The sequence below is a fragment of the Pimephales promelas genome, chromosome 3, assembly GCF_988280905.1.
Source record: "Pimephales promelas chromosome 3, fPimPro1.hap1.1, whole genome shotgun sequence".
NCBI classification, from domain to species: domain Eukaryota; kingdom Metazoa; phylum Chordata; class Actinopteri; order Cypriniformes; family Leuciscidae; genus Pimephales; species Pimephales promelas.
Genome location: NC_142771.1, coordinates 6767163 through 6839251, shown reverse-complemented (window position 1 = coordinate 6839251; position 72089 = coordinate 6767163). Strand labels below are relative to the sequence as shown.

Sequence of the window (72089 nt, the reverse complement as noted above, 5' to 3'; positions counted from 1 at the left end):
ACACCCTAGGAACCACTTAACCACCCAGGAACCACTTAACCACCGAGAACACCCTAGGAACCACTTAACCACCGAGAACACCTTAGGAACCACTTAACCACCCAGAACACACTAGCAACCATTGAACCACCCCAAACACCTTATCAACCACTTAACCACCACCAGAACACCCTAGCAACCACATAACCACGCAGAACTCCCTAGAAACCACTTAACCACCGAGAACACCCTAGGAACCACTTAACCACCCAGAACACCCTAGGAACCACTTAACCACCCAGAACACCCTAGGAACCACTTAACCACCACCAGAACACCCTAGGAACCACTTAACCACCCAGAACACCCTAGGAACCACTTAACCACCACCAGAACACCCTAGGAACCACTTAACCACCACCAGAACACCCTAGGAACCACTTAACCACCAGCAGAACACCCTAGGAACCACTTAACCACCGAGAACACCCTAGGAACCACTTAACCACCCAGAACACCCTAGGAACCACTTAACCACCACCAGAACACCCTAGGAACCACTTAACCACCAGCAGAACACCCTAGGAACCACTTAACCACCCAGAACACCCTAGGAACCACTTAACCACCAGCAGAACACCCTAGGAACCACTTAACCACCCAGAACACCCTAGGAACCACTTAACCACCCAGGAACCACTTAACCACCGAGAACACCCTAGGAACCACATAACCACTCAGGATCCCCATAGCAACCACTGAACCACCACCATAACACCATAGCAACCACATAACCACCCAGAACACCCTAGCAACCACTTAACCACCACCAGAACACCCTAGGAACCACATAACCACCCAGGACCCCTATAGTAACCACTTAACCAACACCAGAACACCTTAGCAACCACATAACCACCCAGAACACCCTATAGGAACCACTTAACCACCAAGAACACCCTAGGAACCACTTAACCACCCAGGACACCCTAGCAACCACGTAAACACACAGAACACACATAACCAGCCCAAACACCCCTAGCAACCACTTAACCACCCAGACCACTCTAGCAACCACTTAACCACCCTGGAAGAATAAAACAAGAAAATGCTCAGAACTAACAACCTTGTCTGACTGAACTATTCAAGTTGAATATTTGTGAATTAAAGAATATTACATTTGTTTTTCATTCTCGTGCGGTGTAGCCAAACCCTCAAGACATTTAATAAGAAAAGGGTAGAGGGAAACATGAGGTTTAACTCTAGCATCTCTCTGTCTTTGAGTCATGCAACTCATAGAAGCACCAGTGGGGTTCCTGAACGCAACCCAAGATCTCTGTCTGTCGAAATATCACTGCTGTGGCCCCGGAGACAGACGCAGCTGAGGTCCCACAGTGAGGGGTGGCTCAGCGTTCGGGGCCTCAGGACCTCCAGCCGTTTCTTCACCTGAATTTGAGAAACCAGAAGGTCAAACGAGCTCATCCGGTCCTGCCAGCAAACAATAAACCACAGCAATTTACTTTGCAACAAAATAACCCAGGGCGACATTGACCCAGGATTAAATGCTCATTACTATGTCAACAATTGTCATTTAATTAATTTTAGGATCAGACAACCGTCATTTCACAGTCTGTGTTAACTATAGACCCAACATAGTCTGGCTATGAGCAACCTAGAGCCCGACCGATAAAGGATTTTGAAGGCCGATACCGATACAAATATTTTTGGGTTTTAAAATTCGATATTCCGATATATCGGCCAATATTTTATTTATTTATTTTAATTTTTTTAAACTGGAGCTGATTAGTCACAAATTTTGTCATGCTTATTTGAGTTAAGAGAACTGATGGGGATGTTCTTTTAATTGTTATTTAAGCAATGTATGTATCGTGACCAACTCAACGAGTGTTCCCAACAGGAACGGTGTAGAGTGCCCTCTGGTGGACAAACTATACAACTCCAACACTCATGACATGGTTCAAGCGTGTTTCGTCCGTTTTTATTTTATTTTTGAAATATTCATTTATCGGCCATTATAACTGCCTATACTGATAGTTTGGAAAATGCCTAATATTGGCCGATAATATCAGTCTGCCGATATATCGGTCTGGCTCCTAGCCATGTCGTTTTTGCCAAAATAACTTGCGAGATGTATGATCTTCCATCACATAAGCAAAATCAACAGTAATTACAATCTATTCTTGGGCTATGGTTTAGACGTCTATAAAATTGCTAAATCGCTTGCTGGAAACTGATATTTTTTAAGTTGATAAATGAGAAATAAAAGAGAAATCTTTTGATCAATGGCCAAAACCTTGCAAAGAAATCCACTGTTTTCCTCCTCTGAGCTCCATCAGCTTTTATACGTCTCTTCTTTGGGCTATTGTCTGACCTTTGACCTCCTCTAAACAAGAGCAGAGTGAACTAGAGTAAATGGTATCTGTGTTAATGCAGTGGGAAAGACCTTTAAAAGGAGTGTTTCTATTGATGAATGAAATACACTGCTCAACCTCCTACAGTGGCTTTGCTCTTTAAACACGGGAATGAGAAGCTGTTCCTTGCGGGAATTCTTTCGCTTTGCCCATAAAAGTTGTCGAAACACTGAAAAGTTATCTGTCGTCCTGCATTATTGTGTTTCTAACAGAGCGAAGCATCACTCCTGCTGTTCTGAGCTTCAATTCAACACACGGCAAACACAGCCTGAGCTGAGGAGTTATAAGAAAGCTATAGATCTGCTCAAGTGTCTCGTAGAGAGACAGGATGGCCAATGAATGCTCTGAAAGCTCTGTCATGCCTGCAGGGATGGAAGATCTCAGCGTGGGATCACTGCACTTCCCGTGCCAGACAGTTCCTGGCAGTGACATTACTTTGAACCGGCTTGCATTCAGGAGGAAGACTGAATAAATCACATCTGATCTCACCGATCTGGGGTGCGTTCGTTAGACAACTATGGTCGCAAGTTGGTCGCAATTTCCATTGAACTCTATTGGCAACGACGGAACTTAGTTGGCTAACGATGCTTTTGGGAAACGTACCCCTGAGCGATTCATCTCGGTGAAAACCAAAAGTTACTGTCATCAATTTCACTTTATGCACATTGACAGGGTGACTCCCTTGTTCTCTTCCTTTCTTTGATTGTGAATAAAAGCCAAAGAACAGGAAGGAAGGAATCAGAGAATGTGAGGTTTTCATTATTGCCTTCAAAATAAACTCAAGGCCTTTGACTTTGCAGTGTTTTGAACTCTCTGAAATGCATTAACGGTGTTGCAAGAGAGATCTTCATTTCAAAACAAATCTCTTTAATATCTCAAGTGTATTGACTAAATGCATTCTGCTTCTCAGATGTCCCCAATCCCGATCTCAAAACAGTCTCAAACTGCTCAGATTTGCCAGGAAACCAAAGACAAAGATCTCAAGTCAAACATTTTCTAAATAATCAGAAATACTCTTCACATAAATTTTATGCGGTATCTATCTATACTCTTTATGTTTTTAGGAGGAACATCGGCAACAGCATTGGTACTCATGTAACTGGGAAGAACATTCAAGGAGGCATGTTTGTAATTTAACTGACAAAAATATACCAAAGAGACAATTTAAATACAAAAAAATTGGCACAAGTGTTCAGTGAATTTCACAATGTCGCAATCCACAGTGATTTCTCAACTTTCATCAAGAACATTTCTTTGGAAGCAAAGTTCCCAAAGGAAGGTTGTTTTGCTCAAATGTTGCTCTATTTAAACTAGACTCATTATAGATGTGTTTTGTTCATTTAAAACAAAACAAACAGCTCTTTGCCTGGCCCAACTTACACAAGCATTCCTTTCCGTGTTCGGGCCGGGTGAGGTTTCCCATGTTGAGGCAAATTAAGCCGCAGGTTCCACTCCTGGTGGCGCCTTTCCATCAAATCCTTAAAGATTCAACTTTGCAAGCCCCTGGAACCCTAAGACTTGTGGTTTTCTACACACTGCTTGGCGGGTCATGGTAATAACGCCCCTCCTCGGACCCATTCGGGCATCCCAGGGAGAATGTGCAGTATCAGGCGGGATTCCTTGCACACAGAGTCCAAAATTCTCGTCCAAAATCTTTGCACGTTAAAAAATAAATAGAATCTCACTTCAATATTAACACACATGCCTCCGAGACCGTCATCCGTCATAAAAAAATTCGGAATCAGGTTCGATTTTCTGTGTTTTTGCATCCATAGGAAGGTGTTGACAACACGGAGCCATCAAATGACGAATGCGACAAAACCCTGAAAATTTCGGACTCACTGTACAAGGACCTTGAGTCTGGTTCTCAGGCGGTTGTGTGATGGACTGTACTTATGTTTTGAACCTCCAGAGAAGCAAAATAGTTTGCTGATGGCAGCCCCGAGAAGTGCACCTTCGCAGGCTTGAATGTAGGAATTGATGGAACAAAGTGTGGGCTCAGGGGAGACTTCAACCCCCTCTGACCCGCTCGGGCGTCCCAGAGAGGGTGCACCGTCCCGGGCACGATTCAGTGTCAGGAAATCCTTCACAAAAAACTGTGTCAAACATCCAACCTGACCTACCCTGGCCAGTCGGAGCAGAGGCAGAGAACGGTTTGTTCCCGGTGGATGATGGAATCGATGGGAGTATTTTGTTTACTTTTTGTGTCACTTTTGATCAATTTAATGGATCCTTGCTGAATAAAAGTATTTTTTTTTTTACTCCAAATTTCAGAACTAGTGAGCATTTAGAACAACAGTTTTCAATTTATATGTAAATTACTTCACTCAACATACCTGAAATTTCCATTTACACACATAGATTGCACACATTCATATAGAAGCTTGTTTCCGGCACAGAATGAAAAATAAAAAAGGTAATTGTTTTTTTTTTTTTATTATTTTATTTATGAAGGGACCATGCACAATTTTTTAACATAAAATGACCATTTCCTGTATTGTACTGGATTTAGCCAGAGGCTATTTTTCATCCGTAGTCCCTAAAACAGTACAAAGCTAACAAAACATTACACAGACAATACCAATGTTCACATACAATAAATGCATACATACACATAATGTCAAGGCCATAAAACAACATAAATAAATCAGTCAATCAATTTAACTACAACAATCTCAATGGTTACATAATTGGTTCAATTTTAAAAATGATTTCAGCTTCAATTTAAAAAGACCATGAGCTTAACACAATTGCGACTTTTTATTTCACAGTTATGACTTTCTCACAATTGCGAGTTTACATCTCGTAATTCTGACTTTATTTCTTGGTCAGAATTGTCAGAATTGATTGATACAAAGTCGAACTTGCATGATATAAAGTAAGAACTGTGAGATATAAAGTCAGAATTGATTGATATAAAGTCTAAATTGTGTGATATAAAGTCAGAATTGTGAGATATAAAGTCAGAATTGCGAGATATAAAGTCAGAATTGCAAGATATAAAGTCAGAATTGCGAGATATAACGTCCGAATTGCGAGATATAAAGTCAGAATTGCGAGATATAAAGTCAGAATTGCGAGATATAAAGTCAGAATTGCAAGATATAAAGTCAGAATTGCGAGATATAAAGTCAGAATTGCGAGATATAAAGTCCGAATTGCGAGATATAACGTCCGAATTGCGAGATATAAAGTCAGAATTGCGAGATATAAAGTCAGAATTGTGTGATATGAAGTCAGAATTGTGACATATAAAGTCAGAATTGCGAGATAAAGTCAGAATTGCGAGATATAAAGTCAGAATTGCGAGATATAAAGTCAGAATTGCAAGATATAAAGTCGAAATTGCGAGATATAAAGTCAAAATTGCGAGATATAAAGTCAGAATTGCGAGATATAAAGTCAGAATTGCAAGATATAAAGTCGAAATTGCGAGATATAAAGTCAAAATTGCGAGATATAAAGTCAGAATTGCGAGATATAAAGTCAGAATTGCGAGATATAAAGTCAGAATTGCGAGATATAAAGTCAGAATTGCGAGATATAAAGTCAGAATTGCGAGATATAAAGTCAGAATTGCGAGATATAAAGTCAGAATTGCGAGATATAAAGTTGAAATTGTGTGTTGTAAAGTCAGAAATGTGAGATATGAAAAATTCTCACTATAGATATGAGGGGAAAAAGTTTTTACTTTTTTGCGACTTTATCTCGCAATTGCGACTTTATTTCTCACAATACTGACTTCACATCTCGCAATTGTGAGATAAAAAGTCGCAATTAATTTTAAATTTGTTTTATTCAATGGAGGAAACAAGCTTCCATACATTCATACCTCAAACATGAATTTTGTAGTTTGAACTGCAAGTTGCTAAACAAGAACCACAAACATGGTCATTAGACAAATCGTACAACCACTGTATAGCAACTTTCATTTTTACACATTTCCCTGATCTGATTCTGCATAATTCCTTTAATGAATTCAAAGGTGCAGTCTGTAAGATTGACAGACAGCTAGTGGTTGAAATGGGTACTGCAGAAACAAATTCGAAATATCGCAGATCGTCGTTTCCTCCGCCCCGTCCTCCTCAGCCTCGACGCTCACGTGGGTTGCCAGTTTGAGGACACGCCACAAGAACAATCGCAAATTTGACAATGAAAGCCGAGGATACTTGTACACTGTAAGTTGATTTATTTATATCGCGTTTTTATTAAGCTCCCATTCATTGAGATTTTAGATGGGTGCGGAGACATTTTTTTAGGTTGGGCAGAATCTGCAATCTTTGACCCAGTTTCTTCACTGGTTTTCCATTGCTGCAATACACTGTGTTTTACGCCAACTGGCAACCTGTGGTGTGGAGATACTATAGGGTACGTTTACAACGTGCGATATACCACAGACCAAAACAAAAACAGATTTAAAGGAAAGTAACTGGCTGTAGAAGTGCTTTTCAGAGAAAATAATACTCAGCATGTTTCCTAAATATCTTCAAACTTAACATTTTAAGGTATTTTTATGTTTTAGTCCAGTCAAAAACGTACATACAGCACCTAAACATCGCATATAAAGCATGCACAAATCATTCTTAGTCAATTTCCCTGTGCGTGTGTTTATGGAGACGGATAAGCATTATAGAGTCATTGTGTGCTGGGCTGGAAGGTGGTAAAGCTTTTACGAAACAATGGCTTTTTGTTTTTGAATGATTTCCACCAATTCTGCCTCTGCGTTGAGCGGCACTATTCAATCGGCAAAACAATCGTCTGAACGGAGCAGTGCGTGAGTGATGATAACCACCGACTATCGTCCTCTGTGACGCAAAACTCGATCGGCGTGCACTCTCTTCCCTACTGTTGCTGCAATAGTCCCACCCTGCTCCTTACACACACACACACTTCCTAATTAAACCCAGGAGTGCCTAGCTCAGGCCGGTCAGCCTTTGTTCAACTTTCCCTCATCAAAAGCTCTTGCAGATATTATGCAGAGCTGAGTCCATCGGCCTCAGACAGACGTATCCCACAATGCCCCAAAGAAGGAAAGACGTCAAGCCTCCCCCACGGGAAACCGCAGAGCAACGATTGATAGAAATCTGTACGCGATTGTGATTGTTTGAGTGAAAGTTAACATGATACTGTTCAAAAGCTTGAATACTTTAATTCAGCAAAGAAGCATTACACTGATCAAAAGTGACAGTACATGCGTTTATAATAGTAGAAAAGATTTATGAATGAAATAAATGCAACACTGTTATAAAAATTGATAATACTTAGAAATGTTTCTGCATCAAATGAGCGCGTTAGAATGATTTCTGAAGGATCATGACATTTTTAATGACTATTTACCTCAGTTACTATTAAATAGTCTGTTCTTGCACTGTTTATCATTCTCAGTGTGTAAATACTGTAAACTCTGTGATTAGTCCTCAGTATTCATTTGTAAACACTGTTTGTTTTATTTACTGTGTACTATCGCGCTGTACGCTGTGTAAGCCTTGTGAAAAGAGTTTGATGAAATCTCAAAGGAAGCGGCCCGATGTCGCGGTCAATTGGGTTGTGTCGTTTCTTGACGTGAGATCGGTTGACCTTTGAATGACCTCTTCAGACAATGATCTCAGAGCTGGGATTCAGGAAAACACTATGACATCAGCACTGGTATCAATGAGCCTCAGGACACACACACACACACACAACCTAATCCGCTCATATAAATTTTAATGGGAAAACAAAGAACAATCCAAGCTTGTCATAGTTACTCACGTTGCTGCAATGTGAAAGTGTGTAGTTAACATAAGCGCTTTCTTCCACAAGGGCCCATTTTTGAAGAAAAGGTGGTTTTAGGCAAGAAATATTATGGCCCTTGAGGGAAAAATCCAGTCAACACAGCAATTGTTGAAAAATGTTGATTAAAAAAACTCAACTCGTGTTTTAACTAAGAAAAATCTAAATTAAAGCATTGTGTCGGCATCCACATGCACTCTTAGAAAAAAAAGGTACAAAAGCTGTCACTGGGGCTGTACCTTTTCAAAAGGTACACTTTTGTACCCAAAGGCTGCATATTGGTACCTTAGTGGTACATATTAGAACCTAAAATGTACATATTAGCACCTAAAATGTTCATATTAGCACATAAAATATACATATTACCACCTTAAATGTACGTATTAGCACCTGAAATGTACATATTAGGACCTAAAATTGACATTAGCTCCCAAAATGTAAATATTAACACCTTAAATGTACTTATTAGCACCTAAAATATACATATTAACACCTAAAATGTACATATTAGCACCTAAAATGGACAAAAATGTACCTTTTGAAAAGGTACAGCCCCAGTGACAGCTTTTGTACCTTTTTTCTGAGAGTGTGGTTTAAAGTCGGCATGAAATGTGTCCAATTTTCTAAATGCATGCTATTGATCTCATTGGGAACGATTTATGATGTTAGTTTGAACTGCTACCGCTGATAATGTACTAAATACCTTAAATATGGAGAGTAGAGATACTGGATATGTGATAGGCAACACATTAACCAAGCAATCAGTTTCACTAAACAGGTGAATGTGCTCTTTTAACACAGATATTTAAAGGGACAGGAGGATGGATTTTGGCTTCAAGTGATATAGGTTTGTGAAATTATATTGATATTGTCTTGCTTCATGTATGTCATTTTCATTAAATCTGTCTAAAAGTGGCCAAAAATGTAGGTCAAAACACAGAAACAAGCAGCATCTTAGCATTTTCGGTTCCATCGTCCTGAAGTCAATGGGTTTTCTGACATAATGTTTGTGCTGAACATATTTTCCAATTTTATACAACATAAAATACATCAGTAATACCACGTTGTGTTTAAAAAAAAAAAAAAGTTTTTACTTGTCTTGAAAAAGGTTAAGTGTTACACAGTGCGCATCTGAAGCATCTCAGCTGAAGAAAATAATATACATTATTTATCGGCTTTTTTAACGGATATGGTGGCCGACTTCACACTAACTGCAAAATGTCCAACAAATAATGACTTTACATGTCTCTCTACACCTCACAAAAAGCTCTCACTTTAAAATATAGCAGTCGTATGGATGGACTACTCGAGTTATAAGCAGTATCTGTCAATGAATCATCTATTATATCCACTCTCAATGCATCACGCACTATTAAAACCAAATCAAAGCTCATTTTATTAGGCTTTTGGGCATCTACAAAAGCGTGAAACTGAAGTGAATGGTTGAGACGGCGAGTGCAGGAAGCATGAGGGTGTGTGTCGCACAGCAGCTGTGGAGGTCGGGAAGCGTTTAACGCTGATGTCATGAGAGGTACGGTCCTCACACCGCAAACTTTCCTTTTATCTCACCTCGGGAAAAGCTCACAGCTCATCCGTCATCCTCCAGGCAGGAACGCACGGGTTGGTGTGCTTGAAGATGATTACTTAATCTATTCGACATATTGAAGTGATTTAAAAAGATAATAATTTAAAACACAGCCCTTTGAACGACATTTTGTCCCCTATTTTCATCAATACAACACTTAATATACATTATATTTGTCCATCTTATTTGCATATCGGTAATGATTCTCTCTAATGTTTTTTTTATTATTCAATTATTGAATTTATTTGTTGTCCACCCTGTTATATTGACTACTCAGTTCATATTACAAGGAGTTAATCTCTTTTAAGCTCCATGGCTTATCCGTTTGGGGTCTCTGAGACTTTTTTTATGTGAATTTAAAGATGTGAGCAGGTTACTGTCGGACACAGCAGTAGTGTGTTTATGGGATCGCAGGGCGTGATTATTATCTGTGAAGTGTGAACATTCCTGCCTCCTCCTCCTCCGCCGAGGGACGAGCGTGAAAAGGGTTTTTCGTGGAGGCCGAAACCGGGCCAAAGTGTATGACCCACCGAGGGGAACATAAAATACTCAGATGACGCCTTTAGAAAACTGCAGATTTACTTTACCTCAGAAAAAACACTCATATAAAAATATCTCAATTGTTTTTCGATTAAATGGAGTCTCCAGTTGTTAATAGTAGAGATCTCAACAACATCTGTATAGCTTTATGGCTCTAGACTCTTAATGGATGGCAACTAGTAAATAATTTCTATTTATATTCTATTTTTTATTAATTAGAACATATGAACGGCACAGATGGGTAATTTCTGGTATTCTGTGCCTCATAAAATGTAGTAAATCAAACTCAGTTTTTACATGTTTGTGTAGTCATGATAGGGCGATGTAAAACACTTAAAATGTATATTCTAGTCAAGCTTGGGTAAATGAATGTAACCATTTATTAAACAAAATAAATCAAATGGAAGATCAAAAATGTCCACAGGGCATTTTGGTTCAGTACTACAGTATTGGTACGATTGTCATTGTCACTGAATTATCAGAATGTATTATTTTGCTGATTTTATGAATTTATTGTAAAAAAATAATTAAAAAGTAACTGCTTAATAGGGTGGACAAACTGATAACAGGGTGGGCAAATTAATGACAAGTGGTATAAAGAATGGATGGAAAATTTCCTATCGCTCACAAACAACTAGTTACAATTTTCCTTGATTTTGAACTGGAGTTGGGAAACAATATCTAAAACATAACAAACAGACTTTAAATGCACTACTTCATTAACTTTTACAATCACAATGTTCACTCTCGGTGTCCACCCGGTTAGCTCTTACAACAGGGTGGACATTTCTGACCTAAAATCAGCCATTGAGCAAAAACAAGCTAAGGTTTAGGCTATCAAATAAACAGTTGCATGGCCTTTAAAACTATCATTTTAAAAATATGATTTTTTCTACTAACTTTTTTTCATTTAACAGGGTGGACGTACTAAGGTTGATCACATTTAGGCTAATTTTAAAGATAAAATAGGTTAAAATAATCGAGGATCTTGCTCACTAGCGCAAGTAACTAATTTAAACGGAAAGTAGTCAAGTTAACAAGGTGGACAATAAATTGATTCATAATTGTTCAAATAAATTGAATAATTGGAAAAATATATAAGAGAGAATCATTAATGGTATAGGCTACCTCCAAAATAATGACATACCCATGTGTAATAATGAAAAAGGGCAACAGACCTGGGGACAATATTTTGATGAAGTTCAAAATAGTATAAAAAGTTTTTAAATAATTTTTTTAATCAATTTCAACATACTTAGAGGTCAAATTGCGTTATTTATGACAAAAAAACGGTTTAAATTTGATATTGCTACATTTTTAAGCAGTAAGATCATGATCTTAACAGGGAACGGCACTTAATCTCAGGAATGACCCAGATGTCTACTCCGAAATATAATTTAAGGCTTACCTGCAAACAAAGTCTTCTGTCTAAATGAAATGTTATTTGTGAAGTTGAACAAATGGCCTACTGTGTGATGTGTAAAATGTGTAGGCTGTTCTTACACATGCGCGTTGAATGTAACGGCTCAGATCGGCCTGGGCTTCGGCCGCTCAGTCCTTGACTATAGGAAATGTGGAGTCCAGGGAGGAGTCGGTTCCCACACCCAGAAGAAGGGCTTTCGGCTGGTCTAACACAAACACTGCAGCCCTCAGGAAGGAAAGGGTTCCCAGACACCCCACAGACTGACCCAACGCCAGCCGAGGAGCGATCGGCGATCTGAGGCGAGTGACTCGCTCACTAAACGCAGGTTTGCGTAGGCCTAACGTTACACGCACACTGTACACAGCGAGAATAAATATGCTCGTTTACAGTTCCGTGGAGTTTTGTCAAGTCAAGTATAGCTGAAAAGTAATATTCAAAAACACAGATCAAGCTTACCTGTCTCCCATTGTGTTTTATGGTTTTATCCGATGAAATGCTGTAGTGTTTTGATTCGCGACTCGCGAGTCGTTTAGACCGTTTGCTAATCGATTGGGTTGATTCATTGAAATGAATGACCTAACGATTCTTTTGTGATTCACGAAACGTTTCATTCCAACCGCTTTGTGAACCGAACCGAACGATTCATTAAAATGAATAGGCTGGTTACTTTTCGCGAAAAGAGTAGTTCGCCACTGTGTGAACAAAACCGATCCATTAAAATTAATTTACTAGAATTATCTCGTTACGATTCGCGAAAGGAGTCGTTTGGGCCACTTTGCGAAGCGAGTTGACATATCACTGAAAATAATCGAGTAAAATAACCAAATTTCAAAATAATCATTCTTTCAGTCGATTTTTTTCTCCAGCAGGAAAATCGAAAAAAAAGAGCAAGAGCTCTTTATTCTTTCGCAAATCACAAAATAATCAATGATGCCGCTTTGCTATCCAATTTGATTCATATTGAAAAGAATCAACTAGAATAAAAGATTATTTTACGATTTGCGAAACTGTCTTTCAGACGGCATAGCAAACCCATTTTACACATTTAATAAAACCAAATGATTAATCAGAAATCACTATTAGTTTAATCCACCTGTGTAATATTTTTTGGTTTTTAGTAATGAAATTGTCTATCTGAATAGAGTTGTTTTCTCTGCAAAATGTAGGTTTCAACAAAAACATTTATTCTTGTAGAAATATGTTTGGTGAATTGTCCCTGTATGTGTACAGTATGACGTTATTTCTGATATAAAGACAAAACTGAAAGATTTGGATAGCCTATGAGCTTACCTCATAAAACTCATAAAAACTATTGCATTGGTGTTGTAAAAACACTCCATCAAACATACCCTGTTCATTCATAAACACACACTCATGTACTGGCAGGGGCGTGAAGTTCAGTCTCCATATGTGTGTTTGAGCGTCTCTCTCTCTCTCTCTCTGTCATAATCAAATTAGTTTTGCTGTCCATGTCTAATGGACCCGTCTCCGCAGTTCAGGATAAATAGGCGCAGTCTCAGAGCAGTTCACACACACACACACACACACACACGTAACATCTTCTCTCTTACAGCCATGCCTCACAGCGCAGGAAACACACACACATTTCAACGTGAGAGTTCACGCAGCATAAAGTTCATTTGGAAATCTCTGCCAGTTCACATGTGTCTTTAAATTGAACAGAACTTTACAAGTAAATTAGTGTACGTTTGTTTTAATTCTTCCACCATGTAGGCTATCTTCCAAATGTTAGTTTTTTTGGGTCTTTATTGGTGTGAAATCGGATTAAACTATAGAATTACTGCCTGGCAAAAACTTGATATGATTATTCTTGGTTTATCGTTCCAAGTACAGAATCACTGCTTCCAAAGACATTGAGAAACTTGGTTGATGTTCCCCAAGCATTAAACTCGTGCAATGAATAGCACAATTTCAATTTTTGACCCCCTTTGCAGCGAGCCTTTCTGAGCACAGCCGATGATTATTGTTTTTTGCATGGGAAATATCATCTTATACATATTTTATGCAGATTAATAACTGTAAACTAGAATGAAAATTATTTTGGGGAATCACATTGCGATCTGATTTGACTGATTAATTGAAAAGAATTGAATAAAATGAATGATTCTTTTGGGATTCACAAAGCAACAATTCATACCGCTTTGCGATCCGGTTTAACTGATTCATTTAAAGGAACTAAGTAGAATGAACAAATCTTTTAGTATTCACAAAGCTCATTCAAACTGCTTTGCAAACTGATTTCAATGATTCATTGAAAAGAACTGACTAAACTGAATGATTCTTTTGGGATTCACAATGCAACAATTCATACCGCTTTGCAATCCGCTTTAACTGATTCATTGAAAGGAGTAGAATGAACAAATCTTTTAGTATTCACAAAACAATCATTCAAACTGCTTTGCAAACTGATTTAAATGATTCATTGAAAAGAATTGACTAAAATGAATGATTCTTTTGGGATTCACAAGGCAACAATTCGTACCGCTTTGCAATCCGGTTTAACTGATTCATTGAAAGGAGTAGAATGAACAAATCTTTTAGTATTCACAAAACAATCATTCAAACTGCTTTGCAAACTGATTTAAATGATTCATTGAAAAGAATTGACTAAACTGAATGATTCTTTTGGGATTCACAAAGCAACAATTCATACCGCTTTACTGATTCATTGAAAATAATTGACTAAAAATTAATGATTCTTTTGAGATTCACCTAGTAACAATTCAAACCGCTTTGCAAAACCTTATATATATATATTTAATGTCAGTCAAACATGACGTTGTAGTTCTGACGTTATCAAACATGATCCTGGAAGGTAAAATGTTTGGCCTTGATCTCTCTCTCTCTCTCTCACATTTAATTCCTGCTTATTCATTAAATAAAAGTCTGACTGTCTGGAGAACAGCTTGCGCTTTTAAAAGTCCTGCACAGATGTTGTGGTGCCGCTGTATCTCGAGTTACTCGCTTATCAGCTTCACAATGTCAACAGAATGAATGAATGATGGCAGCAGGATGTTCCTCAAGCTGAGAGAGATCAGGGCTTCTCCAATTAATGCCATTTTCTTTTTTTAATCACTCTCTATTAATTTTTTTTTTAACTGATTAAACCTTTATCTCTAAGTATTAAAGTTCAGCATGTGTGTCATCCAGCTGTGGTTGTATAAATCCTCTAATCAAATAACATTTAATAACTCTCTCTGTGCGGTTAGCCAAACCAATGTCTGCCCAAAAATCTGAATGTTCATTTCATAAATGGCAATGCAGTTTTCATTGCAGCGACATGAGTAATATAAGAGCATAATTCATATGTCAGATTTCATGTGTTCTTCGAGCATGGGGCCTGTTTTCAGTCCTGAGCACTCCTGCCCTCTGCTGTTTAAAGGAGACACTGCACTGAATGTTAATGTACACATCTGCAGTCACGGTGAGAGACACGCTTTAGTGAATTATTCATTTCTTGCATAAACATTTTTTTATGCGTGCATTCTAATAGAAAGTTGATCTGTAGATTCATGTTTCTTTCTTGGTTTCTGTCAGATTTGGTTTGGTAAAAGGGCTTGATTTGCTAATTTGCATCATTTATGCTCCGAAGTTACAAAACGCGGAAGTGAGTTAGCATTTTAGCACTACGGTTCCCTCGCTCTAAAGCCTAATATGCTGCGCCCCAATTCGCATACTATCCGTCCTAAATAGTATTCGAAAATAGAATTAGTACGTCCCAAATCGTAGTATGTTGAAATGAGTGTTTCAAAGATACCCGGATGGTCTACTTTTTCCGGTCAGAATCCGAAGTGTAGATCGATGCACACTCTAACGGCTGATATTGCCCACAAACCATTGCGCGTTGGACGAGGATTCGGTTAGAACTACAAACACGAGTAAAAAGTTTAAAAAAAAACTACAGACTCGATACGGAGGACGGTTGTGTAGAGAGGTTTAGATAAAGAGCTTTGAGTGATTAATTATCAGTATCAAACCTGACGAAAATGAATTTATTCAATGTTGTCCACATTATATTGCATTTGCAGCAGCATTGTGAACTTTTGTAAAGAGACGTTTAGCCATTACGTTTTAAATGCATCATTATATTCAAATTGCAAACACGAGGAAAAAACCCACAACTGGCAGATGAACCTGCTCTCCGAAATTGTAGGAAATAAAATTGGATAGAATGGAGGATTTTAACTGTGACGAGATGATTGACAGGGCAGTTTACGGTGACAGGATGCACGCAGCACGCGACAGAGCTGTCCGTTAAAGATGACGTGATAGTATGTCCCAAAGCTTGCCTACTCTTTTGCTACACACTCAAAAGTATGTACTTTTTCCTCACAAAAAGAGTACATACTTTTAGGGCGTAGTATAAGTAAGCGAACTGGGACGCAGCATATGGGATTTTTGAATGGGTTTTTGCTAAATCGCCTGAAATAAGGTCTGTGGTGAACAAAGCCTCTAAATATTTTCACGTTTTGATCTCTGACATAGAACACACAGTTATAACTTGCTTGTGGTTTTTTAAACTTTATTGTGTGTGATTGTGTTTTTTAAAATCTTTATATAGCCTAGGCTTCAAAATGTATACATTTTGGATTAACTTGTAAAGATTATTTCGCTAGACAAAACGTGTAAGGGTCACAACTCTTTGTTAAACACAGATCTTATTTTTTGCGATTTTCCAAAAGTCTATGAGGAAAATCCATTGCTTTTCGTTAGAGGGAACTGCGCCGCTAGCTTCCGAGTTGTCCTACAAAGTGACGTCATCACTTCGGCACTCCCCTGAGGTAATAACCAATGACTGACAGAATACTGAACTTCGAAATAAATTTTAAAATAGGCCTATTATATGTTAGCCTTTTTATATATAGGTAGACTATCATTGTAACTTTTTTTTTTATAAATACAAATAAATCATTCTTCCAAAACGTATTTTTGTCCTACATTGATTTAAACTGTTGATATTTTAGACCTGACGGGCTGGTTTTCGCGGGTAATTGCATACAGGGATAGAGAGAAGTTGCTCCGCCTGGTGTGGAAGTGGCAAAGGTAAGTTGTGTGTGTGTGTGTGTGTGTGTGTGTGTGTGTGTGTGTGTGTGTGTGTGTGTGTGTGTGTGTGCTCTTGAGAATCACCCGTTCAAACAAACGCCGAACAAAAGAGAGTCTGCGGGAAAAGAGGAGTCAGAGCTCATAATATATATATATATATATATATATATATATATATATAAACTGGCTTGGCTTCAGAGATGGAGAACTAAAGGGTTTTAAATGTTGTAAAAGCGACTCACTGATGGTGTTCTTTAGTTTCTCATTTCAATAAGTTTGTAGATTCAATGTTTCCAGTGTTTAACAATTTTACGTTCTGGGAACGTTAGTTTTTGGTTCCCAGAACGTTCCCCTATTGTTTACCCAGGAAAGGTTTCTTAACGGTAATTGAACATTTAAGATTAGGGGAACGTTCCTTTTAGGTTATAAAAATAGAACCTAAAATAACGTTCTTAGAACATTCTTATTTGGTTCCTAAAAAAATAACCAAATGGGACCATATGGGGAATGTTCTGTGTTTGCTGCGTTTGTGTGTTCATTTATTTATTTTGTGTGTGTTTTGGATCATTTGAGTTCAGGCTCAGTTTTCCCATGTCAATCTTATTCATTTTTTATATATATATTTTTCATTTAAGATAACATTGCCTTGATTCTTGTCTGTGTGTTGTGTGTCTCAGTCTCACATAATGTGATAGATTATAGTGAACGCTGCTAAAACAGATGGTTCAATCCCTCCTCACAATCAAGATTAGGATTATACAGGCACCCTGTGCCACACACACTTACACACACATAATCAGTGTGTCTTAAAGAAATGAAACACAAAGAACAATAGAGACAAATACAATAACTTCATTCTAGATGTTTTGCTGGAGTCACCACCAGTCAGGGATAGAAGAACACAACAGTGAAATGCATTCATGAATCTGTGCACACACTTTTGTATGGATTTTGCAGTGATTTTTGGCTTTTTCTGCATTTTAGTTTTTAAAATGATATGTGTTAACTACAAAAACACAAATTTGTGAACACTGTGACATCATGTGAATATAACGTATTGCAAAATGACATCGCCAACTACTGGCCTGGCAGTAATAATAGTGTTTTTCGTTTTGACGTGTGAACTGGGATGGTTTTGACAATGTTAGCATCTGTACACGAAAAACGCAAAAGAAAATGATTATTTCCAGTACATAATGAGCCCTTAGTGCACATATGATGACAGTTCTCTTCAAGTTCACCCAGAGGAAGCTGTTCAACATTAACTAATTCATTAACAAGAACATGTTTGACTAACATTTTTGACTATTTTTGCATTGAAGATTTTGCTTTAATATTTTGTGCATTTTTACCTAATCTAATACTAAGTGTGAGTTACGCGACCAGTCATAACTTTGAGGTCCGTAAGTTATTTGAAAGAAATGAACACTTTTACTAAGCAAGGGTGAAAAATGATTGTAAAGACATTTATTATGTTGCAAAAACAGTTTTCAACTCTGATATTAATCAGAAATGTTTTTTGATCATCAGATCATCATATTAAACTGATTTCTGAAGGATCATGTGACTCTGAAGACTGGAGTAATGATGCTGAAAATTCAATAGTTGTCAAATAGTAATAATATTGCACAGTATTATTGTTTTCACTGCATTTCTGATCAAATAAATTAGCAGAAGAGACTTCTTTCAACAACACTGAAGCATGATACTGACTCGTACACAGTGTTTTATTGCCCTTGGAAACTCATCTGCAAATGCTTTGGCAGCACAACTGTGTTTGTGACTCCAACAAAATGCATTAAAAGCGAGTGATTGACAGACAGAGGCTGTAAGCCATAAATGCTCCGGCGATACAGATGTACGATTATTAGTCATGCCAATAAAGCACATTAGACTGAAACTGAGAGACAGACCGTGTGTGTGTGTGTGTGTGTGAGTGTGTGAGAGAGTGAATGATAGTCTACGCTATCTCACGACCAATTCGTACGAATTCGTATGAGTGATTCAAAAGTGGCTAAGTAATTCGTACTAATTCATATGACCTCACTCGTACGAATTTGTACGATTTGTCTAAACACACGTGACGGTTATGTTTAGGGGCGGGGTTAGGGGTAGGTCATTCGTACGAATTCATACGAATTGGCTAATTCGTAAAAAGTATGTACGATTTAGCAAAATCGTACTGATTCGTACGAGTGAGGTCATACGAATTGTTTCGAATTAGCCACCTCGTAAAATACGTACGAATTCCCCTGAGATCGGGTTGTGAGTGTGTGTGTGTTTGAGTGAGATTGTGTGTGTGTGTGAGTGAGATAGTGTGAGAGAGAGTGTGTTTGTGAGTGACAGAGTTTGTGTGTGTGTGTGTGTGTGAGATAGTGTGTGTGTGAGAAAGAGAGTGAGTGAGAGTGTGTGTTTGTGTTTAGGGTTAGAGGATTGAATGTACAGTTTTTACAGTGTAAAATCATTGTCTATGGAAAGTCCCCATAAAACATGAAACCTCAACATGTGTGTGTGTGTGTGTGAGCGAGAGAGATAGACAGGCAGAATGAGAGAGGGATTTGTGTGAACTAATCCCTCTCAGGTCTCTATGTCCAGAGACCGCGCTCAGGGTCCGACTCAGTCCTTCAGGTCCTCAGTCCTCCGCCACCATGAGCTTCATCGCGGACGACGTGGAGATCGACCCGGTCACCCTCAACCTCATCATACTGATCGCCAGCTATGTCATCCTCCTCCTCGTCTTCCTCATCTCCTGCATCCTCTACGACTGCCAGGGCAAAGACCCCACCAAGGAGTACGCGCCCGACCCCGTGCCCAACGCCAACGCCGCGCCCATCCGGCTGGTGGTCATGCAGAGCTCGCCCGCCAACGCCCGGTGGGACCAGAACAAGATGGTGACCACCTACGAACCGCCGGCCACCGAGAAAAAGAGTACTTTGGTCTGAGACGGGCTGATAACAGCTCCGTTTACAACAGAACATTATCTTTTTTTTATCTACTGTACATAAATATGCAAGGACTGCATCTCTCGTGTGGTGTTTTGTGTGAAGCGTCTTTTTTAAAACAATTCAGAACTTCCGTGCCGGGATTGAATCATGTCCAGATTGGATTATCTAAAGAAACGGTGAGTATAAAAACAAAACACAAATGGCACTTTAATGGCTTAGTTGTTTCTTGGAATTTAAATGGAGAACAAATTGTGATTTGTTGTGGGTCTCTGGGAAAAAGGTTTAAATATAATGTAATTTACAATAATGGGTCCCAAACCTGTCAGTGATCATTTCCCAAAATAACGTTTTAATAATTTAATTTGAATCATCTATATAGAATCTTTTGTGGAATGGAAAGATTCTATGGATGTTAAAGGTTCTAAATGGAACCATTGATTCCGTTAAAGCTTCTTTATAGAACCATTGATTCTGTTAAAGGTTCTAAATGGAACCATTGATTCCGTTAAAGCTTATTTATGGAACCATTGATTCTGTTAAAGGTTCTTAATGGAACCATTGATTCCGTTAAAGGTTCTTAATGGAACCATTGATTCCGTTAAAGGTTCTAAATGGAACCATTGATTCCATTAAAGAACCTTTATTTTTCATGTCATGACTCAAACTCCTCAGATTTGCAATTAAGTCTCAGTGCAAACTCAAGCGATTCTACCAAGATTGAATGATTTGAACATTCAATTTTTACAGGGTACAAAAAAAAATTGTGAACTTGACGTTAAAAAAAGCGGCAGCTGTGGTTGCCAGAACTTTACTGTAAAAAATATCGTAGCAACATTATTGGGCTGAAATTAAATTTACTATAAAAAATCCTAGACTTTATTTTATTAACTGATAATGCTAATAATAGATCTTTTTACATTGTAATTATGCAGGCAGTTAAAAAAAATAGCTTTTCCACAAGCTGCAAAATTAAAATACAGATTGCACACAAATACCAAACACCATCACACTGTAAAAAAAAATATTTTCATGATTTGTAATCGCAGCATCTTTTCTTTTGTCAAATCAACTTAAATAATTTTATGTAGTTCAGATAACATAATATTTTGAGTTTCTGATGCTTAAATCAATCTCCTTCATTAAGTTAACTCAATTTTTCCAGTTCAATGAACTTAAAATTTTAAGGCAACCAGGTTACTTCATTTTTTAAGTTAAACCGACAATATTTTTTATATTAAGTATATTAATATATATATTAAGTCTGAACATTTAACAGTATAATACTGTAAAATTGTTTAAACTGTCCTGGTAGATCTATTGCAGTTGTTTTTACTTAATATTAACCAATTATTACGATTTTTTTCCCGCAACTTTTACTGTAAAGATACTACAGTAAAAATAGGTTAACAGTAAGCTCTCTTATTATATCCAGGGGACAAATAGATCTAATCTTATGTCATGTCACAGTAAAGTACTGTTAAATGTACCAAACAAACCATCTTGTAATTTACATGCGAAAAGCCTCTTTCATTACCAGAATTCCCTGTGTGATACTTCACATGTATTAGTTTCTTATCGTTTTTTTTTTTTTTTAATAGTTAGGATGTTACACCTTTAATTAATGTTTCAACTACTGACAAATGGCACTCAGTTCTTTCTCCTGGACAGAATTAAAATGGGGAAGTGATTTGTCTAAAACAATCTAAAAATAATGGTTCCAAAAGGGGTTTTTCGATGCAATAAAACAAACATTTTTGGTTCCCCAAAGAACCTTTCTTAAAAGATGTTTTTGAAGAACATTTTAACAATCTAAAGAACCTTTTATGGAACTGAAAGATTCTATGGATGCTAAAAGTTCTTAATGGAACCATCAATGCCAATAATCGTGAGTGGAAGAAAGCGCTGTTCACCGATATTGAGAATCGAACCTTCAACCTTTAGGTCTGACTCTCTAACCATTAGGCCACATACAGTATATATTACAGGTTTAAATTGTAAAATTTTACATTTTTACTGTATATTTACAAGATTATACTGGCAACCACATGTTTTACAGTGTATTGACTGTTTTTGTAACATGCAGAGCTGATTCTTAAATGTGACATAACTGGCAACGTCATTAATTATCCGGAGCTGTAGACGAGGAACTCCTGAGGAACACAGTCTTTTTCTGGACCCTGTTTGATCCATGAATCCGTCAAATGGAGGTCAGGAGCTTCCGGAAAGTTTCCGCGGTGATGAATGGTTTTAAAAACGACACCTCTATAATGAGTTGACATGTTACACGCAAATAATCTCTTTGGCTTGTGATTATATTACCCATAAACTGGAGTTGTTTAGAGGATTAACTGTGACTTTGCATAAAACAATGTTTTTGTTTGTGTTTGTGAGGGTTTGAGTCGCATGCATAGAGCCTCTTTGAGCCCATTAGCCGCTGAGCTCTAAGTCATGCTATTTCTTACTTAGGTTATTTTTACACTTCAGTTTCTCAGAGAGAACAGCATATTTGTGTGCAAACTATTAAAGCTCCTGCACTGAATTTGTTCAGTTTGCACATTTGTATTGTAGCCTACACTCATTACTTTCTTCCAATGAATAATGCATAATACAAATGACAGCTCACTGCGGTGGTGTTTAGATATGATAATTTGACACAATATTTGGTTTATCGTTGTCGGACCATCGTTTCAAAGGTTGAGTGACTCGTAGCACAGAGTAAATATTTAACGTGAAGATAAGAACAGTGCTGTGTGTCACAGCAAAATTTGACTGAAGAGCAGCTTATCTATTTAAAAGTAGACACGTATACTTTTGGTTTCAGTTCCATCATTAAAACTGCATGCATGCAGTCAATAATTTAATACCTTAAAACTCATCGTCACCAAAATTACACAAAAAAGTTACAGCCTTGCCTCATTTGGTATGCGCCGTTCTATGAATATGCAAATGAGCATCGCGATTTCAAACCGTGTGTTTGAGTTTTAAGGAGGAAATACTCAGCAATGCTTACGACTTATTTGCACGTGGTTTGTCTTAAAGCATATTTAAAACACAACACAGACATATAAACAACATTAAAAACTGGATTTTCACCACAGAGGGACTTTAATGCAAAAGAAAAACATATGGCATCTTGACAGGGATAAATGCATCTGGGATAGACAGATAGGATTCTGGGAGCTCAGCGATGTGTTCGGTCTTTGTACTGGGATATTATTTCAGCTTTCTCCTCTTAGGCGGACCATTTTGTTATGTCACTGTGTGGTTCATACTCTTACAGTCAATGAAAGAGTAATGAGAGGTTTTTTCCTAAAGGCAACACGCTCAGCACAAGAGCTATGGGTGTAATTTCGGAGAGTCCCTCCGGACCTTTAGGAGACAAGGTGAAGAATGTTTTTCGTTTAGTGACCTGGATCTATTCATCATTTTATATAAATATATATATATACTATAAAAAATATTGTTGCTTTAACTTAAATTAAGTAACCTGGTTGCCTTAAAATTTTAAGTTCATTGAAATGGAAAAATTGAGTTAATACAATGAACAATGATGGAGATTGATTTAATCATCAGAAACTCAAAATATTATGCTATCTGAACCACATTATTTGAGTAGGTTACAAATCATGAACATTTTTTACAGTATATATATATATATATATATGTGAAGAGTTCAGATGCAAAAGCCTCTAAGTGCCATTTGAAATTTTCTTCTAGAATGATCATTTTTATCAAGCTTGTATATTTAAGTTCAGTGATTTCACTTAAATGGCAATGATAATTACCTATTAATTGTTATTTAAGTGAAATTATATACAAGTTTGATAAAAATCATCATTAAAGAAGAAAATTTCAAATGGCATTTAGAGGCTTTTGCATCTGAACTCTTCATATACACTCTTAGAAAAAAAAAGGTTCTATCAGCGCTACGTATTTGGAACCCATAAAAGGTTCTATACACTCTTAAAAAAGGGTTCCTCTGGGTTCTATATAGAACTCTGGGGTTCCATACTTGGCCAATAGAACCTTTTACCAAAAAAATTGTTCTATATAGAACCATTTTGGAGTTCCATATATGAAGAGGGGGATGGAACCATTTCTGGTTCTAAATAGAACCATTTCCAGTAGAACCACTAAGAGTGTAGGTTTTATGTAGCTATAGGCTACAGTAAATATGGTGATCATACAATTATCATGTCACGGTGGCTGTAATGAGCGGACAACGATAAAGAATCAAACAAATACTTTTTTGTAGCTATCCACAAGGAATATCAGAAGATTAATGTGGAAAACACAACTACTAAACACCGACGAGATCGGACGGGCTATAAGCGACTATTTACTCGACACCGTTTTCAACTAAAAACGTAAAACTTTGTATGCGTTTTGGCCGTTCGTTAACACAACAACGGCGTTTTCGGTGCTTGAAAACGCAAACTTTTGAAAACGGTTTCACGTGTTCAGTTTATATAGTTTCATCGCCCTCTAGTGGCCTGGCAGCAGAATACAGCGTTTATAGTCGTTTTCGCGAATCCGTGTAAATGGTGTCGTCTGTATGCGGAAAAAGAAAAACGTCTTCATTTTAAGTATAGCGTTGTCTTTTAAACATAGCCTAAATTAGTTAATTAATTAAAAAAATGGTGAGCAGAATGAAACCGGGACAGACATGGAAATGAGGTCAACTTATTATGGCAAAAAAACACAATCCTTCATCAAAGTACCACAAAAACATGATATAAGTATGCTTTTTAATTATATTCCGGGGCCAATGATGTTAATCCAGGAATACGTCCTACTTGGTTAAACCATATTGTGTGCAACCGTGTATACCGCAACGAGGTCTTCCATGCCGTTGCGCTTTGGATCTAGATGACCTTAAATCCTTATGGACCAAAGTCAGATCAAGCCAAGCCACCAAAAGATCTGTTTGGCATTACAGGTCACTAGTGAAAGCTGAGGTGTGATAAATCTAGTTGACCTTAATTTCGATTGGCAGGAATAGGCGGTTTCTGGCAGTTGAACACTTGATAAAGATTGATAAAGCAGCTCCTTATCAACCTCACTCAGCTATCTAATATCCACTATAAAATAGGATAAAAGTAAATTACATCATTCAGAAACGTGTTTTCGGGTGTGTTCCAAATCCAATCAGTGTTCCGATGCAGAGTTCCGAGCGAATATTTGAAATCGATGTTCTATTGCTGATGTATTCATTTAAATGTGGTCTAGAATGTTGCAGATCCAAAGAGTTGTCTGTTGAGCAGTGCATCCACTGTGAGGCATACATTAATGTACCAGGTAGGATCAGAAGATTCGATTGTAGAGAAATACGTCATGAAAGATTATGAGGAGGAAGGGAAGGATCAGCCTTCCTGTTGGTGTCTTAGTGTAAATCCCCTGGTTAATTTAGCCGTCTCTACTTCCTCTACCAGCTGAACTGGGCTGTTTCTATAGCATCTAAGAGCCGGTGCAACGGGTTCAGATTATTGACATTTCCATGAACGCCTGTGGTTATAAAGGCCTCCGCCGCTGTTTCTTTGAATGTAGAAGAAGTTCATCTGAAGAAAAAGGGATTTATCTTGAGAGATTAAAGTTCATCAAAAAATGAAAATGCTTCTAGAAATTACTCGCCCTGTTGTTCCAACCCCGTAAGACTTTCGTTCATCTTCAGATCACAAATTAAGATATTTTTAATGAAATCTAAGAGATTGAAACTTGCCGGCCCAGAAAAGTTATTAAAGACATCTTTAAAATAGTCTAATCAAGCGACAAGAATATGTTTTGTGCGCAAAAAACAAACAAAAATACAAAAATAATGACTTTACATCTACGAATTTTCTTCTGTGTGGGCCTCGAGTGAGTTCACGTATAGTGTAACGGCGCAGCGCTTCTTGAACGTAGGCTCACTATTGGCCAGAATCACACACATGACCAGCGTCAGACAATAGTTAACCTACGTTCTGAAAAGCGCTGCGCTGTTACACTACGTGAACTCACACAGAGGCCCACACAGAAGAAAATAAATAGTTGAATATCGTCGTTATTTTTTGTTTTTTGTGCACAAAAAGTATCTTTACTATTTTCTATTTTATTTAGTATTTACTTGAGGTGGTGCAAAGTTTAAACTTCTTACACCGCAAATAAAAATTAAATGTCATTCAGTTGCTGTTCAAAGTGCACGTCAAATTAATATCAAATTGTCATCTAATACCGTAACTGTTCCACTTCTTTTTTTAAAATACATGCAGCTTTTTGTCTCGCTATCATCCCATTAAGAGCTCTGTGCATAATCTGATGACTGAGTCTGAGACGGTGAGACCTGCAGTCAGACAAATCCTGTCTGTATCACTATCAAAAACACAGTCAAAATATGTGCTCCGATTTTCTAATTTTAAACTCTAATTTATTCCTGTGATCTAAGCTGAATATTCAGCATCAGTCTTCAGTGTCGCATGATCAAATATTTTTGATTAAATAAATAAATGCAGCCTTTGTGAGCATGAAGTATAGCCTATGTTTAGATGTTTTTCCTTCACTCTCAGAAAAAAAGGTACAAAAGCTGTCACTGGGGTTGTACCTTTTCAAAAGGTAAACTTTTGTCCATTTTAGGTGATAATATGTACATTTTATGTGCTAATAAGTACATTTTAAGTGCTAATATGTACATTTTATGTGTTAATATGTACATTTTAATTGTTAATATGTACATTTTAGGTGCTAAAATGTATATTTAGCAACTAATGTACATTTTAGGTGTTAATATGGACATTTTAGGTAATATGTACATTTCAGGTGCTAAGGTACCAATATGCAGCCTTTGGGTACAAAAGTGTACCTTTTGAAAAGGTACAGCCCCAGTGACAGCTTTTGTACCTTTTTTTTTTTTTTTGAGAGTGTTGAAAACACGAATAGCATGACTCGGACTTCTTCTTAATTCAGTTAACAGCCTTACATAAATGTTCAGTGGCATCTAATGCGCTTGCTGCTGGTTTATGTAATTTCGAATCCCTGAGCCACGGCTACTCTTCACCCAAACACAGTGTTTCACATTAATATTGTGCAAGTTCGCCTCCAGCTTAGTTGCAAAAATGTGTGCAAGGGTGCATTTTATGCATGCGTGTTCATGAACAAAAAATATATATATTTGATTCACCCCTAAGGGGAAATTCAGTTACAAAACAGGAGCACAAGTGCACTTACACACTCTTGAAAATAAAGGTAACCAAAGGGGGTTTTATTAGAGATAGAATAGAAGAACTATTTTTGGTTCCCCAAATAATAATTCACCTTTTAATCATAAATCACTTTTGTGCATTGAAAAGTTTTCATGAATGTTAAAAGTTCTTCAATACAGTATTTAATGCAAACACACAATGCAGTCGAACTGAGAGACAAACACGGCATTTCGATCCTGTATTTATAATGAAACACCAGAGACCAGAGGCTTACGCTTTTAAAAAGGAAGTTGCACAACCGTGGGTTTACATGGAAGTGGGCCTTTTGCCTACTAAAATGATAATTTGATAACACTTAGTGATTACATGCATGGCATTTAGGCTGTACTCATTATTTTAAAGTCCCCCTGAAAATCCAGATTTTATTGTTGTTTATATGTCTATGTGGTGTTTTTAAGACAAACCATGTGTAAATTCATAAGTCGACTGCATTGCTATGAGTAAAACTGCAGTGAACCAAAGAAAGACAGTCTCAAACACACAGGGTGAAATCGCTGGTGTTTTGACGTTACAAACTACCTTGTAACCAATCAGATCCACGTGTGAACCAGTGGATTTCTGAGCTAAATGAGTGGAGGCGGGGCTCATTTGCATATGCATAGAAACGCGTATACTAAATGAGGCAAGAGTGTCGAGTTACATTCAAGATATTTTAAGGCATGACTTTTTTTAAGGAAAAACACGTTTAAGTATGTCATTTTGGTGATCAAAATGAGTTTTAATGGATAGAATTATGACTGAGAAGGGGGCAAAATAGAGTTTTATTGCAGTACAAAAAGTGATAATACATTTGTCACAGCAAAATAAGGATTTTTTTTTTGCAGTTTTTGACATTCACCACATTATGTTTAAATTACACTTACACTTAACAGCTGTCGTTTTAAATTACAATTGAATAACAAAAGAGAATCGTCGTCATGTTTCTATTCAATGTCACTTTGTTTTGAACACAGGTCGTGGTTCAAACAGGTACGGCAACTCTCGCTCGCCGCCACACGCCCCGCCCTCCTTTGTTGCGTCAAACAAAGCGATATCATTCTCGCCGATGATTGGTCGAACTCAACAACCGTCTCACTCCAACCGCGCTCCCATTGGCTGAAGTCCCCGTCAATCACCTCTCTCAGGGGAAAAAAATGGTCAAAAATGTACAACTCGGTCTCCGGCTCCTGGTAGTTACAGAAAGAGGGATAAAGGCTGAGAAAGAGAGAGAGGGATCCGGCACAAGATGGAATAATGTGACAAACGGTCTCTTGTGGATGATTTAGGGTGTGTTTGAGCCGTTATGGTGGCACGGACGCGTTTTGTTTCGGCCAGGGATTGATTTTTTTTGTTTTATGAATGAGTATTTTGCCGCGGGCCTCGGACATCTGATTCATTTTCATAACCCGATTCATCAGTTCCGTTTTTGATTTGTGTATTCGCGAGATGAAGAGGGTGAATAGTCTCCAGAGGTGAGTATGGAGGCTAGCCAGACAGCTAACGGCTCCTATTACTATTACAACGCATTGTCTGATCTCTCTGTTATGGTTGTCTGTTTGTTTATTGCTCATTAATTGTGTCTGATCTGATTGTTCATTGCATCTTCATGCATTTGTGCTGTATTGAGATCTGCACACAGACTCATCCTGATCCATGATATGTTCTTTCATTGACTCTATACCATGCATTTAGCATATCCAGAGATCAGACCTCATTTATTTAATGGAGAGATCAGCTCATCTTGTGGTCTGATCATGATTTATTTTAGTGCATTGACTTTCTGTTTCGAGATCAGATCATGCATGCTTTACAGACCAGCTGTTTTTGTTGACTATAGTGTCTAATCAGAGATCAGACCAAGTCAAGTCACTCTTATGTTCTGATTTCCTTATTAAATAGATGTGTTATTATCTTGTAGGTGCATCATGTTTAGGGATCAGATTGATCCTGCCAGGAAAGATGTGGTTCAGAGATCAGATTTTGCACAGATATCAGTGCATGTCTATTTATTGACTCCTAGACTCACTTGTGCCGGTGGGTTTATCTCAGTTCATGGTCTCGGTCTGATATCTCCTCTCCAAACATCAGCAGTGTGAGGATTCATCCGCATGGGTGTAGTAGGGATGGAGGGGAATGCAGTATGGATCTGTGTGTGTGTGAGTGTAATGAGCACGCACCACTGCATCAGACGCCACCATGTTTGACATCATTGCTGCATCCGTTGTGTTCAGCATTTAAACACACACATCTGTATAAGTCACTGCAGGCTATGAGTTTGCTGAAGGATCTGGCAGGAAGATTCACAGGCTGGTGTCTGTGCTTGAAAAGAGTTTTCATTTCCTCTTTACAAGAATTTAAGTTTCATTTGATTTTAATTATGTTGAAATCACACCTTATTTTGAAAGCATTTATGTTTGACATTATCTTAAACTTTTTTTGGACAAATGGACCTTGGACCTTATTCACTCACTACAAAAAAATATCCCCTTTCTTCCCTTTGTGTCAATACGGGAAAAAACGTTTTAGTATCATCAATATAGTATTATTGATTTTTTTTCACCCCGAATTATTATTTTTATATTTTCCAATTTCAAGTAAAAATCTTTTTTTGTCTGTTTGTATTTGTTTTGCTTTTTAAATGATATATTTTTTTATTTTCAGTTTTTTTGTAATTTTAGTACTTTGACTTTGGTTTTAGTTTAAGATAATAACCCTGGTCCAAACGTATATCAGACGGAAGCACTTTGTGCATCTTTATTGCCATCATATGCGAAAAAACGTCATACTCCAGTGCTATTTTAGTATCATTAATATAGTATTATTGATTTTTTTTCACCCCGAATTATTATTTTTATATTTTCAAATTTCAAGTATAAATCTTTTTTTTGTCTGTTTCTATTTGTTTTGCTTTTTAAATGATATAATTTTTTATTTTCAGGGTTTTTTTGTGTAATTTTAGTACTTTGACTTTGGTTTTAGTTTAAGATAATAACCCTGGTCCAAACGGATATCAGACGGAAGCACTTTGTTTATGCATCTTTATTGCCATCAAATGCGAAAAAACGTCATACTCCAGTGCTATTTTAGTATCATGAATATAGTATTATTGATTTTTTTTTTCACCCCGAATTATTATTTTTATATTTTCAAATTTCAAGTATAAATGTTTTTTTTGTCTGTTTCTATTTGTTTTGCTTTTTAAATGATATGATTTTTTATTTTCAGGGTTTTTTTGTGTAATTTTAGTACTTTGACTTTGGTTTTAGTTTAAGATAATAACCCTGGTCCAAACGGATATCAGACGGAAGCACTTTGTTTATGCATCTTTATTGCCATCAAATGCGAAAAAACGTCATACTCCAGTGCTATTTTAGTATCATATAGTATTATTGATTTTTTTTTTCACCCCGAATTATTATTTTTATATTTTCAAATTTCAAGTATAAATCTTTTTTTTTTGTCTGTTTCTATTTGTTTTGCTTTTTAAATGATATAATTTTTTATTTTCAGGGTTTTTTTGTGTAATTTTAGTACTTTGACTTTGGTTTTAGTTTAAAGTGCATATTGCAGGTTAGAGGACCCAACGAGTCAATGCATAGAAAAACAATGTAGGAACTAGATTTTCTTTAAAATATACGTATAAACACGCCACAGAAGCTTCTGCAGTCGTTTTTGTGAGAAAATTTTACTTCCGCGTCTGAAAATGGGCGTGGCGGGCGTGACGCAATGAGCGGGAGAGCGGTCGATTCACACAACAGGAAAACAATGAATCGCATGACATTTCGGACGCTGAGGAAATACTCGTATGACGGATCAAGCCATAAAGTTATGAGCCTGCTATGCTAAAGAGATCAGGGACAGGCCAGGATAATGTCAGACAGAATGGTCAGAGAAAAATTGAGCTGTGAGTGATGTGAGGAGAACCAGTGGAGAACAGGACAGGTGCCTTTTAGGTGAGAGACGTGCTTAATAGGCTATACACATTCGCTAACGATATACACTGACTGTGCTCACAATATTGTACAGATTATTATGATCCTATAACAGGCCAGCAGACATTAGTATGTTTAGGGTAGATTTATATACTATTAAATGTATAAAAACTTTACTTGAGTATATTTCTTTAGCCTACTAAAAGCATAGGCTATACTCGGGTAAATTTTTAATACATCTTTTTTCACCTTGGTTATAACATAAACAGAACATTAAAGGTTTGAGTATTTAAACAACCAATTTTGTTTTTCAATTACAAGTTTTATTTAGGGCATGACATGACTATTACCTATATAACACTATTTGATGCCATTGGTAGTAGGCCTATACGACGATCAATATTCTTGCTTCGGCATAACATGATGTTGAACTCCATCATATTGCCGAGATGCTAATCATTTGATCTGAAGTGAACGCTACACACGACCGTGTTTTCCGAGCCGAGAGGAGAAATCCCGTCTCTTCACCTGCTCAAACCGCACCAGGAACGAAAGATAGGCTATATAGCACCGTCACTTTTATTGTAATGGAAACTTGTGGACTCGATCTTGAAGTCCTGACAGGCTGGAGTTTTTGCAATCTCCACAAACACAATATTTACCATGACGATGATAAATTAAAATGCAAAAACTAACGAAAGCACTGTAAGAGCCATTATGTTCATTTAATGTCTGTTGTATTTCCACTGGTGAACACTGGGTGGAGTATGGGTTTTATTTGGTATAAAGGTAACCAACGAGTAAGAGAAGCCAGGTGTAATGGGAAGCAAACAATTTTTGACCGTGTCAAGATCAAGAGAGGACATGATAACTGGTGATGGCAAGCTGTTTGAGCATCTGAGCTGAAACCAAAATAAACTGTGTAAATGAAGTACTGGACTGAAGTGAGTTTGTTTAGGAGCCACGCGTCAGATATCCCTACAAACACCTCTGAGTGACAAGATGGTCAATTGTCGCTACATTTTGTCAAAAATTGCTTCTTTGTGGATTATCACGCATCACTTTTGGAACTTTTGAGCTTTCTATGGATTCCGATGAGGTTTGGATTAATTGGACCGGACGTGATTTAAGGACCAGTTGCGACGAAGTGAGCTAATGGATTCAAGGTATGTTTAGCGCTACATATGAAGTGTGCACACTTTTAATAGCGTAAATCCAATGCATTGGTTGCTGACAAGTTACTGACAAAGGAAATGAACTTGGCACACTGTGAAAATGAGTGTGAATAACGGTGTTGAAGAGGTTATGGCGGCTGGTAAACAAACAGAGACAAGTGTACCGGTTGAAAGGATTGAGGTTGAGTCCGTGAAAGAAAAACGGCGTATCAAACTTACTCCAAAGGCATTATTAGAAAAATTGGAAGCATTGCAGAAAACAAGAACAACTAAAGTCAAAAAAGCAAACAACTTGATGGTTATTATAAAAGATTTTATGCTTAACCGAGAGTATGAAAAGGAAGTGCAATGTTCTTTTGGGAAATTCATAAGATTGTGTGATGAAGCAAGAGAAGTGCACAATTCTGTGATGGTTCTTTTGCCCAATGACGAACAGGAAAAGCAACAAACATGGTTCAATGGAAAGATGTTAATTTTCAGTGGGTTCAAAGATGATGTTCAAAAATGGTTGAATACTGAAAGTCAAGTTTCACGTTCCGGTGTCGATGGTGATGCTTTTCAAGAGGACATTCAACCAAATGATAGTGTTTCAAACATTTCCTCACGTGGGTCAAGTAAACCATCAAGTGGAAAAGGTTCTAGCAGTGTGCGTACTGGGAGATCTTCTGCTTCTTCAGCACGAATTATAGCAGAAGCAGAAAAGGCTGCATTAATTGCACGTGCAACTGCTTTAAAGGAAAAACATGCTTTGGAGGTACAACAGGAACAACTGAGGCGAAGACAAGAGCAAATGGATATTGATGCAGAAATCGCTGCTGCTACTGCTAAAATTGCGGTTTTAAACAACTCTGATAATCAGCATCCTAAAACCCTTTCTGATGGTATGAATGCATATTATGATACAGGAACTACAAGGAGCGGCAAAGAAGTTACTCTTAACCCTCATGTTGAGGAATATAAGCCAAGGAATGTGATTCAGCAAACTCACAGTGCACTGCAATCTGATCTTCATTCTGTTTCACAAATGCAAACTTCAAGTGTAATACAGAACAGTAATGGAACATCAACGTCAAACATCTACAGTATAATGCAAAAGCAAAATGAGATTACTGCTCTTCTTGTACAACAGCATCAAGCCAGCACACTGCCTCAAAGAGATATTAATGTGTTTGATGGTAATCCTTTGCAATATAGAACTTTCATCAGAGCTTTTGAACATGGAATAGAGGACAAAACCAGTAATTATCGAGATCGTTTGTACTTTCTGGAACAATATACGCAAGGTCAACCTAAGGAACTTGTGCGCAGTTGCCAGCACATGGATCCACAAAGAGGATATGTGCAAGCTAAAGCATTGCTAAAGGAACATTTTGGTAATGAGTTCAAAATAGCCACTGCATATATAGAGAAAGTACTTGGATGGCCTTCTGTAAAATCAGAGGATGTAAGTTCATTGCATAGTTATGCTCTTTTTTTGCGTGGATGCTGTAATGCTATGGAAGAAATTGAGTATATGAAGGAGCTGGAGATGCCAAGCAATTTAAAAATAGTCATCATGAAGCTGCCTTATAAATTAAGGGAAAATTGGAGAACTGTTGCTTGTGAACTAATGGAAAGGCACAATCGAAGAGCGCAGTTCAGGGACATTGTTACATTTGTTGAACGTCAAGTCAAAATGTCATCTGATCCATTTTTTGGTGATATTCAGAGTACTCAAACTGTGCAGCAGAAACCTCAACCTAGGAATACAATTAGAAACAGCTTTGCAACAACGGTTGTTACCAACAACAAATCAAGTCAGTGCTGTGTGTCTGATTTCAGATCAAATTCCCAAGTTATATGTTTGTACTGCAAACGTGATCACTTATTGGAGCAGTGTACACAAATGCAAAGCAAGATGCACAATGAAAAGCTGAACTTTCTAAAGGAGAAAGGTATTTGCTTTGGCTGTCTTTGTGTTGGACACATGAGCAGAGACTGTGATAAGCGCTTGACTTGCACAATATGTGCCCAAAGGCATCCCAGCATTCTGCATATTCAACAAAAGGAGAGAGAGTGCACTCAAGGACAGGACCTTCCACCACTAGGAAATGCCTTTGTCCAAAGTGCCCTTCAAGCATATGGTCAAACAGGGGCCGGTGATGGAGAATGTGCATTATCAATTGTACCAGTTAAAGTTAAGTCCTGTAAAGGACAAAAGGTAATTCAAACATATGCATTCCTTGATCCTGGAAGTTCTGCTACCTTTTGTTCAGAACATTTAATGCATCGTCTGAAATTAAAAGGAAGGAAGACTAATATTCTTTTGAAAACAATGGGCGATCAAAGATCTGTTAGTAGTTCCATTTTGACTGGTTTGGAAGTGTCTAGCCTTTATGATGACATATTTTACAGTCTTCCGGAAGTCTTCACTCAGGAGAAAATGCCTGTGTCCAAAGAGAACATTGTCACTGAAGGGGATTTACATAGATGGCCATACCTGAAAGGTGTTAAGATTCCCCAAATTCCTGCTGATGTGGATTTGCTAATTGGAGCAAATGCTTCCAAGGTAATGGAGCCCTGGGAGGTTAAAAACAGTGATGGAGAAGGACCTTATGCAGTTAGAACTCTACTTGGATGGGTTGTCAATGGACCTCTCCAAGGAAGAAAGGACAATGGGAGCACAAGTGAAAGGACGAATATTACTGTTAATAGGATTTCTGTTGACAAGCTGGAGGAGATGCTCAATAAACAGTATAACCATGACTTTAACGAGATTGCTTCTGAAACCAAAGAAATGTCAAGAGAAGATCATGCATTTATGGAAAAGGTAAATGGGTCAATTAAGCTTCAGGATGGACACTACAAATTGAATCTTCCATTCAAAAAGGAAAATCCCATGTTGCCAAATAACCTTTGTGTGGCTAAACAGAGACTCGTGGGATTAAAGAGGAAATTGGACAGAAATAAGACGTTTCATCAAGAATATAGTACTTTCTTGGATGAGGTCATCAGTCAAGGTTATGCTGAAAGAGTACCATTGCATCAGTTAAAACAGGATAAAGGAAAGGTTTGGTATATCCCTCACCATGGGGTCTATCACCCTAAGAAAGGAACGTTAAGAGTGGTATTTGACTGTGGAGCTGCTTTCAAAGGTACATCGCTTAATGATCAATTGCTGCAGGGCCCTTGTCTGACAAATTCACTTTTGGGAGTTCTTGTGAGGTTTCGACAAGAGCCTATTGCATTTATGGCTGATGTGAAAGCGATGTTTCATCAGGTCAAAGTTGCCACAGAGGATACAAATTTTCTTCGTTTCTTGTGGTGGCCAGATGGTGACTTGAAGCGAGAACCTGTGGAATACAGAATGAACGTCCATTTGTTTGGAGCTGTGTCATCCCCAAGTTGTGCTTGTTTTGCACTACGTAGGACCGCAGAAGATAATAAGTTCAATTTTCCAGAAAAGGTCATTGACACAATTCATGCCAACTTCTACATGGACGACTGTCTGAAAAGTGTAGCTTCAGAGGAAGAGGCCATATTGATGATCAAAGATCTCACAGCTGTGTGTTTAACTGGAGGTTTCCAATTGACCAAATGGGTCAGTAATAGCCGTTCTGTGCTACAAACTGTACCTGAAGAACACCGAGCACATGGCATAAAAATGATGGATTTGGACCAGGATCAACTACCAGTGGAGAGAGCTCTTGGTTTGTTGTGGTGTGTTCAATCAGATACTTTCAAGTTTAAAATGAACATCAAAGACAATCCTTGCACCAGACGTGGTGTTTTGTCGATTGTGTGCTCTGTGTATGATCCTTTAGGATTCTTGGCACCATTCACACTTACAGCAAAATTGCTTCTGCAAGAATTATGTAGAACAAGATGTGGATGGGATGATCCGCTACCCTCAAATCTTCAAAAACAATGGTCTTTATGGTTAAAAGAGCTTGAGAGGATTGCAGATTTTGAGGTGAATAGATGTTTAAAGCCCACAGGATTGGACCAACTTACCAACATTCAGTTGCATCATTTCTCTGACGCAAGTACACTTGGATTCGGTACTGTAACATATCTTAGAATGGAGACAAACAAGGATGTCCATGTTCATTTCCTGCTTGGCAAATCAAGAGTAGCGCCATTGAAGCATGTGACAATTCCACGTCTTGAACTGACAGCCGCTGTACTTGCTGCTCGAGTGGATAAGATGTTGAGGGCAGAGTTACAGTTTCCATTGGTGGAATCAGTATTTTGGACAGATAGTACATCCGTGCTAAAATACATAAAGAATGAGGACAAACGTTTTCTGACCTTTGTGGCCAACAGGATCTCTTTTATAAGAGAAGTTACAAGACCGTCACAGTGGAGATATATATCTACATCTCAAAATCCTGCCGACTGTTGTTCAAGAGGTATGAAAGCAGACCAGCTGTTATCAAGTGAAGAATGGATCAGTGGACCACACTTTCTATGGAAACCGCAGGAAGAGTGGCAAGTGCAAATAGTTGATTCTACTCTTAAGGTCAATGATCCTGAGGTAAAGAGGAACATGATTGTGAACACCATTGGTGTAAATGAAGTGTCGAGTGCAACAAACGCCACTCATAGACTGATTGTACACTTCTCAGACTGGCTAAAGCTGAAAGTTGCTGTTGCCTGGTTTTTGAAGCTAAAGAAAGTTCTTAGGCAACGGAGTCAAAGGCGAAAAGAAATCAAAACCTCTTTAGATTCCTTGGGTGTATTGCCATCTTCCAAGAAATTAGAGAATGAGCTTCAAACGCTAACATTCTCAACGACTACAAGGAATTTAACTTTGGAGGACCTAATTGAAGCAGAATCCGCTATTGTTGCATTTAGTCAACAGCAACAGTTTGGAAAGGAAATTGCTGCCTTATCAGCTTCATCTGAGTTAAGAGTAAAACGAGACAGCAAGTTGTACAAGTTGGATCCTGTCTTTCAAGATGGGTTAATAAGAGTTGGAGGACGACTGAGGAATGCTGCTATGCCTGAGGAAAGGAAGCATCCTATTATTCTTTATAAAGATCAGCACTGTGCCACACTTATTTTGCGGCATATTCATCAACAATTGGGTCACAGCGGAAGAAATCATATGCTTTCCAAGCTGAGAAAGAAATATTGGATCATTAAAGGTAATGCAGCTGCTAGAAAAATCATATCTAATTGTGGCCATTGTAGACGTCATGGAGTTAAAGCTGGTGAGCAGAAGATGGCTGACTTGCCAAAAGAGAGACTCATTCCCGACCTTCCTCCATTTACGAACGTAGGAGTGGATTATTTTGGTCCTGTAGAGGTCAAAAGAGGACGCTCCATGGTGAAACGTTATGGGGTCATCTTTACTTGCATGGCAAGTAGAGCAATTCATCTGGAAGTTGCTTATTCCTTGGACACTGACGCATGCATTAATTCTCTACGCAGATTTATTTGCAGACGAGGACAAGTTGTTCAAATAAGATCAGATAATGGTACCAACTTCATTGGAGCAGAAAGAGAGTTAAGAGAATCACTTAATTCATGGAATAAGAGCCAGATTCAAAAGGCAATGCTTCAGGAAGGTGTTCAGTGGAGTTTCAATCCTCCAGGGGGCTCACATTATGGAGGAGTGTGGGAGCGTATGATCAAAATGGTCAAGAAAATTTTGAGTTCTATCTTACATCAACAAACTCTGGATGATGAGGGATTTCATACTGTGTTATGTGAAATTGAGGCCATTTTAAACGATCGTCCAATAACAAAGCTGTCAGATGATCCTAATGACCTAGAGCCACTTACTCCAAATCACCTTCTTCAAATGAAAGGCAAACCAGTTCTACCACCTGGACTCTTTGACCAATCAGAGTTATACAGCAGGAGGAGATGGAAACAGGTCCAATACATGTGCGACTTATTCTGGAGAAGATGGACAAATGAATATTTGCCTTTGCTTCAAGAGCGACAGAAATGGAACAAGGAAAGGAGGAGCTTTGCTCCTGGTGATATTGTAGTCATTGTGGACTCTACAGCCCCACGTGGATCCTGGTTGATGGGACGAGTCTTGGAAGTTTTTCCTGATAAAAATGGACTTGTACGTTCTGTGCGAGTACAAACTAAAACCAGTGTACTTGAGAGACCTGTGACCAAGCTTTGTCTATTGTACAGCCTGGAAAAGTAAGGACTGATTGCAAGGACTTTACGCTATAACAAACAGAAGATTGTTCAAGTACCATGTCATATAGAGTCGCTTTGGACTTTAATGGCTCTTTGCATAATTATTGTATTGAATTGTAATGTCTATCTGTCATGTACAATTAGGGGCCGGAGTGTAAGAGCCATTATGTTCATTTAATGTCTGTTGTATTTCCACTGGTGAACACTGGGTGGAGTATGGGTTTTATTTGGTATAAAGGTAACCAACGAGTAAGAGAAGCCAGGTGTAATGGGAAGCAAACAATTTTTGACCGTGTCAAGATCAAGAGAGGACATGATAACTGGTGATGGCAAGCTGTTTGAGCATCTGAGCTGAAACCAAAATAAACTGTGTAAATGAAGTACTGGACTGAAGTGAGTTTGTTTAGGAGCCACGCGTCAGATATCCCTACAAACACCTCTGAGTGACAAGTGACTGAGTGACTGACTGACGAGCGCTCTCACTGAACACCAGCCTACTCTCACTGAGCCGAGGCTGCGGCTCCCTGCTATGACGTCAAATGACGCGACGTTGAAAAAAAAGCCGTTTTTACTAGCAGTCCAAGAAACGCTCACTTTATCTTCTAAATTAGTGTCCTTATGTTGTTTTAAAACATTTTAAATCCTGCATTAACTTTTCATATGGTATTTTCATACAAGGTTATCTATAAATTTCGATTTTTTTTTTACCTGCAATATGCTCTTTAAGATAATAACCCTGGTCCAAACGGATATCAGACGGAAGCACTTTGTTTATGCATCTTTATTGCCATCATATGCAAATTACTTAGCATTATTATTTTTTTTTTTGTTAAAGTATAACAAAAAATTTTAAATATATAATTTATTTGGTTAACATTCATTTTATGTAAATGAACATGGTTTTATAAGTGTTCCCGATAATAACACACAGTCCAAACTTGGCATCAGAAGTATGCATTGTGGCTTTTTTTTCCGCTTTATTCATTGTGAAAAATAAAGGCACCGGTTTGTTGTGTTTCAGGTTTATGAACACCCGGGCGGCTGCAAACTGCCGTTACCAGCCCACATGTTACGAGCACGCGGCCAACTGCTACACCCACGCGGTAACGTTCATTCTTTAACTAACACAAGTAAATAAATAAATAGGGTTTGTTCTCACTCGGCCGGTTTGGTTGGATTAAAACAAACTCTGGTGTAATTGCTCTGTTGAATAAATGGCATCTGGTCCACCAAACAAGCTGAAAAGATGAGTCTCAGTCCATTTCCAAACAAACTCTGGTGAAATATGAACGCAACACGGACCAAAGTCATGTAAACGAACCAAAAACAGGACATGATGTCACAAGGTGTGACCTGGCATACCTGGTTTTCCTCATAGTCGTGATTTTGCCCATCACAGTTCAGTACAGGGTCAGAACCGCGTCTCCTCGCTGCAGATCTTGGTTTGTGTGATGGGACTACTGACACTGTTTTGACTCGTGTAAAAATCAATGACGCCACAATATCATGCAGCCACCACCGAGATTTAAATTCCACAACAGATGGGATATAATCTTTCACAGGTGATAATGTGTTGACTTGTGTTTTAATTGGTATTAACTCAATAATACAGGTTTTTACTTTGGTACTTTTTAACGTTTGTTAGCTTTACTATGGTTGTACCATAGTCTTGTTGTATTGTGTGTTAGTTTAGCAAAATCACCGGCTGACGTCTTTGCACATAGATAATCATACATGCGTCCAATTGCGGTTGCAGACGCTCGGTCAACTTTCTCTCGAATGTTTACTGACCTTTCCAATATGGCGAACGGCTTATGAATAGCAGCAGAGAATGTCTAATTGAAGAGAATTGGCACTGGCTGGTTACTTCCTGGTTCTGGACTGGCTGCAGTAACACGTCTCTGTCCATGCGGGGGCGCTCGCGGTCGAGTGCAAAATGAATGGGAGTCAATGGGGTTTCACCCCCAGAAATCCACTATTCGCCGGATGTAATTTGAAAATTGCATTCAAAAGGGAGGGCTAAGATAATACACTCAGCTGAAAATTGCATTTTTAAGTTCACTTATCTGTTCTAAAAATCCGTTCAAAGATGTGATGACGTCACACAATAGCAGAATGCTAGCGTGTTCCAGCCAACAACGGCCTAACCTGTAAGAAATCAAAAGGACATAAGTACTCGTTCATTCGACTTTTGGCCTATAATCTATATTAAACTTGCAGAATCAACAATAAAATCTATGTTAATTTAACGACAAGCAGGTGAAAGAGACACTTTTAGCCGTTTAGCCCCATAGACTCCCATTCATTCTGCTCTCGCCCGTGATCACCTCCAGTGGAATTCTAATGGAACTGCAACCAGGTTGATACACAACGGGGCTAATAGGAAGTGCCAAGGCTCTCCGTTAGACGGGCTCTGATAGCAGCCACTAATGAGGCGCATATATATATATATATATATTTATACCATGGTTTGGGTGAATACTCGATTCTGATTGGCTGCAGGGTATCCATTAAAAAGTGATATAGGACACCTAGTAAAGTAGTTGTGGTGAAACTGACTGTTTACCATTGAAAATTTAATAACGTTAAATAAATGCGCAGGCTACATCAGCTGTGAGTAACCATAGCAACAGGCAGTCAAAATATCCATTTTCAATTTATTTTGTCAAAACAAACATCTAGTTAGCCGTTATACTACACGTACTAATACAACGAGCGACTTTATTTCTTTGAACCTTTTTGGAGAATTTGACATAAAATATGTTGACTTTCTGGCTCGTGAGTTAGCTAAGGGTTCTCTGAGCTGAGTGGACAAATATCTCTGGTAGCTAAATAAGCCGTCAGGCGTAACCAGGGGAAACTTTTAAGTTATTGTTTGTAAAAACTTTAGATTTCGATTGTAAAACTAATTAAAAGATAAACTGTTTTAAAGGGTTAGTTCACCCAAAAATGAAAATTCTGTCAGTATTTACTCACCCTCATGTTGTTCCAACTCCGTAAGACCTTCGTTCATCTTCGCAACACAAATTAAGATATTTAAGATATCACTCCTGCATACAGTCCATAGGCTTCTTGAGGGAATGACTCTTGCTGGCATCGAAAAGTCATCAAAGACATCGTTAAAATAGTCCAAGTGACTACAGTGGCTCAATCTTACGTTTATCAAACGGCGAGAACATTTTTGTGCGCAAAAACAACAAAAATAACGACTTTATTTCAACTATTCGTTTATTTCTCCGTCTGCGCGAGTCAGGTTACTAGTTTAATAGCGTAAGCTTCTGTTATTGTACGTCACACGCATCACACACATGACCAGCGTCGGCCAATAGTGAGCCTACGTGTGACGTAGCTCTACGCAATCACACTACGTTAACTGACTACAGGCTCATGGAGAAGGAAGTGAATATTTGAAATAAAGTCGTTATTTTTGTTTGTTTTTGCGCACAAAAGTGTTCTTGTCGTTTGATAAACTTAAGATTGAGCCCCTGTAGTCACTTGGACTATTTTAACGATGTCTTTAATGACTTTTCGATGCCAGCAAGAGTCATTCCCTCAAGAAGCCTATGGACTAGTATGCAGGAGCGATCTTAATATCTTGATCTTATCTTGAGTAAATACTGACAGAATTTTCATTTTTGGGTGAACTAACCCTTTAAAAATGTGTTATTTGGCAAGTGACTATGGTATAAGCGGGTTAAATGCTATTGTCCGTCTCCAACCCTCCGCAGTTCCTGATCGTGCCGGCGTTCGTGGGAATGGCCCTGTTACACCGGCTCTCGGACGACCGCTGGGAGCGGATCACGGCCTGGGTCTACGGCATGGGTCTGATCGCACTCTTCCTCGTCTCCACCGTCTTTCACATCATCTCCTGGAAAAAGAGCCACATGAGGTTTGTCTGCAGGCTTTTGGGAGTCGCAAACACGTTAAATGCGCTAATCTCAGCTCAGATCCATAGACGTTGCAAACCATTTAACTTTAAGTTCGCATCCTGCAAGTCTTTTGTATGGGACACAGACTCTGTGACTGTATGTTGTGTCTGTTATAGTTTGCGGTGTGTTTTCTCTTTCAGGAGCATGGAGCACTGCTTCCACATGTGTGATCGAGTCGTCATTTACTTCTTCATCGCTGCCTCTTACACACCATGGTACGCTTTTGTTTAGAGTTGGACGGATTTACTGATATCATATTTAAAATCAAGAAACATTTATGGTTCTCATCAATGTTGAAAACATTCATTCATTCTTTTTTTTTTCCAGGATTCTTTGATGAATGGAAAGTTTATTTAAAATAGAAATATTTTGAAACATTATTAATGTCTTTGCTGTGACTTTTGATCCACAATCGATGTATTTCCTCATTTCTTAACAGTATCTCCCATCTAACATCCTTGCAGAAGTGAAGTCATTTTGTAAAAATGTATTTACTAGCATTAAAATAATTTTAAAAAAGCATTATCAGTGGTTTAAAATTATAAAATGAACACGAAAAATAATTTAATGAGCCATATCAGTAACCGAGCATCAATATATGAATGCTTTTTTAGACTATTTTACAACGTCTTTTTTAATATATTTTACATGCACTAACGATAAATTATGCGTGATTGCATGCAACTAAAACAAACTCTTACCCTAATTAATATTCTTCAGTGCTTGCATGTATAATTACACTGAAACAATGACACCATGTGACTGAATGCTTATATATTAAAGTACCTGCAATATTAACTCTCTGGGGTTGTTCGGCCCAAATGGACCCGAAGAATTTAAATAAAATTTTTTTAAAAATCACAGCTTCCTCGGAATGGTCCGAAATTTGGTGACTTTGTTTGTATTTGGTATTTGAACACCCCAAAAAATTGGGGACAGGATGTGAGTAGTCTAAGTGGTTGTAAAAAAAATAGTCACACTTGGGGTGTTCGGGTCCAAATGGACCCGCATGGAAAACAAATGGGAAATTGGCAAAAATGTGAAAATACTGATTTTTTGTGCGTACAATCTACAAATCAGCCACGATCTTGAAAAAAAAAGCACACAACAGTGAAGGGGTGAATCTATAAAACATCAAGAGTGCAAAACACACACACACACACACTTTTATACACAAACACACCAAAAAAATCAGATTATACATGTGTTTTGCATTTTTAAAATGCTCAGTTTGTCCACCAGATGGCATCCATCTTATTCCAAAAAATGCTTTTATGAGGCCTAGGCTTGACTCTAAAATGAAATGCAGCTTTAAAAAAAAAAAATATATATATATATATATATATATATATATATTATTTTTTGTATTATGTTCAATGGGGGGAAATTTTGTCATAATTATTGCATTAATACTAATTATAATTTTTTTTTATTTGTGAAATTTTCTCAAAACACCAAAAAAAGAAAAGAAGAAATATTATAAAAAATGAGTAAAAAAAAAATCATGATTCTTTTTTTTTTTTTAAATATGAATCCCGCCCTTTGGGTGAAAATATGAAAAATATTTACAATTTTTTAAAAATATGAATCCCGCCCATTTGGACCCAAACACCCCGAGTGTGACTCTGAAACGAACAACCCCAGAGGGTTAAATACCGTCAGGTTCATTATCTATATTACCGGCAAGAAGACTTCGCACTGCTTTACAATAACGTCTCATTAGTTAACGTTAGCTAATGCATCAACTAATATGATCTAACAACGAGTAATAAATTGTTGATTTATTTATTATTCCTTGTTAACATTACTGTTCATCGTTAGATCATGTTAGCTGTAATATTAACAAATACAGCTTTTGTTGTTTTTAATAATGCCACTTGAGATTTGATATCTCACCATGCCACTGAATGACAGTCTGTGTGTGTGTGTGTGTGTTCTTGCAGGCTGAATCTGCGTGAGCTCGGGCCGCTCGCTGCTCACATGCGCTGGTTTGTGTGGTTGATGGCGGCCGCCGGGACAATCTATGTGTTTAACTACCACGAAAAGTACGTTTCACTTCAACTTAATGTCTCAGACTGCATCTGACATAGAGCCCGACCGATAAAGTATTTTGAAGGCTGATACCGATAGAAATATTTTTGGGTTTTAAAATCCGATATATCGGCCGATATTTTATTTTATTTTATTTATTTATTTGAAACTGGACATGATAGTCACAAATTTCGTCATGTTTTTTTGAGTTAAGAGAACTGATGGGGATGATCTTTTAATTGTTATTCAAGCAACGTATGTACCGTGACCAACTCAACGAGTGTTGCCAACAGGAACGGTGTAGAGTGCCCTCTGGTGGACAAACTATACAACTCCAACACTCATGAGCGTGTTTCGTCCGTTTTTATTTTATTTTTGAAATATTCATTTATCGGCCATTATAACTGCCGATACTGATAGTTTGTAAAATGCCGAATATCGGCCGATAATATCGGCCTGCCGATATATCGGTCTGGCTCTAACTTTGACATCACGTCTTAATTATGGGCTAAGGGTTTACACCGCGTTCCAAATTATTATGCAAATTGGAATTAATTGTGAAAAACTTTTAATATTTTGTTTTTAAATCAATCTTATGGATGGCATTGTGTCTCCGGGCTCTTTGGATCACTGAAATCAATCTCAGACACCTGTGACAATTAGTTTGCCAGGTGAGCCCAATTAAAGGAAAACTACTAAAGAAGGATGTTCCACATTATTAAACAGGCTACAAGTTTCAAGCAATATGGGCAAGAAAAAGGATCTCTCTGATGCAGAAAAGCGTCAAATAGTGCAATGCCTTGGAGAAGGTATGAAAACATTAGATATTTCACGAAAACTTAAGCGTGATCATCGTACTGTGAAGAGGTTTGTGGCTGATTCAGAGCACAGACGGGTTCGTGCAGATAAAGGCATAATGAGGAAGGTTACTGCTAGACAAATTCATCGGATTAAGAGAGCAGCTTCTAAAATTACATTACAAAGCAGCAAACAGGTATTTGAAGATGCTGGTACCCCTGGAGTCCCGCGAACCTCAAGGTGTAGGATCCTCCAGAGGTTTGCAGTTGTGCATAAACCTACTATTCGGCCACCCCTAACCAATGCTCATAAGCAGAAACGGTTGCAGTGGGCCCAGAAATACATGAAGACTAATTTTCAAACAGTCTTGTTTACTGATGAGTGCCGTGCAACCCTGGATGGCCCAGATGGTTGGAGTAGTGGATGGTTGGTAGATGGCCACCAAGTCCCAATAAGGCTGCGACGCCAGCAAGGAGGTGGCGGGGTCATGTTTTGGGCCGGAATCATGGGGAGAGAACTGGTAGGCCCCTTTAGGGTCCCTGAAGGTGTGAAAATGACCTCTGCAAAGTATATAGAGTTTCTTACTGACCACTTTCTTCCATGGTACAAAAAGAAGAACCGTGCCTTCCGTAGCAAAATCATCTTCATGCATGACAATGCACCATCTCATGCTGCAAAGAATACCTCTGTGTCATTGGCTGCTATGGGCATAAAAGGTGAGAAACTCATGGTGTGGCCCCCATCCTCCCCTGACCTCAACCCTATTGAGAACCTTTGGAGCATCCTCAAGCAAAAGATCTATGAGGGTGGGAGACAGTTCCCATCAAAACAGCAGCTCTGGGAGGCTATTCTGACATCCTGCAAAGAAATTCAAGCAGAAACTGTCCACAAACTCACAAGTTCAATGGATGCAAGAATTGTGAAAGTGATATCAAAGAAGGGATCATATGTTAACATGTAACTTGCCCTGTTAAGATGTGTTTGATTTAAATAGCTTTTGATTTCATTAAATATGATCTCCTAATGCTGCCAATTCAACAAATGACCATTTTCAGTTCTTTACAACCTATAAAATGTTTTCAAACTCTGCTGTGCATAATATAATGGAACAGTGCATTTTCAGTTTTTTATTTGTGAAAAAAACACTGTTTTCGTTGGGTGGTTTGTTCAATAAAATTCTGCTTAAACCATAAAAGTTGGTCACTTGAAAATTATACTGACTGTCATTTGCATCGACTATTTAGGAAAATCAGTGTAAAATATCATTTGCATAATAATTTGGAACGCGGTGTAATTGACGTGCGCAAAGTGTTCAATTATATTTTGTTGAATGCAGAACTCGGTTATGATTATTTGAGATCACAGCATTTTAAATAAAATAGTTGAATAAAAAAGGAAATTTTATTTATATTTCCAGTCCACACTCAAATTAAAAAAATGAACTGCGTAATCCAAATGAGTTTAAGTTGTGTATGCAATTTAAATCTAGTTTTTGAGTGCAGGTTCATTTCAAATAAGCGTGACAAGATTGATGATGTTACATGCACAAACTAGACAATTAAAGCAGAGATGTGTTTTTATGATTAGTTCATGTTCTTGAATGCGTGTCTGATGATAACGTGTGTGTGTTTTGTGCAGGTATAAGTTAGTGGAGTTGGCGTTTTACTTGACCATGGGCTTCTTTCCTGCGCTGGTGGTGACATCGATGGTGAGTGTGTGAGATTGAGCTCATTAAGATTAGGTAGGCACTTATTTACAACCGCTTAAAAAAAACACGTCCTGTATAGTATTTGCTACATTCGCCATGTTGTCATGATCATGTGACCTTCCAGCGTCAGTTGCGTCACTTCACTGTAATTTGATGGGATAGTAAAGTGTCCATGTATGCAGACTTCAGAAGTAGTAGGTCATCCGTGTATGAGAACTAATATATTAATATACTTTACTTTTACTTATTGTTTTACATTACATGAGGAGATCATGAAATGCTTAATTGTCATGTAAAAAGTGCAACAAAAAAAATGTAATTTTCTTAATAACTGATTTAACGATCCAGACATGGTTTGACCGGTTATGTGTCTCTTTCGCATCAAGTATACATATTTGTGTACAGTGTACATTATGCAGCTGTTCTGTATAGTAAACATTTATCCAGAGAAACTTACAAAAGAGGAACAAAAGATCCAACAATATTCATAATGTACAATGCCAGCTCATTAGATGACTCGATTAGGAAGTGTGTATTTTTTTCCTGCTAGTGTGAGTTCAAACCCTAGTAAGTCATAGACAGCAGCACTGTGTTCATTTTAACATAAAGATGTGACTGCTAATTGTCACACACTCTGGCGCCACCTTGTGGTCAAGGGGCTTTGCATGCAGGGAGATTTTTTTTTTGTGCCGTAAAATTTGTAACAAAACTTTTATTAAGAGTTAAATGTATTGTCACAGACGTTAATCGCACACCTAATTTCAGGCATTTAAACAAAAAAAACATTGAAGTACTAAACCACAGAACCGTTTAATTTCAGTTAAGTGCCTTTTTAATCATCTGTGGTAACAATATAGTGGGCTACGACTGGCATTTCTGGACGCTTAAACGTTTGGCATGTAATTTTGGCCACCAGGGGTCGCTAATCTCTTAATAACAAAGGCGTATAATGATGACGCAAAGCATCAAGCGTAATTATGGATCTTGTTGTCAAGCTGATGGATCTTTAATGGATGAGTGAATACAGTGATTTTTTTTAACATGGCTGTGGTGTGGAGCAGGACGCGACTGCTAATGCGAGAACTATTAAACATAATTTAATGACTCATAAATGTAAGTACACATTGATGGCCTAAGACACGAAACGAGCGGTTTGTGTGAGAAACGAAAATTGAAACCACAGCGGAAACAAAGGCCCCGTCCACACTACTGCGTTTTCTTTTAAAAACGGAGACCTTTTGCTACGTTTGCACCTCCCGTCCACACTAAAACGGGAAAAACGAAGACCTAAAACGGAGAAGTTTAGAAATGCTGCAGCTGCGTTTTGCGTTTTGAATCTCCGGAGGGCGTTTTAGTGTGGACGAGACAAAACGGAGAACTTCAGAAACGCTGACGCAGAGGCTGACGCTCGGCTCTATGATTGGGTGTCATCAGTCATGACGTATCCTTCCCTGATTCGCCAACCACTGTTTACACCGGCGCGCGCATGCCCAGTGTTGGTGATGGTCATGTGATTTGCGTTTTCAGTCGTTTTAATGTGGACGGAGATCGTTTCTAATACGCAGATAAAACGCTGGTGTGGACGGAGATCGTATTCGTTTTAATTCTCCGTTATTAAACGAAAACGCAGTAGTGTGGACGGGGCCAAAGACACCTACATCTTGGATGCCCTTGAGGTAAGATAAAACATACCAAAAATTTATTTCAAAGCGAACTATCCCTTTAATCGCTCTGGCGCGCGAGACACTTTGATAGCACTTAGCTTAGCCCAGTTCATTCATTAGGATCCAAGCAGAGAAGCGACCAAACACCTCCACGTTTTCCCTAATTAAAGTAGTGTAACTCGACCAAGAATGGTGACGCAAAATAAAACGTAAAAATGTAAGGACTTGCCTAAAAGGATTTTTCTATAACCCATGTCCACGTCTGTTGCCATGGTTACTATGGGAGTATGAGCGTAACTGAGGGTAACGCGGATATGACGCCATTGACTGGCGACTCCTCACCCCTGCTCACACGCCCCGTTTCCTTGGTTACAATCGCAATTTTCTCACAATTTGCAAATGATTAGAAATAGAGGCCCGCGGGACCCAACGCAAATCTCGCGGGGTGGGCGGTTTGAACTTTGCTGCGGAAAGGAATGGGTAGCTAAAAAAAAAAAACTGGGATCGGAAGGTAGCCTACCCAGATAGCAAACTGACATTGAATCAACGTGGAAACATGACATCGAAACAACGTTGATCTGACATTGTTTTGCTCATCGAATTAACGTTGAACCGACGTCAGACGCGTCATTCTTTCAAAACTAACGGAAAATCAACTTGAAATCAACGTTGTTTCAACGTTAGGAAAGCAAACCAATTTCGTCAATTTTCATCTGGCTTTGATTCAACGTTAATTCGATGAGCGAAACAATGCCAGATCAACGTTGTTTCGATGTCATGAGAGACGTCGTTTCCACGTTATGTCAGTTTGCTGTCTGGGTAGCGACATGATGGAGATGTCAATAAATGAAGTTATCAACCAAACAAAATATATAACATTTCCCTATAGTGGTTTTTGGATATTTTATATTTCAAAATTCCTACATATTGTACTTTTAAATGTGTAAAAACCAATCTTGATTTTGTGTGATTATTGTTTTGATCAGAGTAACACCGACGGGCTGTACGAGCTGGCGTTCGGGGGCTTCGTCTACTGCCTGGGGGTCGTCTTCTTCAAATCCGACGGCGTGATTCCCTTCGCTCACGCCATCTGGCACGTGTTCGTGGCGCTGGCGGCCGCCATCCACTACTACGCCATCTGGAAGTACCTGTACCGAAGCCCCACGCTGGAGGACATCAGGGACGTGTGAGCCTCAGAGCGACACACATCGATCGCCCGCGCTCCAAACACCATCGTTTACCTGTACGACCACGCAATGTTTACTGTTTTCTAACCGATTGTGATCGCAGTATCGAGTGCTCATTGGCCACAGCTACATCGTCAGTATTATGTAAATATATTCCACTGAAAGCAGATGAATTGTGATGATTTTCCCGTGCATTCATTTCTGACACACACACACACTCAGTGGTTGATTCATGTCATCTGTAGTGAATTAGTTAACTTTAATCTTGCAACTTTCTCTATCAGATCTATTTTTGCATCTCAACTTCCTTCAGACGTACAGCTAGTTTGTTTTCTACGAGCGCTGGTGGTTTTCTACGCCCTCGCCGTGTTTCTGCTCTTTCAGCGGGATTTGAACGATTTTTCTAACTGAAAGAACCACTTCTGTTTGATATGCCATCATCACACCGGAGATATTGTCGTCGAGAGGCTGATGGGAAGATGGCGGACACGACCAGGTGTTCTCCACCGCCTGAAAGATGTTTCTCGAATCCAGCACAGTTTCACATGGATATTTGACGGAGAAATGGTAAGCGAGGACGAGCCGAATGGATCCCTGCTGGTTGTGACTTTGACGATAGAACGATTTCCACTGTCTGTTGTGATGAATCTGACAAAAACGGGTCATATTTCACCCCAAAATCATAAGAAAAAATGCATAAGAAACTGAAGCCTATACTATTTTTAGGACCAATACCATTTTTATTGCATTGTGATATTTTACATCTCATTACTACTGTCTTTTTTTTTTCTTCTTTTTTTTTTTTAAATGTGTATATATATGCAGTGGTGGAATGTAACGAAGTACAAATACTTCGTTACTTTACTTAAGTACATTTTTCACGTATCTTTACTTTACTTAAGTACAATAAATAGTGCCTACTTTTTACTTTTACTTCGTTACATTTTGCAGCAATTATTATACTTTCTACTCCACTACATTTCTACAACTTCTGTTACATTTTCGTTACATTTTCTGATCAGTTTTTCCCCTGCCAAAACGTAATCTGACCGTCGAGCCCGTTCTCATCCTAAAGCGCCATATCGGACGCTTTTGCAAAAGCGTAAATATCCAACGCACATGGCACCCTTTAACGTGAAATGAGACGCAGATATATTTGGGCAGATGGCGCCCCCTAGTGGTCTAACCCTTACACCAGTGACGTTTGGTTGCCATAGATACAGTATATCAACCCGGCAGTATATCAACAGCACGGCCGGTCACACTAAATGCGTCTCACACGCAGTGTGTTTATCGTGCAACTCATACGCGAAAATTTGTTTTTACGTGCATAGGAAACACACCGTGTGTAATATATGTTTGGTTTGGTTAGGATTATGGCAAGCCAAGAGGTTCAGAATTACACCATAAATGAATCGCGTTTACTGCCAAACATATTAACATATAAGGATAAGCATGATATTGTCTAATTGCAAGCTTGTTTCAGAAATGGTGACGTTTTTTTCCATCATTATTGAACATCATTATAGGAGTAGGCTATTAGGTTGAATGAGTTAGAATTAAATGTTTTATTAATCATTAGAAAATAGACATTAAGATAATAAATTGTTATGCAAGTACTTTTACTTTTAATACTTAAAGTACATTTAAAATAAAGTACTTTTTACTTTTTACTTAAGTATGGTTGTCATTGTGTTACTTCTACTTTTACTAAAGTAAATATTTATCTGGGTATTTGTACTTTTACTTAAGTACTGAGATTCAGTACTTCCTCCACCACTGTATATATGATTCCTGGTCATCGTCAATTGTCCTTTTTGTTTTCTTTATTATTTTTTTTAAATTAATCTCTCTCTTGCTATATATATATATATATATATAATTTAATTTAAAACGATCAAATTACATATATATATATATAATTTGATAGATTTAAATTAAATATTTAATTCATTTAAATAAAAAAATATATATATTTTATATATATATATATATATGTATATATATGTACATGTAATTTGATAGATTTAAATTATATATATATATATATATATATTATTTTTTTGCATTTAAATCTATATATATATCATTTCTTTTTAAATCTATCTAATTTTTATATATATATATATATATATATATATATATATATATATATATAAAATTAGGTTATACACTTTAATTATATATTTTATTTTTTGTTTATTTAAATCTATCTAATTATATATGTATGTGTGTATATATGTAATTTGATAGATTTAAATTAAATATTATAATGTATCAATTTCATTATAGTCAGTTGAATTTGGGGGATAATGTGTTTAATTGAAACTTTTTGTATTTTATTTTTTTAAATCTTTGTAGTGAAATATGACTGTTTTTGGCACGTTTGGTTCACTTATTAACCACACGAGAGCTCTAGATATCGCCGGATGATCATCATCCCATCATCATGACCTATATTCAGAGACTAGAGCGAGTCTCGGAGGATCATGGGAGATGGTGTTCTTCAGGACCCTCGCTGGCGTCTGACACTGTGAATGCGTCTGGCTCAGTCGAAACACTGATCTGTTGGGATTCAGGAACCGCTGCGATCCACTGGGTGGAAGCTCCAATGTTTTTCAAGTGCTAAACCCGGAGGTCTGGATCGCAGCCATCGCACATATTTAAGTGTTTTGCTCAACGGCTAAAGCTTTTATTTAGTCACGTTTTCACCAGACCGCAACATGATGTCGGCCCAGATCCGGCACAACTGGATTCCACTCAGCCCAGATCTGGCCCGACACTGTGTCGCAGTCTGGGGTCGATACACACGTGCTTATTCTTCTGGTGCGTTCACGTCATGTTGAATATCCATATCTACTAGTTTCAGACTAATACAAAATTGTTTTTGTTTTTATCTGCAAGTTTATGGCACTTCTCTTCACGTTTTTCTTCTTGATTTATTTCTCTCTTTTTTGGCATTAGTCGTCCTGACATGACGAGAACGCATCATGGTTATGGGTGTTTGTGAGATGTGAGAGAGTGGATTTGACTGGCTCTTGTACTCTGGGACAGACTTTTGTAAAATCTTTCTACATGCGGTTTCGGCACATGATTCTGCACTGGCCTTTTCTCAGATCAAACTGTGAAACCTTTTCTGAAGTCTTCATCACACATCAGTCTGGTGTTGCTATAAAGACTAAATGTGTCCAATGTTGAAGTTTCTAAAGTGTTAATAAATGAAAGCGATAACAGTAACTCTTGTGTGTGTGTGTGTTTTGTTTCATGCGTGGCAAATTTAAAATTTAAAAATTAAAATTTCGACCCCAAAAAAAAACCCGACAGTGTTACCCCTGTCGTTTTTTTTTTTTTTTGTGTGCGAAAAAATAAGTTTCTCCAATCTTCTTGAAACTCTGGATTCTGATAGAGAACCATGAGACTAAGATCTGAGTGCAAAAATGGAGGCTCTAGACCCTTCCAGAGCTGAGATATCGAAACTCAAAAATTCGACCCCAAAAAAAACGACACTGGTACCCCTTTCGTTTTTTTTTCGGGAGAAAAATTAAGTTTCTCCAATCTTCTCAAAACTCTGGATTCTGACAGAGGGCCATGAGACTTAAACCTGAGTGCAAAGATTGAGGCTCTAGACCCTTCCAGAGCTGAGATATCGAAACTCAAAAATTCAACCCAAAAAACAAAAACGACAGTGGTACCCCTTTCGTTTTTTTTTTCGGGCGAAAAATTAAGTTTCTCCAATCTTCTCAAAACTCTGGATTCTGATAGAGGGCCATGAGACTTAAACCTGACTGCAAAAATGGAGGCTCTAGACCCTTCCAGAGCTGAGATATCGAAACTCAAAAATTCAACGAAAAAAAAACAAAAACGACAGTGGTACCCCTTTCGTTTTTTTTTCGGGCGAAAAATTAAGTTTCTCCAATCTTCTCAAAACTCTGGATTCTGATAGAGGGCCACGAGACTTTGACTTGAGTGCAAAAATGGAGGCTCTAGACCCTTCCAGAGCTGAGATATCGAAATTCAAAATTTCGACCCCAAAAAAAAAAACGACAGTGTTACCCCTTACGTTTTTTTTTCATTTTCGGGCGAAAAATTAAGTTTCTCCTATCTTCTCAAAACTCTGGATTCTGATAGAGGACCACGAGACTTTGACCTGAGTTCAGAAATGGAGGCTCTAGACCCTTCCAGAGCTGAGATATCGAAATTCAAAATTTCGACCCAAAAAAAAAACGACAGTGTTACCCCTTTCGTTTTTTTCGTTTTCGGGCGAAAAATTAAGTTTCTCCAATCTTCTCAAAACTCTGGATTCTGATAGAGGGCCGCGAGACTTTGACCTGAGCGCAAAAATGGAGGCTCTAGACCCTTCCAGAGCTGAGATATCGAAATTCAAAATTTCGACCCAAAAAAAAAAACGACAGTGTTACCCCTTACTTTTTTTTTCATTTTCGGGCGAAAAATTAAGTTTCTCCAATCTTCTCAAAACTCTGGATTATGATAGAGGGCTGTGAGACTTTGACCTGAGTTCAAAAATGGAGGCTCTAGACCCTTCCAGAGCTGAGATATCGAAATTCAAAATTTCGACCCAAAAAAAAAAACGACAGTGTTACCCCTTTTGTTTTTTTTTCGTTTTTGGGCAAAAAATTAAGTTTCTCCAATCTTCTCAAAACTCTGGATTATGATAGAGGGCTGTGAGACTTTGACCTGAGTGCAAAAATGGAGGCTCTAGACCCTTCCAGAGCTGAGATATCGAATTTCAAAATTTCGACCCGAAAAAAAAAACGACAGTGTTACCCCTTTCGTTTTTTTTCATTTTCGGGCGAAAAATTAAGTTTCTCCAATCTTCTCAAAACTCTGGATTATGATAGAGGGCTGTGAGACTTTGACCTGAGTGCAAAAATGGAGGCTCTAGACCCTTCCAGAGCTGAGATATCGAATTTCAAAATTTCGACCCGAAAAAAAAACGACAGTGTTACCCCTTTCGTTTTTTTTTTCATTTTTGGGCGAAAAATTAAGTTTCTCCAATCTTCTCAAAACTCTGGATTATGATAGAGGGCTGTGAGACTTTGACCTGAGTGCAAAAATGGAGGCTCTAGACCCTTCCAGAGCTGAGATATCGAATTTCAAAATTTCGACCCGAAAAAAAAACGACAGTGTTACCCCTTTCGTTTTTTTTTCATTTTCGGGCGAAAAATTAAGTTTCTCCAATCTTCTCAAAACTCTGGATTATGATAGAGGGCTGTGAGACTTTGACCTGAGTGCAAAAATGGAGGCTCTAGACCCTTCCAGAGCTGAGATATCGAATTTCAAAATTTCGACCTGAAAAAAAAACGACAGTGTTACCCCTTTCGTTTTTTTTCATTTTCGGGCGAAAAATTAAGTTTCTCCAATCTTCTCAAAACTCTGGATTATGATAGAGGGCTGTGAGACTTTGACCTGAGTGCAAAAATGGAGGCTCTAGACCCTTCCAGAGCTGAGATATTGAATTTCAAAAATTCGACCCGAAAAAAAAAACGACAGTGTTACCCCTTTTGTTTTTTTTTCGTTTTTGGGCGAAAAATTAAGTTTCTCCAATCTTCTCAAAACTCTGGATATTTGATAGAGGGCTGTGAGACTTTGACCTGAGTGCAAAAATGGAGGCTCTAGACCCTTCCAGAGCTGAGATATCGAATTTCAAAATTTCGACCCGAATAAAAAACGACAGTGTTACCCCTTTTGTTTTTTTCCGTTTTTGGACGAAAAATTAAGTTTCTCCAATCTTCTCAAAACTCTGGATTATGATAGAGGGCTGTGAGACTTTGACCTGAGTGCAAAAATGGAGGCTCTAGACCCTTCCAGAGCTGAGATATCAAATTTCAAAATTTCGACCCGAAAAAAAAAAACGACAGTGTTACCCCTTTTGTTTTTTTTCGTTTTTGGGCGAAAAACTAAGTTCCTCCAATCTTCTCAAAACTCTGGATTATGATAGAGGGCTGTGAGACTTTGACCTGAGTGCAAAAATGGAGGCTCTAGACCCTTCCAGAGCTGAGATATCGAAATTCAAAATTTCGACCCAAAAAAAAAAACGACAGTGTTACCCCTTTTGTTTTTTTTTCGTTTTTGGGCGAAAAATTAAGTTTCTCCAATCTTCTCAAAACTCTGGATTATGATAGAGGGCTGTGAGACTTTGACCTGAGTGCAAAAATGGAGGCTCTAGACCCTTCCAGAGCTGAGATATCGAATTTCAAAATTTCGACCCGAAAAAAAAACGACAGTGTTACCCCTTTCGGTTTTTTTCATTTTCGGGCGAAAAATTAAGTTTCTCCAATCTTCTCAAAACTCTGGATTATGATAGAGGGCTGTGAGACTTTGACCTGAGCGCAAAAATGGAGGCTCTAGACCCTTCCAGAGCTGAGATATCGAAATTCAAAATTTCGACCCAAAAAAAAAAAAACGACAGTGTTACCCCTTACTTTTTTTTTCATTTTCGGGCGAAAAATTAAGTTTCTCCAATCTTCTCAAAACTCTGGATTCTGATAGAGGACCACGAGACTTTGACCTGAGTTCAAAAATGGAGGCTCTAGACCCTTCCAGAGCTGAGATATCGAAATTCAAAATTTCGACCCAAAAAAAAACGACAGTGTTACCCCTTTTGTTTTTTTTCGTTTTTGGGCGAAAAATTAAGTTTCTCCAATCTTCTCAAAACTCTGGATTATGATAGAGGGCTGTGAGACTTTGACCTGAGTGCAAAAATGGAGGCTCTAGACCCTTCCAGAGCTGAGATATCGAATTTCAAAATTTCGACCCGAAAAAAAAAACGACAGTGTTACCCCTTTCGTTTTTTTTCATTTTCGGGCGAAAAATTAAGTTTCTCCAATCTTCTCAAAACTCTGGATTATGATAGAGGGCTGTGAGACTTTGACCTGAGTGCAAAAATGGAGGCTCTAGACCCTTCCAGAGCTAAGATATCGAATTTCAAAATTTCGACCCGAAAAAAAAACGACAGTGTTACCCCTTTCGTTTTTTTTTTCATTTTTGGGCGAAAAATTAAGTTTCTCCAATCTTCTCAAAACTCTGGATTATGATAGAGGGCTGTGAGACTTTGACCTGAGTGCAAAAATGGAGGCTCTAGACCCTTCCAGAGCTGAGATATCGAATTTCAAAATTTCGACCTGAAAAAAAAACGACAGTGTTACCCCTTTCGTTTTTTTTCATTTTCGGGCGAAAAATTAAGTTTCTCCAATCTTCTCAAAACTCTGGATATTTGATAGAGGGCTGTGAGACTTTGACCTGAGTGCAAAAATGGAGGCTCTAGACCCTTCCAGAGCTGAGATATCGAATTTCAAAATTTCGACCCGAATAAAAAACGACAGTGTTACCCCTTTTGTTTTTTTCCGTTTTTGGACGAAAAATTAAGTTTCTCCAATCTTCTCAAAACTCTGGATTATGATAGAGGGCTGTGAGACTTTGACCTGAGTGCAAAAATGGAGGCTCTAGACCCTTCCAGAGCTGAGATATCAAAATTCAAAAATTCGACCCGAAAAAAAAACGACAGTGTTACCCCTTTCGTTTTTTTTCATTTTCGGGGCGAAAAATTAAGTTTCTCCAATCTTCTCAAAACTCTGGATTATGATAGAGGGCTGTGAGACTTTGACCTGAGTGCAAAAATGGAGGCTCTAGACCCTTCCAGAGCTGAGATATCGAATTTCAAAATTTCGACCCGAAAAAAAAACGACAGTGTTACCCCTTTTGGTTTTTTTTCGTTTTTGGGCGAAAAATTAAGTTTCTCCAATCTTCTCAAAACTCTGGATTATGATAGAGGGCTGTGAGACTTTGACCTGAGTGCAAAAATGGAGGCTCTAGACCCTTCCAGAGCTGAGATATCGAATTTCAAAATTTTGACCCGAAAAAAAAAACGACAGTGTTACCCCTTTTGTTTTTTTTTCGTTTTTGGGCGAAAAATTAAGTTCCTCCAATCTTCTCAAAACTCTGGATTATGATAGAGGGCTGTGAGACTTTGACCTGAGTGCAAAAATGGAGGCTCTAGACCCTTCCAGAGCTGAGATATCAAAATTCAAAATTTCGACCCGAAAAAAACCCGACAGTGTTACCCCTTTTGTTTTTTTTCGTTTTTGGGCGAAAAATTAAGTTCCTCCAATCTTCTCAAAACTCTGGATTCAGATAGAGGGCCGCGAGACTTTGACCTGAGTGCAAAAATGGAGGCTCTAGACCCTTCCAGAGCTGAGATATCGAATTTCAAAATTTCGACCCGAAAAAAAAATGACAGTGTTACCCCTTTCGTTTTTTTTCATTTTCGGGCGAAAAATTAAATTTCTCCAATCTTCTCAAAACTCTGGATTATGATAGAGGGCTGTGAGACTTTGACCTGAGTGCAAAAATGGAGGCTCTTGACCCTTCCAGAGCTGAGATATCAAAATTCAAAATTTCGACCCGAAAAAAAAACCGACAGTGTTACCCCTTTTGTTTTTTTTCGTTTTTGGGCGAAAAATTAAGTTCCTCCAATCTTCTCAAAACTCTGGATTCAGATAGAGGGCCGCGAGACTTTGACCTGAGTGCAAAAATGGAGGCTCTAGACCCTTCCAGAGCTAAGATATCGAATTTCAAAATTTCGACCCAAAAAAAAAATGACAGTGTTACCCCTTTCGTTTTTTTTCATTTTCGGGCGAAAAATTAAATTTCTCCAATCTTCTCAAAACTCTGGATTATGATAGAGGGCTGTGAGACTTTGACCTGAGTGCAAAAATGGAGGCTCTAGACCCTTCCAGAGCTGAGATATCGAATTTCAAAATTTCGACCCGAAAAAAAAACGACAGTGTTACCCCTTTTGTTTTTTTTTCGTTTTTGGGCGAAAAATTAAGTTTCTCCAATCTTCTCAAAACTCTGGATTATGATAGAGGGCTGTGAGACTTTGATCTGAGTGCAAAAATGGAGGCTCTAGACCCTTCCAGAGCTGAGATATCGAATTTCAAAATTTCGACCCGAAAAAAAAACGACAGTGTTACCCCTTTTGTTTTTTTTCGTTTTTGGGCGAAAAATTAAGTTCCTCCAATCTTCTCAAAACTCTGGATTATGATAGAGGGCTGTGAGACTTTGACCTGAGTGCAAAAATGGAGGCTCTAGACCCTTCCAGAGCTGAGATATCAAAATTCAAAATTTCGACCCGAAAAAAAAAACGACAGTGTTACCCCTTTTGTTTTTTTTTTTTGTTTTTGGGCGAAAAATTAAGTTCCTCCAATCTTCTCAAAACTCTGGATTCAGATAGAGGGCCGCGAGTCTTTGACCTGAGTGCAAAAATGGAGGCTCTAGACCCTTCCAGAGCTGAGATATCGAATTTCAAAATTTCGACCCAAAAAAAAAAAACGACAGTGTTACCCCTTTTGTTTTTTTTCGTTTTTGGGCGAAAAATTAAGTTTCTCCAATCTTCTCAAAACTCTGGATTATGATAGAGGGCTGTGAGACTTTGACCTGAGTGCAAAAATGGAGGCTCTAGACCCTTCCAGAGCTGAGATATCGAATTTCAAAATTTCGACCCGAAAAAAAAACGACAGTGTTACCCCTTTCGTTTTTTTTCATTTTCGGGCGAAAAATTAAGTTTCTCCAATCTTCTCAAAACTCTGGATTATGATAGAGGGCTGTGAGACTTTGACCTGAGTGCAAAAATGGAGGCTCTAGACCCTTCCAGAGCTGAGATATCGAATTTCAAAATTTCGACCCGAAAAAAAAACGACAGTGTTACCCCTTTCGTTTTTTTTCATTTTCGGGGCGAAAAATTAAGTTTCTCCAATCTTCTCAAAACTCTGGATTATGATAGAGGGCTGTGAGACTTTGACCTGAGTGCAAAAATGGAGGCTCTAGACCCTTCCAGAGCTGAGATATTGAATTTCAAAATTTCGACCCGAAAAAAAAAACGACAGTGTTACCCCTTTTGTTTTTTTTTCGTTTTTGGGCGAAAAATTAAGTTTCTCCAATCTTCTCAAAACTCTGGATTATGATAGAGGGCTGTGAGACTTTGACCTGAGTGCAAAAATGGAGGCTCTAGACCCTTCCAGAGCTGAGATATCGAATTTCAAAATTTCGACCCGAAAAAAAAACGACTGTGTTACCCCTTTTGTTTTTTTTTCGTTTTTGGGCGAAAAATTAAGTTTCTCCAATCTTCTCAAAACTCTGGATTATGATAGAGGGCTGTGAGACTTTGACCTGAGTGCAAAAATGGAGGCTCTAGACCCTTCCAGAGCTGAGATATCGAATTTCAAAATTTCGACCCGAAAAAAAAAACGACAGTGTTACCCCTTTTGTTTTTTTTTCGTTTTTGGGCGAAAAATTAAGTTTCTCTAATCTTCTCAAAACTCTGGATTATGATAGAGGGCTGTGAGACTTTGACCTGAGTGCAAAAATGGAGGCTCTAGACGCTTCCAGAGCTGAGATATCAAAATTCAAAATTTCGACCCGAAAAAAACGACAGTGTTACCCCTTTTGTTTTTTTTTCGTTTTTGGGCGAAAAATTAAGTTCCTCCAATCTTCTCAAAACTCTGGATTCAGATAGAGGGCCGCGAGACTTTGACCTGAGTGCAAAAATGGAGGCTCTAGACCCTTCCAGAGCTGAGATATCGAATTTCAAAATTTCGACCCGAAAAAAAAACGACAGTGTTACCCCTTTCGTTTTTTTTTCATTTTCGGGCGAAAAATAAAGTTTCTCCAACTTCTCAAAACTCTGGATTATGATAGAGGGCTGTGAGACTTTGACCTGAGTGCAAAAATGGAGGCTCTAGACCCTTCCAGAGCTGAGATATCGAATTTCAAAATTTCGACCCGAAAAAAAACGACAGTGTTACCCCTTTTGTTTTTTTTCGTTTTTGGGCGAAAAATTAAGTTTCTCCAATCTTCTCAAAACTCTGGATTATGATAGAGGGCTGTGAGACTTTGACCTGAGTGCAAAAATGGAGGCTCTAGACCCTTCCAGAGCTGAGATATCGAATTTCAAAATTTCGACCCGAAAAAAAAACGACAGTGTTACCCCTTTTGTTTTTTTTCGTTTTTGGGCGAAAAATTAAGTTCCTCCAATCTTCTCAAAACTCTGGATTATGATAGAGGGCTGTGAGACTTTGACCTGAGTGCAAAAATGGAGGCTCTAGACCCTTCCAGAGCTGAGATATCAAAATTCAAAATTTCGACCCGAAAAAAAAAACGACAGTGTTACCCCTTTTGTTTTTTTTTCGTTTTTGGGCGAAAAATTAAGTTCCTCCAATCTTCTCAAAACTCTGGATTCAGATAGAGGGCCGCGAGTCTTTGACCTGAGTGCAAAAATGGAGGCTCTAGACCCTTCCAGAGCTGAGATATCGAATTTCAAAATTTCGACCCGAAAAAAAAACGACAGTGTTACCCCTTTTGTTTTTTTTTCGTTTTTGGGCGAAAAATTAAGTTTCTCCAATCTTCTCAAAACTCTGGATTATGATAGAGGGCTGTGAGACTTTGACCTGAGTGCAAAAATGGAGGCTCTAGACCCTTCCAGAGTTGAGATATCGAAACTCAAAATTTCGACCCGAAAAAAAAAACGACAGTGTTACCCCTTACGTTTTTTTTTCGTTTTCGGGCGAAAAATCAAGTTTCTCCAATCTTCTCAAAACTCTGGATTATGATAGAGGGCTGTGAGACTTTGACCTGAGTGCAAAAATGGAGGCTCTAGACCCTTCCAGAGCTGAGATATCGAATTTCAAAATTTCGACCCGAAAAAAAAACGACAGTGTTACCCCTTTTGTTTTTTTTTCGTTTTTGGGCGAAAAATTAAGTTTCTCCAATCTTCTCAAAACTCTGGATTATGATAGAGGGCTGTGAGACTTTGACCTGAGTGCAAAAATGGAGGCTCTAGACCCTTCCAGAGCTGAGATATCGAATTTCAAAATTTCGACCCGAAAAAAAAAACGACAGTGTTACCCCTTTTGTTTTTTTTTCGTTTTTGGGCGAAAAATTAAGTTTCTCCAATCTTCTCAAAACTCTGGATTATGATAGAGGGCTGTGAGACTTTGACCTGAGTGCAAAAATGGAGGCTCTAGACCCTTCCAGAGCTGAGATATCAAAATTCAAAATTTCGACCCGAAAAAAACGACAGTGTTACCCCTTTTGTTTTTTTTTTCGTTTTTGGGCAAAAAATTAAGTTCCTCCAATCTTCTCAAAACTCTGGATTCAGATAGAGGGCCGCGAGACTTTGACCTGAGTGCAAAAATGGAGGCTCTAGACCCTTCCAGAGCTGAGATATCGAATTTCAAAATTTCGACCCGAAAAAAAAACGACAGTGTTACCCCTTTCGTTTTTTTTTCATTTTCGGGCGAAAAATAAAGTTTCTCCAATCTTCTCAAAACTCTGGATTATGATAGAGGGCTGTGAGACTTTGACCTGAGTGCAAAAATGGAGGCTCTAGACCCTTCCAGAGCTGAGATATCGAATTTCAAAATTTCGACCCGAAAAAAAAACGACAGTGTTACCCCTTTTGTTTTTTTTCGTTTTTGGGCGAAAAATTAAGTTTCTCCAATCTTCTCAAAACTCTGGATTATGATAGAGGGCTGTGAGACTTTGACCTGAGTGCAAAAATGGAGGCTCTAGACCCTTCCAGAGCTGAGATATCGAATTTCAAAATTTCGACCCGAAAAAAAAACGACAGTGTTACCCCTTTTGTTTTTTTTCGTTTTTGGGCGAAAAATTAAGTTCCTCCAATCTTCTCAAAACTCTGGATTATGATAGAGGGCTGTGAGACTTTGACCTGAGTGCAAAAATGGAGGCTCTAGACCCTTCCAGAGCTGAGATATCAAAATTCAAAATTTCGACCCGAAAAAAAAAACGACAGTGTTACCCCTTTTGTTTTTTTTTCGTTTTTGGGCGAAAAATTAAGTTCCTCCAATCTTCTCAAAACTCTGGATTCAGATAGAGGGCCGCGAGTCTTTGACCTGAGTGCAAAAATGGAGGCTCTAGACCCTTCCAGAGCTGAGATATCGAATTTCAAAATTTCGACCCGAAAAAAAAACGACAGTGTTACCCCTTTTGTTTTTTTTTCGTTTTTGGGCGAAAAATTAAGTTTCTCCAATCTTCTCAAAACTCTGGATTATGATAGAGGGCTGTGAGACTTTGACCTGAGTGCAAAAATGGAGGCTCTAGACCCTTCCAGAGTTGAGATATCGAAACTCAAAATTTCGACCCGAAAAAAAAACCGACAGTGTTACCCCTTACGTTTTTTTTTCGTTTTCGGGCGAAAAATCAAGTTTCTCCAATCTTCTCAAAACTCTGGATTATGATAGAGGGCTGTGAGACTTTGACCTGAGTGCAAAAATGGAGGCTCTAGACCCTTCCAGAGCTGAGATATCGAATTTCAAAATTTCGACCCGAAAAAAAAACGACAGTGTTACCCCTTTCGTTTTTTTTCATTTTCGGGGCGAAAAATTAAGTTTCTCCAATCTTCTCAAAACTCTGGATTATGATAGAGGGCTGTGAGACTTTGACCTGAGTGCAAAAATGGAGGCTCTTGACCCTTCCAGAGCTGAGATATCAAAATTCAAAATTTCGACCCGAAAAAAAAACCGACAGTGTTACCCCTTTTGTTTTTTTTCGTTTTTGGGCGAAAAATTAAGTTCCTCCAATCTTCTCAAAACTCTGGATTCAGATAGAGGGCCGCGAGACTTTGACCTGAGTGCAAAAATGGAGGCTCTAGACCCTTCCAGAGCTAAGATATCGAATTTCAAAATTTCGACCCAAAAAAAAAATGACAGTGTTACCCCTTTCGTTTTTTTTCATTTTCGGGCGAAAAATTAAATTTCTCCAATCTTCTCAAAACTCTGGATTATGATAGAGGGCTGTGAGACTTTGACCTGAGTGCAAAAATGGAGGCTCTAGACCCTTCCAGAGCTGAGATATCGAATTTCAAAATTTCGACCCGAAAAAAAAACGACAGTGTTACCCCTTTTGTTTTTTTTTCGTTTTTGGGCGAAAAATTAAGTTTCTCCAATCTTCTCAAAACTCTGGATTATGATAGAGGGCTGTGAGACTTTGATCTGAGTGCAAAAATGGAGGCTCTAGACCCTTCCAGAGCTGAGATATCGAATTTCAAAATTTCGACCCGAAAAAAAAACGACAGTGTTACCCCTTTTGTTTTTTTTCGTTTTTGGGCGAAAAATTAAGTTCCTCCAATCTTCTCAAAACTCTGGATTATGATAGAGGGCTGTGAGACTTTGACCTGAGTGCAAAAATGGAGGCTCTAGACCCTTCCAGAGCTGAGATATCAAAATTCAAAATTTCGACCCGAAAAAAAAAACGACAGTGTTACCCCTTTTGTTTTTTTTTTTTGTTTTTGGGCGAAAAATTAAGTTCCTCCAATCTTCTCAAAACTCTGGATTCAGATAGAGGGCCGCGAGTCTTTGACCTGAGTGCAAAAATGGAGGCTCTAGACCCTTCCAGAGCTGAGATATCGAATTTCAAAATTTCGACCCAAAAAAAAAAAACGACAGTGTTACCCCTTTTGTTTTTTTTCGTTTTTGGGCGAAAAATTAAGTTTCTCCAATCTTCTCAAAACTCTGGATTATGATAGAGGGCTGTGAGACTTTGACCTGAGTGCAAAAATGGAGGCTCTAGACCCTTCCAGAGCTGAGATATCGAATTTCAAAATTTCGACCCGAAAAAAAAACGACAGTGTTACCCCTTTCGTTTTTTTTCATTTTCGGGCGAAAAATTAAGTTTCTCCAATCTTCTCAAAACTCTGGATTATGATAGAGGGCTGTGAGACTTTGACCTGAGTGCAAAAATGGAGGCTCTAGACCCTTCCAGAGCTGAGATATCGAATTTCAAAATTTCGACCCGAAAAAAAAACGACAGTGTTACCCCTTTCGTTTTTTTTCATTTTCGGGGCGAAAAATTAAGTTTCTCCAATCTTCTCAAAACTCTGGATTATGATAGAGGGCTGTGAGACTTTGACCTGAGTGCAAAAATGGAGGCTCTAGACCCTTCCAGAGCTGAGATATTGAATTTCAAAATTTCGACCCGAAAAAAAAAACGACAGTGTTACCCCTTTTGTTTTTTTTTCGTTTTTGGGCGAAAAATTAAGTTTCTCCAATCTTCTCAAAACTCTGGATTATGATAGAGGGCTGTGAGACTTTGACCTGAGTGCAAAAATGGAGGCTCTAGACCCTTCCAGAGCTGAGATATCGAATTTCAAAATTTCGACCCGAAAAAAAAACGACTGTGTTACCCCTTTTGTTTTTTTTTCGTTTTTGGGCGAAAAATTAAGTTTCTCCAATCTTCTCAAAACTCTGGATTATGATAGAGGGCTGTGAGACTTTGACCTGAGTGCAAAAATGGAGGCTCTAGACCCTTCCAGAGCTGAGATATCGAATTTCAAAATTTCGACCCGAAAAAAAAAACGACAGTGTTACCCCTTTTGTTTTTTTTTCGTTTTTGGGCGAAAAATTAAGTTTCTCTAATCTTCTCAAAACTCTGGATTATGATAGAGGGCTGTGAGACTTTGACCTGAGTGCAAAAATGGAGGCTCTAGACGCTTCCAGAGCTGAGATATCAAAATTCAAAATTTCGACCCGAAAAAAACGACAGTGTTACCCCTTTTGTTTTTTTTTCGTTTTTGGGCGAAAAATTAAGTTCCTCCAATCTTCTCAAAACTCTGGATTCAGATAGAGGGCCGCGAGACTTTGACCTGAGTGCAAAAATGGAGGCTCTAGACCCTTCCAGAGCTGAGATATCGAATTTCAAAATTTCGACCCGAAAAAAAAACGACAGTGTTACCCCTTTCGTTTTTTTTTCATTTTCGGGCGAAAAATAAAGTTTCTCCAACTTCTCAAAACTCTGGATTATGATAGAGGGCTGTGAGACTTTGACCTGAGTGCAAAAATGGAGGCTCTAGACCCTTCCAGAGCTGAGATATCGAATTTCAAAATTTCGACCCGAAAAAAAACGACAGTGTTACCCCTTTTGTTTTTTTTCGTTTTTGGGCGAAAAATTAAGTTTCTCCAATCTTCTCAAAACTCTGGATTATGATAGAGGGCTGTGAGACTTTGACCTGAGTGCAAAAATGGAGGCTCTAGACCCTTCCAGAGCTGAGATATCGAATTTCAAAATTTCGACCCGAAAAAAAAACGACAGTGTTACCCCTTTTGTTTTTTTTCGTTTTTGGGCGAAAAATTAAGTTCCTCCAATCTTCTCAAAACTCTGGATTATGATAGAGGGCTGTGAGACTTTGACCTGAGTGCAAAAATGGAGGCTCTAGACCCTTCCAGAGCTGAGATATCAAAATTCAAAATTTCGACCCGAAAAAAAAAACGACAGTGTTACCCCTTTTGTTTTTTTTTCGTTTTTGGGCGAAAAATTAAGTTCCTCCAATCTTCTCAAAACTCTGGATTCAGATAGAGGGCCGCGAGTCTTTGACCTGAGTGCAAAAATGGAGGCTCTAGACCCTTCCAGAGCTGAGATATCGAATTTCAAAATTTCGACCCGAAAAAAAAACGACAGTGTTACCCCTTTTGTTTTTTTTTCGTTTTTGGGCGAAAAATTAAGTTTCTCCAATCTTCTCAAAACTCTGGATTATGATAGAGGGCTGTGAGACTTTGACCTGAGTGCAAAAATGGAGGCTCTAGACCCTTCCAGAGTTGAGATATCGAAACTCAAAATTTCGACCCGAAAAAAAAAACGACAGTGTTACCCCTTACGTTTTTTTTTCGTTTTCGGGCGAAAAATCAAGTTTCTCCAATCTTCTCAAAACTCTGGATTATGATAGAGGGCTGTGAGACTTTGACCTGAGTGCAAAAATGGAGGCTCTAGACCCTTCCAGAGCTGAGATATCGAATTTCAAAATTTCGACCCGAAAAAAAAACGACAGTGTTACCCCTTTTGTTTTTTTTTCGTTTTTGGGCGAAAAATTAAGTTTCTCCAATCTTCTCAAAACTCTGGATTATGATAGAGGGCTGTGAGACTTTGACCTGAGTGCAAAAATGGAGGCTCTAGACCCTTCCAGAGCTGAGATATCGAATTTCAAAATTTCGACCCGAAAAAAAAAACGACAGTGTTACCCCTTTTGTTTTTTTTTCGTTTTTGGGCGAAAAATTAAGTTTCTCCAATCTTCTCAAAACTCTGGATTATGATAGAGGGCTGTGAGACTTTGACCTGAGTGCAAAAATGGAGGCTCTAGACCCTTCCAGAGCTGAGATATCAAAATTCAAAATTTCGACCCGAAAAAAACGACAGTGTTACCCCTTTTGTTTTTTTTTTCGTTTTTGGGCAAAAAATTAAGTTCCTCCAATCTTCTCAAAACTCTGGATTCAGATAGAGGGCCGCGAGACTTTGACCTGAGTGCAAAAATGGAGGCTCTAGACCCTTCCAGAGCTGAGATATCGAATTTCAAAATTTCGACCCGAAAAAAAAACGACAGTGTTACCCCTTTCGTTTTTTTTTCATTTTCGGGCGAAAAATAAAGTTTCTCCAATCTTCTCAAAACTCTGGATTATGATAGAGGGCTGTGAGACTTTGACCTGAGTGCAAAAATGGAGGCTCTAGACCCTTCCAGAGCTGAGATATCGAATTTCAAAATTTCGACCCGAAAAAAAAACGACAGTGTTACCCCTTTTGTTTTTTTTCGTTTTTGGGCGAAAAATTAAGTTTCTCCAATCTTCTCAAAACTCTGGATTATGATAGAGGGCTGTGAGACTTTGACCTGAGTGCAAAAATGGAGGCTCTAGACCCTTCCAGAGCTGAGATATCGAATTTCAAAATTTCGACCCGAAAAAAAAACGACAGTGTTACCCCTTTTGTTTTTTTTCGTTTTTGGGCGAAAAATTAAGTTCCTCCAATCTTCTCAAAACTCTGGATTATGATAGAGGGCTGTGAGACTTTGACCTGAGTGCAAAAATGGAGGCTCTAGACCCTTCCAGAGCTGAGATATCAAAATTCAAAATTTCGACCCGAAAAAAAAAACGACAGTGTTACCCCTTTTGTTTTTTTTTCGTTTTTGGGCGAAAAATTAAGTTCCTCCAATCTTCTCAAAACTCTGGATTCAGATAGAGGGCCGCGAGTCTTTGACCTGAGTGCAAAAATGGAGGCTCTAGACCCTTCCAGAGCTGAGATATCGAATTTCAAAATTTCGACCCGAAAAAAAAACGACAGTGTTACCCCTTTTGTTTTTTTTTCGTTTTTGGGCGAAAAATTAAGTTTCTCCAATCTTCTCAAAACTCTGGATTATGATAGAGGGCTGTGAGACTTTGACCTGAGTGCAAAAATGGAGGCTCTAGACCCTTCCAGAGTTGAGATATCGAAACTCAAAATTTCGACCCGAAAAAAAAACCGACAGTGTTACCCCTTACGTTTTTTTTTCGTTTTCGGGCGAAAAATCAAGTTTCTCCAATCTTCTCAAAACTCTGGATTATGATAGAGGGCTGTGAGACTTTGACCTGAGTGCAAAAATGGAGGCTCTAGACCCTTCCAGAGCTGAGATATCGAATTTCAAAATTTCGACCCGAAAAAAAAACGACAGTGTTACCCCTTTCGTTTTTTTTCATTTTCGGGGCGAAAAATTAAGTTTCTCCAATCTTCTCAAAACTCTGGATTATGATAGAGGGCTGTGAGACTTTGACCTGAGTGCAAAAATGGAGGCTCTAGACCCTTCCAGAGCTGAGATATTGAATTTCAAAATTTCGACCCGAAAAAAAAAACGACAGTGTTACCCCTTTTGTTTTTTTTCGTTTTTGGGCGAAAAATTAAGTTTCTCCAATCTTCTCAAAACTCTGGATTATGATAGAGGGCTGTGAGACTTTGACCTGAGTGCAAAAATGGAGGCTCTAGACCCTTCCAGAGTTGAGATATCGAAACTCAAAATTTCGACCCGAAAAAAAAACCGACAGTGTTACCCCTTACGTTTTTTTTTCGTTTTCGGGCGAAAAATCAAGTTTCTCCAATCTTCTCAAAACTCTGGATTATGATAGAGGGCTGTGAGACTTTGACCTGAGTGCAAAAATGGAGGCTCTAGACCCTTCCAGAGCTGAGATATCGAATTTCAAAATTTCGACCCGAAAAAAAAACGACAGTGTTACCCCTTTCGTTTTTTTTCATTTTCGGGGCGAAAAATTAAGTTTCTCCAATCTTCTCAAAACTCTGGATTATGATAGAGGGCTGTGAGACTTTGACCTGAGTGCAAAAATGGAGGCTCTAGACCCTTCCAGAGCTGAGATATTGAATTTCAAAATTTCGACCCGAAAAAAAAAACGACAGTGTTACCCCTTTTGTTTTTTTTCATTTTTGGGCGAAAAATTAAGTTTCTCCAATCTTCTCAAAACTCTGGATTATGATAGAGGGCTGTGAGACTTTGACCTGAGTGCAAAAATGGAGGCTCTAGACCCTTCCAGAGCTGAGATATCGAATTTCAAAATTTCGACCCGAAAAAAAAACGACAGTGTTACCCCTTTTGTTTTTTTTTCGTTTTTGGGCGAAAAATTAAGTTTCTCCAATCTTCTCAAAACTCTGGATTATGATAGAGGGCTGTGAGACTTTGACCTGAGTGCAAAAATGGAGGCTCTAGACCCTTCCAGAGCTGAGATATCGAATTTCAAAATTTCGACCCGAAAAAAAAAACGACAGTGTTACCCCTTTTGTTTTTTTTTCGTTTTTGGGCGAAAAATTAAGTTTCTCCAATCTTCTCAAAACTCTGGATTATGATAGAGGGCTGTGAGACTTTGACCTGAGTGCAAAAATGGAGGCTCTAGACCCTTCCAGAGCTGAGATATCAAAATTCAAAATTTCGACCCGAAAAAAACGACAGTGTTACCCCTTTTGTTTTTTTTTCGTTTTTGGGCGAAAAATTAAGTTCCTCCAATCTTCTCAAAACTCTGGATTCAGATAGAGGGCCGCGAGACTTTGACCTGAGTGCAAAAATGGAGGCTCTAGACCCTTCCAGAGCTGAGATATCGAATTTCAAAATTTCGACCCGAAAAAAAAACGACAGTGTTACCCCTTTCGTTTTTTTTTCATTTTCGGGCGAAAAATTAAGTTTCTCCAATCTTCTCAAAACTCTGGATTATGATAGAGGGCTGTGAGACTTTGACCTGAGTGCAAAAATGGAGGCTCTAGACCCTTCCAGAGCTGAGATATCGAATTTCAAAATTTCGACCCGAAAAAAAAACGACAGTGTTACCCCTTTCGTTTTTTTTCATTTTCGGGGCGAAAAATTAAGTTTCTCCAATCTTCTCAAAACTCTGGATTATGATAGAGGGCTGTGAGACTTTGACCTGAGTGCAAAAATGGAGGCTCTAGACCCTTCCAGAGCTGAGATATTGAATTTCAAAATTTCGACCCGAAAAAAAAAACGACAGTGTTACCCCTTTTGTTTTTTTTCGTTTTTGGGCGAAAAATTAAGTTTCTCCAATCTTCTCAAAACTCTGGATTATGATAGAGGGCTGTGAGACTTTGACCTGAGTGCAAAAATGGAGGCTCTAGACCCTTCCAGAGTTGAGATATCGAAACTCAAAATTTCGACCCGAAAAAAAAACCGACAGTGTTACCCCTTACGTTTTTTTTTCGTTTTCGGGCGAAAAATCAAGTTTCTCCAATCTTCTCAAAACTCTGGATTATGATAGAGGGCTGTGAGACTTTGACCTGAGTGCAAAAATGGAGGCTCTAGACCCTTCCAGAGCTGAGATATCGAATTTCAAAATTTCGACCCGAAAAAAAAACGACAGTGTTACCCCTTTCGTTTTTTTTCATTTTCGGGGCGAAAAATTAAGTTTCTCCAATCTTCTCAAAACTCTGGATTATGATAGAGGGCTGTGAGACTTTGACCTGAGTGCAAAAATGGAGGCTCTAGACCCTTCCAGAGCTGAGATATTGAATTTCAAAATTTCGACCCGAAAAAAAAAACGACAGTGTTACCCCTTTTGTTTTTTTTCATTTTTGGGCGAAAAATTAAGTTTCTCCAATCTTCTCAAAACTCTGGATTATGATAGAGGGCTGTGAGACTTTGACCTGAGTGCAAAAATGGAGGCTCTAGACCCTTCCAGAGCTGAGATATCGAATTTCAAAATTTCGACCCGAAAAAAAAACGACAGTGTTACCCCTTTTGTTTTTTTTTCGTTTTTGGGCGAAAAATTAAGTTTCTCCAATCTTCTCAAAACTCTGGATTATGATAGAGGGCTGTGAGACTTTGACCTGAGTGCAAAAATGGAGGCTCTAGACCCTTCCAGAGCTGAGATATCGAATTTCAAAATTTCGACCCGAAAAAAAAAACGACAGTGTTACCCCTTTTGTTTTTTTTTCGTTTTTGGGCGAAAAATTAAGTTTCTCCAATCTTCTCAAAACTCTGGATTATGATAGAGGGCTGTGAGACTTTGACCTGAGTGCAAAAATGGAGGCTCTAGACCCTTCCAGAGCTGAGATATCAAAATTCAAAATTTCGACCCGAAAAAAACGACAGTGTTACCCCTTTTGTTTTTTTTTCGTTTTTGGGCGAAAAATTAAGTTCCTCCAATCTTCTCAAAACTCTGGATTCAGATAGAGGGCCGCGAGACTTTGACCTGAGTGCAAAAATGGAGGCTCTAGACCCTTCCAGAGCTGAGATATCGAATTTCAAAATTTCGACCCGAAAAAAAAACGACAGTGTTACCCCTTTCGTTTTTTTTTCATTTTCGGGCGAAAAATTAAGTTTCTCCAATCTTCTCAAAACTCTGGATTATGATAGAGGGCTGTGAGACTTTGACCTGAGTGCAAAAATGGAGGCTCTAGACCCTTCCAGAGCTGAGATATCGAATTTCAAAATTTCGACCCGAAAAAAAAACGACAGTGTTACCCCTTTTGTTTTTTTTCGTTTTTGGGCGAAAAATTAAGTTCCTCCAATCTTCTCAAAACTCTGGATTATGATAGAGGGCTGTGAGACTTTGACCTGAGTGCAAAAATGGAGGCTTTAGACCCTTCCAGAGCTGAGATATCAAAATTCAAAATTTCGACCCGAAAAAAAAAAACGACAGTGTTACCCCTTTTGTTTTTTTTTCGTTTTTGGGCGAAAAATTAAGTTCCTCCAATCTTCTCAAAACTCTGGATTCAGATAGAGGGCCGCGAGTCTTTGACCTGAGTGCAAAAATGGAGGCTCTAGACCCTTCCAGAGCTGAGATATCGAATTTCAAAATTTCGACCCGAAAAAAAAACGACAGTGTTACCCCTTTTGTTTTTTTTTCGTTTTTGGGCGAAAAATTAAGTTTCTCCAATCTTCTCAAAACTCTGGATTATGATAGAGGGCTGTGAGACTTTGACCTGAGTGCAAAAATGGAGGCTCTAGACCCTTCCAGAGTTGAGATATCGAAACTCAAAATTTCGACCCGAAAAAAAAACCGACAGTGTTACCCCTTACGTTTTTTTTTCGTTTTCGGGCGAAAAATCAAGTTTCTCCAATCTTCTCAAAACTCTGGATTATGATAGAGGGCTGTGAGACTTTGACCTGAGTGCAAAAATGGAGGCTCTAGACCCTTCCAGAGCTGAGATATCGAATTTCAAAATTTCGACCCGAAAAAAAAACGACAGTGTTACCCCTTTCGTTTTTTTTTCATTTTCGGGGCGA

General features: G+C 38.3%; 2 protein-coding genes across 7 annotated transcripts; both read left to right on the top strand.

The window, feature by feature from the left end:
- Positions 1-11834: 11834 nt before the first annotated feature.
- LOC120483205 (small integral membrane protein 36-like) lies at positions 11835-19816 on the top strand. Its single transcript, XM_089128110.1, has 3 exons — positions 11835-12056; positions 16717-16795; positions 19377-19816. The coding sequence occupies exon 3, from the start codon at positions 19444-19446 to the stop codon at positions 19735-19737; it is 294 nt and encodes a 97-aa protein (XP_088984236.1). The 5' UTR covers positions 11835-12056; positions 16717-16795; positions 19377-19443; the 3' UTR covers positions 19738-19816.
- On the top strand, positions 19788-49691 carry mmd (monocyte to macrophage differentiation-associated). Of its 6 annotated transcripts, none has more exons than XM_039678125.2 (7): positions 19822-19916; positions 39227-39308; positions 41934-42094; positions 42275-42349; positions 44078-44179; positions 46602-46671; positions 49322-49691. In XM_039678125.2, the coding sequence occupies exons 1-7, from the start codon at positions 19888-19890 to the stop codon at positions 49523-49525; spliced, it is 723 nt and encodes a 240-aa protein (XP_039534059.1). In that variant the 5' UTR covers positions 19822-19887; the 3' UTR covers positions 49526-49691. The 6 variants fall into 6 exon arrangements, with proteins under 6 accessions (XP_039534052.2, XP_088984234.1, XP_039534059.1 ...); XM_039678134.2 differs by lacking the exon at positions 19822-19916 and adding an exon at positions 28092-28426; XM_039678142.2 differs by lacking the exon at positions 19822-19916 and adding an exon at positions 29054-29110.
- The last annotated feature ends 22398 nt before the right edge of the window (positions 49692-72089 follow it).

What these genes read in the sequence shown, in the direction of transcription:
- mmd (XM_039678118.2), top strand. Translation starts at nt 19,803, where the DNA reads ATGCAAGGACTGCATCTCTCGTGTGGTGTTTTGTGTGAAGCGTCTTTT. An exon ending in TTGGATTATCTAAAGAAACG is followed by an intron (nt 19,917 to 41,933) that starts GTGAGTATAAAA and finishes AACCCTCCGCAG; the next exon opens with TTCCTGATCGTGCCGGCGTT. An exon ending in GCTGCCTCTTACACACCATG is followed by an intron (nt 42,350 to 44,077) that starts GTACGCTTTTGT and finishes GTGTTCTTGCAG; the next exon opens with GCTGAATCTGCGTGAGCTCG.
- LOC120483205 (XM_089128110.1), top strand. Translation starts at nt 19,444, where the DNA reads ATGAGCTTCATCGCGGACGACGTGGAGATCGACCCGGTCACCCTCAAC.